Source organism: Neovison vison, chromosome 1 (assembly GCF_020171115.1).
Source record: "Neovison vison isolate M4711 chromosome 1, ASM_NN_V1, whole genome shotgun sequence".
Lineage (NCBI taxonomy): Eukaryota > Metazoa > Chordata > Mammalia > Carnivora > Mustelidae > Neogale > Neogale vison.
In genome coordinates, this window is record NC_058091.1 from 199,857,440 (window position 1) to 199,929,528 (window position 72,089).

The window sequence follows — 72,089 nt, forward strand, 5'->3', positions numbered from 1 at the left end:
CATACACCCCGTTGCATGGGGTTTGTGAGTTCTTCTAGAGGTAAGAAATTTCCATCCTCCCTGGACTTTGCTAGCTGTCTGGTCTAACGTGTTGCCTTTCAGACCTAGCACATGTATTCGTTGCAGTATTCCTGCATCCAGACAAACACCTCTGTTGCCCCCTGTTCTGGGCCTGGGCAGTTAACCTAATGATGTTCCAGGAACTTTTCTTGCTGAGCCCAGAGCACCCCTGGGATTGCTTTCCTTTTTTGACTATTTGATTCGTTCTGGTCTTTTTCTTGGTAATTCCTGAGACCTTCTTGTCTGTGAATAACATTCTCCTTTAATGTAATGTGTATTAGTACATTTTAGATGTATATTTTCTATCATTCCAAGGACTTTAGGTGAGAGGGGAAAAAATATGTGTACTGGGTATGATGCCTTGGTCAAATATTAACTCTTTTCTTTGCAACATTCTGCTGTCATGATCTGGTATTACCAGTATTCTCAGGTCTGCCAATGCATTCTTTTTTTTTTAATCTTTTAGAGTCCTAGAAAGTGAAATCAGGCTGTGGGAAGGATGGCCACATCATGCATGAGACCATAACCCTGGGGCTCTTTCCTTTAGAAGACTTCTATTGAATAGATTATTACCTGAGGCAATAAATATAACAGGCAGTTAGTTACCTGAGATCAAAAGCAGGGAACTGCCTGTAGAATCAGGGCATAAAAGAGATGTTCTCTGTAGCACATCAACGGTCAGAAACATGGGACAATTTTAGAAAATTTTTGATTCCTGTTTCTAATAATATTCAAAAAAAATGATTAGACTAACAAATAATTAAGAACACAAAAGAGAAGTGAGACTCAGAAGTATTATGTAGGTATGGAACCTACAGCTATTGGATTGGCATTTCAAGGGAAGCAGAAAGAAAATCAAATTAACAAGTTAAGAATAAAACAATAGATAGGATAAAATGTGAAAACTTTAGGAAAAATATAGATAATTGAAAATGAAAAAATTTACCAATATGGACAGAGTTGTATGATTCAGTCTACATATATTAAAAAAGAACAGAGTAAGTGAAAAGAAGTAATAAGCAAAGATGTAACAAAAGAAGATTCATTAGCACAAAAGTAAGACTTGATTTTTTAAAATACGGAAAGAGCTCACAAGTTCCTGGGCAATATTAATTTTATTAAGCATATAGTGGTGAAATTATTATATTCTAAAAATTGAGCATAATTCTCAGATATTTAGCAAAAACACTATGTTACTTGTAAAGAGCAAAATTTAGGCTGGTTATAAACTACAAAAAAATGTTTTAGACCACATCTGAAACAACATAAAAGAGAATGTTAAATATAAAGTTATGGACAAAGATATACCAGACTTACCAAAAAAAAAAATAAATAAATAAAAAAGAAAGATTAAGCGAGGTAACTTTTTTCTTTTTTAAAAGATTTTATCTATTTATTTGAGAGAGAGAGAGAGAGCGAGCCTGAGGTCGGGGAGGGTCAGAGGGAGAAACAGACTCTCCACTGAGCAGGGAACCCATGCAAGACTTGATCCTTGGACTCCAGGATTGTGACCTGAGCTGAAGACAGACACTTAACTGACTGAGGCACCCAGGCACCCTGTGAAGTAATTTTAATGTAAAATAGAATTCAAAGACAAAAAGCATGTAATGTGATGCTTTTATATTGATAAAAGCTAATATCCACAATAAAGTTACATTATTTGTGAAACATTATGTAACTAAAAAGACACTATCAGGGGTGGCTCAGTGGGCTAAAGCCTCTGCCTTTATCTCAGGTCATGATCCCAGGGTCCTGGGATCAAGCCCTGCATTAGGGTCTCTGCTCAGCAGGGAGCCTGCTTCCCTTCCTTTCTCTCTTTGCCTGCTTCTCTGACTACTTGTGATCTCTCTCTGTCAAATAAATAAATAAAATCTTAAAAAAAAAAAAAAGACACTATCAAACTATACACAGTATAAACTGTTAGAAATTCATAGGGATAGTGACAGAAACACAATTATAGGGACGCCTGGGTGGCTCAGTTGGTTAAGCAGCTGCCTTCAGCTCAGGTCATGATCCCAGGTTCCTGGGATCATGTCCCACATCGGGCTCCTTGCTCGGCAGGGAGCCTGCTTCTCCCTCTGCCTCTGCCTGCCTCTTTGTCTGCCTGTGCTCGCTCACTCTCTCTCCCTCTGTCTCTGACAAATAAATAAATAAAATCTTAAAAAAAAAAAAAGAAAAAAAAAGAAACATAATTATAATAGGATCTTTATCACATACTATTATTAGTCTTTAACAGATCCAAAAGTTAAAAAACAAATAAGGACTGATGTCCTTGAAAAAATACAATGAACATAATTGTACTTATGTCTATATTTTTATTTATATATGATATTTGGTATGTATACACATAATAAAAAGGTTTATAAAATATGTATGTATCTATGCAACACTCTATAGAAACAATATTTTCTTTGCAGATGCCTCAAACATTTGCAAAAAGTAATTGTACCCACACCCCCTCAAAATTCTTAATTAAAAGCAAGGAATAGAAATTTTGTAAGCTGTAGTTTTTAATGGCATTACAATAAAGTGAAAACTTAATTATAAAAGTCTAAACAAAAAATCCAAGCCACCTGGATTTAAAAGCAAAATGAAACATTTTGCTAAGGAGCTTTTAGATTTAAGTAACACAGTAGACTTAAGATAGTGTGGTTAGGGAGACAAGGAGATATTTCTAAACTGAAATCTGTGATGTTTCCGAAGTCATGACTTAAAGGCATATTTATAGCCAGGAGTTCCTGGTTTATTGAACAACAAGGAATGAAAATGAATTAATTTAATATTTAACCCAGATAGTTTGAAGATAAACAATACAGCAAATATAAGAAACTCAGGAGGAAAAATATGCCTTAATAAGTAATTTATTTTTGGGAAACAATAACAACAAAAAGGCCGAATAATACCTAATAGAAAGACTTCTGGTATTTCCAAACAAGAGCAAAAGGAAGGAAAAGCTAAATGTAGAAGTTTCTAATTTTAAAAGTGGATATATCAGTAGAAAGTTTAAACATTTTAAGAGAATTTTATATATTAGTCTGTGCTAAGAAATTTAAAAACCCTCAACAAAACAGGTGAGTTCCTGACAGGGCATGATTAAACCTGGTCTCCAAAAGAGGTAGAAAATTTAAGTAGACCTACAACAGTTGAAAAAAATTCAAAAACAGAATTTTATCTTTTGTGTGTTTAAAGCTGGAATGATGAAAATTTCCCATAGTATACAAGCTGACTGAAAGCCTGTAAAGAGTTTTCTCCAGTCACGTTAGGAAGCTAGTGAGCCTTGATAACAAAGTATGGCAAAGTTAAGTTTTAGGATGGTATCCAGCTCACAGCAGCAGATATTAGTTCTCTACCTGCAAGCTGGTCGTTTTTATCTTTACCATCAATAGTTCATGATCCATAAGAAAAATAAACCATCAGTGAGGCTTACACTGTAAATCTGAAGCATATGTGTATCTCTGGCCCATCAACAGTTTGTACAAATTATAATAAACTTCTGAAATCTATGGCAAGGATTAAGATATTTATTTGGCAGTGTATGGAAGGATGGATAGGAAGTGAGAGGGGTGGGCAAGGAAAGCTGGAGGGGGTGAGGAAGCTATTGTAGTAACTGAATTGCAGTAGGTCCCTGTGAGGGTGAAGGTAGTAGGAATGGAAATGATGAAATGTGTTCAAGGCATTGCATATGTATCCCTTCGTTTTTGTCATCATTGTTATTCCAAGTAACGGGCTAAAAGAACTCCATCCGCGGTTGGGTAAGAGGAAGAGAATTCATGTATGATTCTAAGATTTTGATCTGCAGGTAGAAGGAAATTTTGGTATTGATATTGAGATGGTTTAAAGAGTCTGGATTAGAGAAAAATGAACTTGGTTTTGGACATGCCAGATTTGTGAAAATTGTGCTTTGTGGGCACATGGAGACGTGAGTTTATAACTCAGATGAACGTCCCCAGACTTGTATTGTTCAAATTGGAATTCCTAATGTGGACACGCTAGAGCTGCTTTAGAAATGTTCTCCAAGGGGCGCCTGAGTGGCTCAGTGGGTTAAAGCCTCTGCTTTCAGCTCAGGTCATGATCCCAGGCTCCTGGGATCGAGCCCCGCACTGGGCTCTCTGCTCTGCGGAGAGCCTGCTTCCTCCTCTCTCTCCCTGCCTGCCTCTCTCGCCTACTTGTAATCTCTGTTTGTCAAATAAATAAAATAAAATCTTAAAAAAAAAAAAAAAGGAATGTTCTCCAAGTAGGAAAAAAAGACAGCTTATAGAAAGCATCTACAGATAAAACAAGAAACAGAAGCACTGAGGGAAATGGCAGTGGCAATCTTCACCATAGGGAGAGGAATATGCTGTCCAGTGTGGGGACGGGAATCCCAGGGCCAAGAGCTGCTCAGAAGCCCAGGCTGATGGGAGCATTGAGGAGAGAGCAGTAAAGTTCCTGAGAAGGAAAGAGCCTGTGTTCTCAGATGGGGGGCATTTTAGGGACACTGCTGTAGGAAAATCGTCTTGTAGGAGATTGCAGAAATTGCAACAAGGAGTACAAGATCACCCACTTGAGAAAGGCAAAAAGAAGAAAGAAGAGGTCGTTAGTAATTGGAATGAACCCTGAGGTCAAGGGCATATTTGTTTAAAATGGCTTTTCAAATTCCCTTTGATTGGAAAGCAGATGGGAAAGAACCAGTAAAGAGTGAGAAAAGTTAGAGATTTGGGGAGCAATAAAACAAGTATTGTAACTGGATCCCCCAGGGTACAGGAAAGGATAACATCCAGTTTGACTTTAAAGAGGAATGAAGACTTAGCTTCTGTTATATTTGGAAGGAAGATGAGAATAAGGGATAGAGCTTGTTGATGATGTGATGATGGGAATGTTAGGAAGTATATACCGTCAGGTGTGATCGACTTAGCAAAGATGGAGGCTTTAGATGAGCTTGTCCTTGGGCATATTTTGTCTGCCATCTGCCCATGGGGAATTAGGCTGGATTTGCCCATGGAATCTAATTTGAGCACTGTAGAATCACATCTGGTTTTATTTAATGCTACATTGCAATTTTAAAAAAAGAGAGGAAGACGTCTCCATTGGAACTTCACTGTTACCGGGCCCTTATGCAACAATGTCATTTATGAGACTGTCTAAATGGGAAGATGTATAGTAAGGAAAGCTCTACATACTCGTTTGAGGTTTGGCCCAATGTTAATGAGGCTGATTCTCTTTACCATCTTTTAAAATTGTATATTTAGAATTTTCTTCATGAAATTGTATTATGAAATAAAATCATTTATTTTGAGAATTGGAATGTAAGCAGAGGTAATAGTAATTAATTTACACATTATATATCCTTTCTTTAAAAAATGTGCTTTTTTGATTTATCCAGGCTATAAATTAAAATTAAAGTTTTTAATGCTATAACCCACTGATTCTACTACCCCTTTCTTTCCCATGTTATATTCTGTGGGCTGTTATAATCACTCCCTTTCATATGTAAACCCTTTGGTCTTTTCTTCTACCAGCAGAGGCACCTTGAAAAACCCCAACCCTATTTAATTCTTGTTCTTCCCCTATTCTGTGTTCTTACAGTAGTAATTAAGGTAGCTGAAGAAAATCACATGTATATTAAGTGTAAACTGGGGTTCTAATGATTTGGAGTAAAAACAGAATTAATTTTCTGTTGGATTTACTTACCAGCTTTATAAATAAAAACCATTTTGGTTTCTTAAATCACTTGGAATTCTCAAATGAAGTTCTTCAAGAGCCCTAAAAACTTCATAAAGGAATTTAATGAATAATCATCTACTGCTCTTTTTGGCTTATCTTTTGCTCTTAACAATTGCTTTAACTCATTCATCTGGCATTTTGAGAAGTGTTCAGATTCTGGTTATGTTCTGAAAGCTGAGCAGGTAGAATTGGCTGATAGACCATCTATGAGATGTAAGGAGAGGAGGTAGACAAGGATAACTACAAGATTTTTGTCTTGTAAAACCGTTTTTCAGAGACCCAGAGGAATATGGGAGGACCTGGCATTTGGAGAGATGAAGGTGAGAAGGAATCAGAAATTCTGTTTTTGACACATTAATTTTAAGATGCCTTTTAGACATTTCTAGAGATGTCATGTAGGCAGCCAGATATGTGAGTCTGGAATTCAGGGGAGAGGTCTATACTGGAAATATTACATCCGGGGGTCTTCAAGAATACATAGGAAATAATAGCTACCGGAACTGGATGAGGTTACTTCAGGTTGAGTGCATATAGGGAAAAGACATCACAAAATTGAGGCCTGAGGCTCTTCAAAGTTTAGAGATTGGAGAGATGAAGAAAAATCAACAATGAGAATGAGAAGGAACAGACAGTAGAGAGAAGGAAAACAAACAAACAAACAAAAAAAAAAAGGAGAAAGATCGTCTGTATCCAATGCTGTTGATGTTTAAGATGGGGACTGGTAAATGACCACGGCATTCATCAGTGTGGTCATCATTAGCAATCTTGAGAAGAGAAGGTTTGGTGAAGACTTGCCGATAAAAGGCATCTGGGAGGAGGTTCAAGGGAGAATGAGGTGGGGGGAAGAAGCTGAGGAGAAATTCTGTCAAGGGGAGCAGAGAAACGAGTTGTCAGCCAGCAAGCTATGGTCTATTGGGCTAGGTGTAGTCAAGAGAGGGTATTTTATTTGTTTGCTTATTTATTTATTTAGATATTTTATTTTATTTTTAAAATTATTTTTATTAACATATAATGTATTATTTGCCCCAGGGGTACAGGTCTGTGAATCATCAGGCTTACACACTTCACAGCACTCAGCATAGCAAATACCCTCCCCAGTATCTATCAACCAGCCACCGTATCCCTTCCCCCTCTAAGGCAACCCCTCAGTTTGTTTCCTGAGACTAAGAGTCTCTTATGGTTTGTCTCCCTCCCCATCCCATCTTGGTTCATTTTTTCCCTCCCTACCCTGAGAGGGTATTTTAAAGATGGTAACATTCTCCTATGTCTGTATGCCGAATACTGATTCAGTAGAGAAGGAAAATCATTGATAGAGGGGAAAAAGAAAAGAGATACTGAAACAATGTCTCTCAGTAAGCAAAAGGACACGGAACTGGGGAGGGAGGAAGGTCAGGTCACTAGTAAGAACAGACAGTTCACCCATGGGAACAGGAAGGAAGGCAGACATAGGAGCAAGCTGCGGGGAGGTGTGAGCTTGTCTCTGTGAGAGCAGATTCTCTTCTGTTCTTTCTGATGTCTCACAGGGGTCTGTAGAAAATAGTGAGGAAGTTGACGTCTGTAAGTGAATAATGATGACACTGGAGCATGGTATTCAGAGTCAGAAGGGGGACGGACAGCAGGAAAGTGAGAGACCCAAAAGAGAGGTAGGATGAGTGAATGACAGCATTAAATAAATGGAGATTTTGGCATATAGCATGGATAAGACCCAAAGCAAATTATTTATTGAGTGGGTGACCATTGTGTAAACTTAAAATGATTTTACCTGTGTTTACTTCTCTTATCTTATAGGTAAATTCTTAGTGAAAAACTTCTACCTATAGAGTGGTTAATGAAGGTTGCTTTAATTTTCACAAATCCTCCTGATCGTGTGTTTGTTTCAGCAGTCAGGCTCGGTGTAAACATTGGGCAGGCTCCCTGTCAGGTCCTGTTGGTTCCTGTTGTCTTGTCCCAGCCTCCATGGCGGTGGGCAGGTCTAGATGGACCCCGGTCAGCTTCATTGGGTGCAATGTGGCAGCACCTTCTCTCTGCCCCTGTGGGCTTCTCACCCCCTGCACAAACTGTTGGCTGCCAAGGCATGGGGCATTGAATTTGTGCTGAAGGTCTACATTGTGCAACTGGGAAATCTGTAGGGAGTTAATAGGGTGACACTTTGATGCATGGAACAGAGGAACTGGTAGAAAAATTCTTCTCTCCCTTTACCTCCTCCAGCAGCTTGTTCTGAGATCTTCTAGGGAGCCACGGTCCTCAGTGCACTTAGCAGTGCCCAACTTCAGCCACGTCTTGGCATCCTTGTTTAGGCTTTTTCTCTTTCCCAGCCATACCCTCTTGGCCATCCCTTCTGCTCCTGATAATGTACTAGTTGATGGTCCAATAGCTTCAGGCTCTGCTCTCAAATACCAGGACTGAGATAAATGTAATACTTTCTTTTTTAATACTCTACCAACTCTGGTAGGGGACTAGAACTTTACACAGATAATTTATCCTGAGAGTAATCATTAAGAGAACTTGAAAAGTTTTGGCTTGAGATTAGAGCCAATAATTTTTCTTCCCTAACACAGACTCTCATTGACAGATGATTTTAGTCACTGGCTCTTGTTTATGATTTTAAATTCTAGTGTTGTGTTTTGTGATAACGTAGACACAATATACATGATTATTTGGACCTCAGAAGTTAAAAGAAGTAAAACAAGATATAATTGCCTTTATTGTCCATCATATACTATGTGATAAGAATTCTAATTCTTCCTTTTCTTAATTTTGCTTATTAAAAATTAGGCCTTGGGAGCCTGGGTGGTTTAGTGGGTTAAGCATCTGCCTTCGGCTCATGTCATGATCCTGAAGTCCTGGGACTGAGTCCCGCATCAGGCTCCCTGCTCAGTGGGGAGCCTGCTTCTCCCTCTCCCTCTTTGTGTGTGCATGCTCTCTCTCTCTCTCTCAAATAAATAAATAAATACAATCTTTTAAAAAATATTAGGCTTTAATGGTTCTTTCTTGGATTTTAAAAATAGCTTCGTAGCTCATTTCCTTGCTTCTGAATCCCCTCCCTTGCAGGTCTACATGTTGTTCTCCGTGATTTTCCTAAAACAAAGATTTATCAGCTCATATTTCTTGCTTAAGCGCTTCAATAGCTTTTAATTACCCAAAATTAAGCCCAAACTCTTAGGATGACCTATAACTTCCTCCTCTCTCCTTCCTGGTCCCGTGTGCATCTCATGCTCCATACATATTCAATTATTCATTGTTCTTCCCACTGGCCATACTGTTTCAGTCCTCAGGCAACTCAAGTGTATTGTCTTCTGCAAAATTCAGTTCATTTAAAAATTAATACATGCTGCACACAGCAAATCTGGATTTCCTTCTTCTCTTGAAGAGTGGGAAGATCTGGGATACTGGGCTCATGTTTTTCCACAAGGCAACAACTGGCTAGAGCAGAACCCTGAGTATGAAGCATGCATTGTCCTGTCTATTGCTATGCTAGCCCCGCCTTCTCCTTTCATTTGTTTATTTTGACCACTTGGCCATTGTTAGCATTTGGTTTGCAAATCTTGGCTCTTGGTCATACAGCACTTTAAATAATATTCCTTCTGTATTTGCTTCTGTAAATAAATTCCTTCTGTATTTTAAGAACCAACTTGTGCTGTGAAGCTATGGCCATCATTCCACTCTAAGTCAAAATTCTACACGATGTTTTGATAGTTTGAGTTATTTGTAAGTTATTTTCAGATACCATCTGATTAAATGTAAGTACGTCCCCTTTATCATGTTACCTCTTAACATTTTTAACTGACAACTGAAGTCTGTGATCAACTGTGATTTCTTTGTCGGTTCTTTTAAGAACCAACTTTAATAAGGTAAACCCAGTTGCTCAAAAGAATTCAGGTAACTCAAAATATCTGTACCATATTGTCTGCTAAAATTGAGGATTTATTTTTTGACATCTTCTACCGTGTCAGTGCGTTTCTCTTGTGTCTTGTTGCGTTATGCCAGTTCATGGTGGGAAAAAGCATAATGGGATGTGATGTGATGTAAGTGATACATGGACATGATAATTTAAAGACTACCCTCCTGTTGGAAGCAGACACCTGTAATTATTTCAGATCCTTAGAATTTAAAATGAAACCAATGAACAAAACTAGAAATGCCCATGAACTGATGGCTGCATGATGTGGTTCACCAACTCAGAAGCAGATTCTGGTATATGAGTATGTCTTCATCACTGAAGACCTGAAAGCTTACTAGATAGGAGTCATGTGCTGCTTCTGAAATTTGATCAGATTCTTTAAAAGACAGTCTTAGTAGCAAACATTTAAGAAAATAATTTTCATTTTTTAAATTTTAATAACTTGATCATTTAAATTATTTAAATCCCAAAGGAGAGCTGCTCTCTTTGTCATACTTCTCTGAATAAATTATGTTAAAGACTTATCTTGTTTGAAATGATCATGATCAATATATTTTCCTCTTTTAAAAATAACAGTTTCAGAGAAAGGTATTGCATGTTTATCAGTGAGAACTTGGTAAGGCTAAAAGAATATGAAAAATTATTGATAAACATCCCACCCAAAGATAATTACTGCTTATATTTTAGAGTATTTTCTCCTACGCCTTTCTTTGAGATTCATAACTACCCATCTTCGTTTATTCAGAGCTACATTTGTGCCTAGATCGATACCTATCATTTATCTGTGTATTAGCATATTGACAATCATTTTACTGTATCTCAAAATTATGTGGATCTGGGGTTTGGTCTAGGCTCAGTGGGCATTTCTTCTTCTCATATAATATTGCTTGTCACTTAGTGATCTGCCGTTGGCAGACAGGCTGGTCTGGAAGTTCTAACATGGCTTTCCTTGTCTGTGTCGTACCGCGATAGGATGGCTGTGTAACAATTGGCCCGGCTGAAGCTGTTGGCCGGGTGAACTACCTGTCTCTTTGGGCCTCTCTCAAAGACTGCTTGAGCTTCCTTACAGCGTGGGGGCTGAATTCTAAGAGCCAATGTTCCAGATGTGCATATATTCAACAAATGTGGTTGAAATTCAATCGGATACCCAGTTTTGACTCTTGGATTTAAAGTTTATAAGCATGTTACAAGCATTTTTCCCATTTCACAAAAATTTCTTAGCAATTCATTTTGATAGCTACATAATATTACACATTTTACTATGTAATTTACTTTGCTACTATCCTATTTTCACACAAATAAGAGTATTTTATTATGTTAGGAATATGCAATAAAAATTCTGTGCATACATTTTTGCCTGAAATTTCTATTCATTCCTTAATATATAGTTCAAGAAGTGAAACTGGCTAAGGGTGATGAAAAATTTTAAGACTGGTGATATAGATTATCAAATTGCTTTCCAAGGATATAGTACTTATTCATACTATCACAGTTATTGTTGAATACCTATCAGTATACCTTCATTAGTATTTTCGTTTTCAAATCCTTGTACTTTTGAGTGCTTTAAGTATCTTATTGTTGTTAATTGCATTTATGTGATTGCTAGTAAGCTTGAAATATTTTCATGTTTATTATTGACTTATTTTTTCTCATATATTCTCATATATTGACTTATATTTTTCTCATATATTCCTATATATTTCTCATATATATTTTTCTCATATATTTTTTCTCATATATTTTTCTCATATATATATTTGTCTGTTCATCTACACTATTTTAAAAATCAGTTTATCTGAACCCTTTATAGGTTATATAATTATTTTTAAAGCTATAAGCTGTGATAAAATATATCTAGGTGATTTTGGATTCAAAACAAGATTCACATAGTTTCAGGTTTCTATGTCATAAATTTGAATGAAATTTAAAATATTCTTGAAACAATTTTGCTTGTTATTAGCAGAGTTTTGCTCACTATTCCTACTTAATCTGAGTTATGTAGAAAGATAATAAAAATTAAGATGATTGTGTGATTTAAAAAGATCCCTTTCTCAAGAAAATAGATACAAAATAGACTATGAAATCAGCATAAAATTTGATTACTTTGACTTTTAAAATAGCAAACAGTTTTTTAAAATGTTTCTAAAATTCTGAAAGTTATATTAACTATGTACTGCCCTTTTATGGTAGAGTGAAAAATTATTTGATTTATATGTTTATAAAATGGTAACTATTTGAATATTATTTCACATTAATGTTTTATATATATATATATATACAGTTTCTCAGTACAGAAGAATGACAATACATTCTACCTAAAAATATTTTTATTGCTTAATTTAAAAAGCTGTTTGAATTACTTAAGGGATATGATTTCACTCTTTTCATGTTCATTTCAGGACACTGTAATAAGGTTATTAAAGTAGCAAAAGTAAAATGGCTGATATATAGATAGGTATAATCACCTAATAAGTGTGTATTTTGAACGTGAAGGGCTGTGGAACTCATTGTGGAAGTTCGTTCCACATTTTCAGTTGCAGTATCACAAACTGCCTTGGAAAAAAACAAAACATAACAAAAAGAATGCAGGAAATCTTAACAAAGAAATGCATTTTCCTTTTTTTTGCTGTAGAATGAAAGCATTTCATCATGATGTCCTGCCAAGATTTGTCCTCAATAAATTCAAAGTCCTTCTTTTTTACTTTCCAAAATTCTGTTAAGTGCATTGCTATTGATTTTGAAACATATATTTTCCCACATAATTCTTACTCAGAGCCAGTTTGTTTGATGCCTGCTAATTTGCCTATTAGTCATTTTCCTATATCCTTCCTTTCTTGTCATCGCCTTATTATGCAAGTGTTCCTCTAAACTAGCTTGACCGCTTAGTCTTTCATTGATTCAGATTACAAGGCTAGTTAATAGACACATGAAGATTCTATGTGTGTGTGTGTGCATGTATGTATTCTTCTCTTTTTCTTTTCTTTTCTTTTCCTTTCTTTTCTTTTCCTTCCCTTCCCTTCCCTTCTCCCCTTCTCTTTTCTCCTTCCTGCCTTTCCACCTTCTCTTCCTTCTATCCTTCCTTCCTTTGCTGGACTTGGCAATCATGAAAGAAATGCTTACAGTAAAGTTACATTACCAGCTACATAATGTGATGCCATGTTAAACTGTAATCACCCCTGCACTGAACCTAACAAAGGCAACATGCTAATTTTTGTGTGAAGACACAGTGCGATGGCACACAGTCACATGATGCTGTTTCATCCCCTTTCTTCTCGAGACTTTCATAACAGTCCTCTTTATTGCACATGGGTTTCTAATAATGGTGTCCATGTGGCTTTGGAACAACAGCAGAATGTTAATTTATTCCCCAGTGTTACCTAGAGGCCCTGATGTGGGCCCAGGATTGGTGATGCCCTAATTTAAATACTGGGTAGGATCAGGCTGATCAGGTGGCTCAGCGTGAGCACAATAGGCTGTGAAGGGAAGCCCCGCTCCCTGATCAGGGCAGATCAGGAGGATTCCAAATGTAATTGGCCTCCAGGGAGCGCGTAAGTCAGTCTGTACACCCCCTTCAGACCTCCTTAATGCCTTGCCAGCTGGAAGGAAAAGTGCCTGCTAGCGTTGCCCACAAAGGAAGCAGGGATTGAGGGGAGTAGAACTGGAGAAATTAAAAAGGAGGAAAGAGACAGCGACACAAATGAAGAGGTGGGTAATAATATTGTACATCTAAAAGCCGGCTGAGTGTGTCATAAACAAATGGGCTTGCAATGGTCAGTAGACAATTATATCCTGTTACCTCATTTCTAATGCTGACTAATTATATAGAGCAAGAGGAAATTAGCACAGGAACCTCATTCTTTGCCAAGTCCACATCAAAATGCTGTAAAAGAAAACATGAAATCAATCTTCCGTGGTTTTTAAAGAACTCCTCGTTCTTGAAGTTGAAACTTCTGCATGGAGTCCTCCAAAATATTCTAAGACTTACTGCGTGTTCAAATTTCAACAATTAGACTTGTAAAAAGAAACCCATGGCTTTTACCATTTTTTTTTTTTTTTTGGTGTGTGTGTATGTATGATCTGGATGACAAATTTGATCTTTTAAAAAATTCTTGTCTTATTGCCTAAATCCCCAACTTTCGTCCTACTTGCTTTATGTGAAAGATTTGCTGAAATGGGAAATTGTCTTCTTGGACAACGTCCTCTCCCAAAATTCTCTTGGGGTATATTTGGCTTGTTTCAGCATTTAACTGAGTTCTTGAACTTCCTATTCACAGACATGCTCAATAATAGAGCTGCATTAATAACTTCTCTGACTCTAAAAATTTTGAAAATGGGATCACTTTCTTCTATTGTTTTATAGCTTATAGATGTATCACCATTATACAGACAGAAAAAAAAACCTTAGTTCCCAAAATTACTTAAAAGACATTTACACAAGCACCAAACAAAACACTTGAATTAAAGCACCAGACCCTTGTTAAGATACTCCAAAATGTATGGAGACATGATATCGTGGATGGAGTCAATAAGCCAAGCCTGTAATGACCTTTGGCAGTGAGAGGCCTCCCTGACTCTAAGTTTCCTGGTCCCTGATGGTGGTCATCAGCACTTAACCAAAGATGATTAACTTTGGGATTCTGCTGTGCCATGTATCGGAGGTCACTGTGGGTCAGGCTCTAGGACTCCATCCTAGTTTCAACCAGAGTGGTATCATTGTCTATTCAATATGGGGTTTTGAAGCAAGATTTCTCCTGGGGGAAAGAAAATATTTCATAATTCTGCTAGTTTAAAAATATTTTAAAAGGCCTGGACTAGATGATATTTTGGGACTCAGTCAGCTCTCACATTCTGTGCTTCTCTGTCAAATATTATTGTGGAAAACCCACCACGAACTACAGTATTGTGTCTGAAATGGAAGTTACTGGTGAGAAAATAAGGGGTCTTATTATACTTGAACATATAACTCAGGTTTTCCCCTGTGACCAAAAAAAAAAAAAAAAAGCATCTTTTTAGGAAACAAATCTAAATGACCCCCCTTAATGGTAGTCACAGAGAGATCTTTCACTTACTTTTTTAATGGGCTAGTTTGTTGTTGGCAAGGTAGGGGGAAGATGATCTTTTAAATATCACCTTCCTTCTGGTGTGAGACTCTTACTGTCCTCTCATTTCATTCCTGTGCCATTCTCGTGAGGGCCATGTTGGCACAGATTCATTTGCTATCATAGTAGTAAAAAATAGAGGAAAAAAGCAAGAAAGCCAGCACCAAATTAAGACAACTAAAAAAGCATAATGAGGTTAATATTTTTGAAAGTATTGCTGATGTCTTTAGCAAGTTGCTTAGTAACCCTCATCCATCGAACCAATAGCATTTATAGTTTCCATCTGAATCCCTGGGAATAGAGGCCATTGCTCAGTTTAGGGTAGCGACCTCAATTCTTAAGTAGAAGGTTGTTCTAAATTCTGTAAGCTTCATTCCACATGCAGAGACATGGATAACATGTAGGTAAAATTCCCATTAGAGGGAAGTATTAATAAGCCTTCTAATGGTGAGGGGGAGCGGTAGAGAAAAGAGACAACGGGAAAAATGGAAGAATCAAGGTATTAGTGTCCAGGCTTATCTCTGGTACCAGTAGAAGGGGTTATAAAACTGAGGGTCTTGGCTTGAGAAGGATGACTCAGCAGAGGGACACTGTGAATATTTGGGATTTATAGTTCTGGGAGGAGACCATTATAGAAAATCCTTCACAACAGAAAGTGGCTCCATTGGAGGAGACATGGGTGAATGGCTTGTTGAGGCAGACACAAACCTGAGACATGATCTCAGATGGGTGGGACCCAGATGAGGCTGTCAGTGAGGTGATGACCATAGTGACGTGGGGCAGGCCTGCAGCAGGGCAGACTGCTCCAGCTGATACTCAAAAGAAATTCACTTCAGAGCCCAGGTAATCTAGAGCCTAAGAGAGCCAGGGAGGTGGCCTCTCCTTAGCAGAGAAGGTTGAGCTCACCAGAGAGCTGCGTCTGTGTGCTCTCACTGCCAAGAAAAGGGACTACAAATTTCCCAGCTCAGATCAGCAGGGAGAGTCCAGGAAGACAAAGATGGGTGCCCGGAGATGAGCAGGGTTGGAGCTTTTTCTACCCACTCAGGCTCTATAAGCACCCCATGCACTCAGATGCCAGACCGAGCAGGAATAGGAAGAAACAGTTGCCTGGATAGTCCCAATTTTAGCACTGCGAGTCTGAAACCTGGGGAATACCTCAGTACTGGACAATCTGGGACAGCTGGTCACCTCCCTTCAAGTTCAGAAAGGCAAGATTCATAGAAAAAAAATGTTTTAGCTTATGGCACAGTGACGGGAAATAGAGTTGCCCAAACTTTTTGGTGTCCTGAGGGTAATACCTACCCAGTAATTAAATGCATCAGTCATCATGGAGATTTGCCCATTAAAAACGTAGCTTTTTTTTTTTTTTTTGAATGTTCTACATGAGTTAAGTGAGACATGTTTTGTCCCAATATTATAAAAGATCTTTTAAAAAAATCTGGGTTATTGTCCTTTCTGGTAATTTCTCTCATTTTAAATTAGATTTTACTCTTTCTTTTAATCTAGGTTGAAAGAGCTCATGATTTAGGGTTAAGAGTTTTGAGTTACAAATCCAGTTCTTTGGAAGGGAGAAGGTAATACTATGTCTTTCTCTAATAGCATTTATACATTTCCCATCACACGTCCTATCCATAGTTCATCTTGGCCATGTAGCATGGTGGTTTAGCAAGTGGGGACAGTCTTCAGACTCTCTGGGTTCAAATCCCACTTCTCCATTTTCACTTGCTGTACCTTGCAGACCTTTACTGGTGGTGACATGGTGCTCTCACCTATGGAATGTGATGATCCCAATAAAGGAATAATATACACTTTGCAGTTTTTTTTTTTTTTTTTTTTGGTGAAGATTCAATGATATAATGAGTTTGGAGCTTTTTTCAGTGTGTCCGGGCATGCAGAAAGCCCTCAATAAATGTTAATGTGTATTTTTAAAAAATGTCTGATTCCACTACTAGATTGTAAGCAATTTGATCATAGTTTTACCCACCTTTATATCTCTAATATCTGTAACAGTGTAAGCATTAAATAATTGTTAGCTATTATTAGGTTTTTTGAAAAAATTATACAAAACTTTCATACTCCTCCTTGTGTCTGGATTTCTCTTTCTTAATATTTCTCCATAGACTTAGAAGACAAATGGAAAAAGAAAAACTGAAAACTAATTGGGGGTAAAATATTTGGGCTTTGTTATGAAGATAAAGGGCATATATGCAATCCCAAATATACTGTCTCCTGGGGTATCCGAGACAGGAAGAAGAGGGTCACACACCAATCCAGGAATCTGAAAATCTGGCTCCTGGTATTTTTCTTGGCCAGAAAACTTTTCTATAGTGTTCTTTTTAAAATTGTCAAAATTAGAGGGTTGGACTACATAAGGGCCAAGTTCATGTCCAGCTCTAAACTTCAGCAATTCTGGTAGAGAACAAAACAAGACAGTATACAATTAAGTGCAAAGTTGTGAGCTGAACAACAGGGTAATGCTTTTTAAAAACTCACCGTCTTCTCTTAAAAAAAAAAAAAATCTTTCAAGTGTTAACATTCTCCCGTTTCCTTTTGAAAACCTGCTTTCCTTGAGCAGGACTATTCTGGTTTGGATGAAAAAAGAGAACACGCCTGTGTAGCCTCTGTAGAAGATTCCCAAGCAGCCGAGAACACCTGACAGCAGAGACACAGCCAACATTATTTGCGCACCATGCGCCAATGAGGGAATAAGTACAGCTCCTACCTAGAAGGTTCGTGAGCTGAAGGAAGCTGGCAACTTACTCTGTAATTACAGCCATCCCTGCAGCAGGGCAGAAACGACAGGCAGCATTGTCTGTGTATCTCTGGGTAGCTGAACATTGTGCCACCTCTCAGTTGGCCTCTTTCCTCTTGTCTTTCTGTCGACTTTTTCCCCATGTAAGACAAATTGCTGTAGTCCTCTTGTGGAGAAAGGAGGAGGTGAGTTGCATAGCTCCGAGTCCGACGGCCTAGGACACTCTCCAACTCTCATTTGCTAAATGTAGGCAGGAGATCATTTCATTTCTTCTGAGCTCCTCTCTTACGAGGAGTCTCATGAAAATCCTTCATAGGCTCTACGTTATAGCTTAGGCTGTACTGTCCTTCCCCTGATGACACTGACTTTTCCAAGTATTGCTGCTAAGATCAGTCCAGTCTAAGAAGGAAGACAGAGACTCTAGTCCTGAAATTTCACTGGATTTGGAGAGACAAGGTCACGAACTATTTGTCCTGGCACTACCTTCTCTGACATAAATTACAATCTTTTTGGAGTAAGGATCCATGCATAAAGGTAAAAGATTTGGTGCCAGTAGAAATTCCCCTTGCTCTTTGAATTTTTGGGGATTTCTTTGGTGAGTGATAGGTAGGCACAGCTCACTCTTTTACCAAAGGCCCACTAGAACTTTTCTGCAGAGCAATGGGCCATGCAGACTCTATGTGGGCTCTAGGGTATGTTGGTAGCATCTTGTCATTCTATCAAGTACCTTTCTTACTAGAAGGAGGAAGAGGTGGAAACAAAGCCTGCATCAGACAGGAGACTGTGCATGACTTTATTTGTCTGAGCACTGATGACAAATAGAACTTGATTTAGACCAGATGGCAGATCTCCCATACTTCTTTTCAGTGGCGTCCTTATGACTCTCAATCTTACTCTTTCTTTCCGAGGAGCAACTGGGTAGAAAGTGACACACTCTGGAGCTGCTGGCTTCTTAGAATGGCAGACCAGTCAGAGGTCAGGGGGCCTGGCCTCAGGATGTGGTCTCTCAGAAGACTGGTCCCCACCCCTCCAAACTCCTTGACACAAGGACATGTGTCGCCATGTCCTTGACACCGCCATCCTCTTCCTCAAGACCACGTAGCCCAGAGTCCTTTCTCACTGGCATTCTCTCTCATGCTACTTCGGTTTCTGTGTGTTAATTACCATGTTGCCTACTTCCCAGTAGGTGGGCAGGTGTGCATACGGGTTTAAACCTCTCATGGTTTCTGGAGAGAAGCCAGGCATAATTTTGTAGACTGGTAAATGGGAAAAGAAGTCTGTAGTTATGGAGTGAAATCTAGAAACAAACTCTTCCTTATTCTTTAGACCACTTAGCATTTTGCGTTTGTTAATTTGTTCCATAGCTTCTAGTCTCTGCAATGGCTTGTGCTTTTAGAGATTCTAAGTAATACACGGAGTATCTAGCCTCTAACTCAGTGCCTAGCTTAATAAATACCTATTGAATGGAAACAAAGAAATGAAAGGAACAAATTCTTTTTAACTTTTGTGTTGGAGTGTGTGTATGTGAGAGAGAGAGAGAGAGAGAGAAGAAGGGAGAAAGAAAGGGGGAGTGTGGGGAGAAATATATCTGGGAAAACTTTACATCTGAAGTTTTCAAACTCTTTGGTTGATAGTGTTCTTAGTGTCTTAACGTTTTGTCTCACAGCATTCCTAGGCCAAAAGAAATACATAAAGAGTTCCATTAAGTGGCCGGGTACAAATAATTTAATAAGCATTGATGTCTTAAGAACTTAGTGGTCAATATAAGTTGAAAAAATATTTCATTCTATTCTTGTGCAGTATTGCATACGAATAGCATGTATGTGCCTATTGGGCACTGCACAACTCCTCAAACTTTGGAATCAGGCTAGACATTGTCAGCCTCAGTTCCAGTTCTGCATTCTGTAATGAATTTCCTGTGGTATTTGCTCACAGCAACTGCCAAAAACCCATTTTCACAAAGGCATGATGTCATCAAAAGGAATCTAGCACAATATCATACTGAAACTGGGAATAACCTCAAACGGGTAGTTTGTGGGATATATGACAGATATAGAACATCTCTATGTCTCTCTCTTAAAATAAGAAAGATATCTCATGGGAACTATGCTGGGGCATCTTGGGGCACATTGGCACAAAGATTGGGAACTGTGTGTCTACATCCACATGGATTTCAAACACTGGAAGTATCGTCGTGAAAGATATATTTTGATGATGAATAGGTAATAAGAGTTTTAATCACATTGTGAACTACTTACTCAACATGGCTAATTTTCTTTCCCTAATAGTCATCATTAAATATGTCTTGGGTTAACTTTGTGAAGGTGAGTTTGATTATGCTCAAAGGCTCTGACACTAGAGCAGTGAGACCACTTTCTCACATTACTCACACGAATTGGTCTCCTTACTTTACATCCCACAGGTTTAACCTTCACACTTTGTGGCCCATGGAGCATGTTGTCTGCTTGCGACTTAAGAAGGGTGTGGGGGTCACACGGCTGGTCTTGCTCACAGTCGAGCAGGAGAGGGCTTACGGCATCTGCAACACATCACAGCACTGTGTCAACCTACAAATTATGTGTTGGAACTGGAGGAATTTACTTAAAAGGCTTCCAGTGAAATACTATGACAAATAGGTACAATCTAACATCAGCCTTCACACTAAATGCTTTATTCTTGGCATTTATAAATGTTCATTACCGTTGTGCATTCTTGAGTAAATTCAGGTCTTAGAAGATAATTTGTAATCCTTATCGCTCCTTCTTTAGAATCCAGGGAACCACGGCTCTTTCTTAGCTGAAATGTGAGACCTCAGAGGGTTAAGTGAGTTGCACCCACACACACAAAGTCAACATCAAGTATTTCTTTAAATGTGGACTCCTTGACAAACACATCTCTCCATTTGCAAGGCCCATGAATTTAAAGCGTCTGGTAATAACAGGCCTGTTCTCCTTCTCAGAGCTGGAAGCTCCTTGTGAAATGGTATCCTGCCAAAGTGCCACTGCAAGAAAGCTCTGCGTCCTAACGTTGGTGTCAAAGTGCCAGCGAACCAAGACTGGCCGCCAGCTAATTTGGGAGAGCTGTCTGCCTCAGTGCCCCCCCTCCCCACTCCTACTGATCAGCTCTCCCACATGAGAGCTATTCAGCTTGTCAACCATTCATGGGTAGGGGGAGAGGGCGTGAAAAGAAATTAGGATGTGCCTTCTTCTCTCATTCAGTCCCCAGATTCCTCTGGGTCACTGATCCAGCCTCTGAGAACACTGGGAACTCTGTTCCTCCCGCTAGATTAATGGCTCCATAAGCAGACCCTTGAGGTAAGAGATCTACCCTTTGCTAAAGGTGGTATTAACTCACGATATACAATGTTTTTTTTTTTTTTTAAATTTTTTTTTTTTTAAGATTTTATTTTATTTATTTGAGAGAGAGAGACAGTGAGAGAGAGAATGAGCGAGGAGAAGGTCAGAGAGCGAAGCAGACTCCCCATGGAGCTGGGAGCCTGATTTGGGACTCGATCCCGGGACTCCAGGATCACGCCCTGAGCCGGAGGCAGTCATTTAACCAACTGCGCCACCCAGGCGTCCCTACAATGTTTTGACAATACCTAACACTTTCACAGACACCCTTAAATAAGTTGAATACTTAGATATATGAGCATCTGTACTAATGTCTTGCCTGATGATTTAATTATCTTACCTTTTATTAAAAATGATCAATAAAATTGAAGGGAAGTAAGCCGCTCCATCACTAGGAACGATTGGGTGGGTGAGAACCTTTCTGCAGTGTCTGAAGTTTGGGGCAAGAGAGCTACAAAAAAGCAATCTGTGAGCAACACATGCTTACTTTTCGGTAGACTAAGCCTTGACTTAGTCTCCGTGACCAAACTTAAAGTCCCAAGTATACAAATTTTATTTCCTTTTCTCAGTCCATCACAACTCTATATAATGGGGACAAAAATAATTCTGGCTTTGTTGGCATCAGGCCCCAGTAAGCTAATGCACTTTAAGATTTTAGCATCCAGAAAGCATGAAATAAATGATTTCTCCCCCTCCTCCTCTCCTGATTTAAACAGTGCTGTGAAATAGGTGTACCCTATTACGGATTTGCAAATTGGCCCCAAATGTTTGATCTTCACTGAATATAGCATGAGAAGAAAAATACTTAAATAAAGAAATCCTACCTATCGGGAAGAAATTATGGCAAAAGGAATATGGCCCGCAGAGTCTCTTGTAGGTAAGAAGTGCTCGTGTAAGAATGCCTTACCTTGAGACAATGATTCTGTGCAGCTTGTCAACTGTTCACGACACTTCACAAGCAGTTTGGGGCTCTCTGTAGCCTAATTTACTGTGTGGACCCTGTGTGTGCTCCTCACCCCCTCAAAAGGCATTTCAAATAAAATGTGTAGATCCCACTCTTTCAGCACATGGGTGTTCTCACTGTGAATGGAGAGACCTGGTACCTCCGGCTGATGCCTTAATTCTCCTTAGCCGTCATGAGGGGTAGATGTACGCGCACCCCAGCCTGGTAAGTAGTTCAGTGAGTTATAAATGTGAGCACTTTCCTCAAGCAGTAATAGTGAAGGGAGCCAAGCTTTACAGCCAACGCAGTGGTGGTGGTGGGGAATCTGCAGGCTCCTATCCTAGGGAGGGTCCCATCAAGGAGAAGAGAAAGTTGGAGATACATGCACTTAATTCAAGAGTTTCAGAGATGGAGGGAGCAAGGTAGAAACTGTGTGTGTGTCTCAGGGAGAGGCAGGGGGAGAGAGAGGGAAAGAAGAGGGAGAGAGTTTTCGTGGATTTTAATAGTGCTCAGTTTTCTTTTTTTCTTTCTTTCTTTCTTTTTTTTTTTTTAAACACACAGAGGGTGTTCTGCTCTGGACTACTTTCTGAAAGCTCTCTCCTGTGCAATATGCATGTCGTAGATACATTTCCCCCTCCTTTTAATGCAGTTCCTTGTAGAGAGTTGCAAAAGGGTTTTTGAATCTCCTAGAGGCCAGCTTTTTTTCTGTTATATTTTTTAACCTTATTTTGTTGGTTCACACTGTCAGGCTTCTAGACCATCTTCTTCAAAAGACACCTCATTTTCATTTTCAATCAATTTCTCTCCACGATTTTTCACATAGCTTCCTTCACACTACTAATTTCACTTCAGAGCTGGCATTCTATCCCACATCCCTGGGCTTGCTGTGCTAACATGTTTAAACATGATTAGTCTTTATTAATGTAAGAGAGACAAAGCTCCAAGAATCACACACCTCTTAATTTGCTTAAAGGGGGTCTTCAGCCCTGGAAACTGAAAATGAATGGGCTCCTTGAGAGGCAGACATACTGGGCATTCTGCTAAGTGCAAAGTTTTGCTTTGCAGACAGGATCTTCTTTAAGGTTCATTCTAGTTCAAATCTTTGATATATCATATGCCATGAAATGTCCAAATAATCAAAAAAATATTTCCTGACAGATAATGATTGATTTACTTTCAGCAGTATCTGTTACATGTTTAGTTCAGAAAATGAACTATAAAATAGATTAAATATAAAAAATAAAATTTATATAAATTTTTATATATTTTTATTTTATATTTTATATTTATATAAAATTTATATTTTATATTTATATAAATATAAATATTGTGGTTGCATTTTACCCCCACCGTAATCTTGAGAATAATATTCTCTCAATGTAATGTTCATTTGTTCTATGATTTAGCAAAGACGAGTCAAGGACTCAGGTAGGTGCTTAAGAAAAGGCAGAGTTGTCGGAGACTATCCACAAAGGCATTCTGTAGTTAAGGTGAATACTTCATCTCTTTAGTACTGTCATGAAAATTCTAAGATTCAGAATATTTAGTATTATGTATACATACAGATATCTGATACTTGATAGATGTTGCTTATTTTAGAAACATTTGATCTGGGTTGCACATATACATTAAGACATTAGAATGTGGCTGAATTACTAAGGGCCAAATAAAGCAGTGGGGGAGATTACTGGATCTGAAATCTAAGCCAAGGATAATTTCTACCACCGCACATTACATTGAGTTCCTGTGCAGGTCACAAAGGCCAATCAAGAAATTCCATGAGTCATGTAGTATTCATTTTCTAATAAAAGGATATATACTAGTAGGTAAGAAGAAAATGTTCCCGGAAATAAACTGTAACAGGAATCTAACCCAGCATTACTATAATAAAAGAAAATATCTTTAATAGTGGCCTTGAGAGAAGATGAAGAAAATGTATTCATATGGTCATTTCTTACACTGACCCTGGGTACAAATCAAGAGAAAAATACTATATAGCCATTATATGAATGTGCTTCTACAGGGAACAAAATGACATCGTCATCAGGCAGCTGTAGCCTGATGTTTTGTTGCGGCTGGAGGAGGCTGGGAGAGCAGCCCATGCTCCTGGCTGGATATGGGTCTGAAAATTGGTATTTCTCGGATGACTCGGTCTCAGGAGCCCAAGCCCAAGCCGCTGCTGGATAGCATTGATGCCAGGGTCACATTCTGCAGACCCGCCATCCTGAACCGTGGGCGGGCCCTCTGCCCTGACCACTGCTGCCTGTGCAGCAGCTAGCGGGTGCCCTTTCTCCTCACCAACAATGTGCCTAGACTCTTGTACCTGCTGCTGAGGCTCACAGTGGGGCATCACAGGTGACTTAAAGCCTAAATAAATGGAGAATTTGGAAGTATTTAAAAATGTTACCAAGCAGGATGGTTATGCCCGTAAGTCATGTGTTTCTGCATAAGACAGGCATCTCTTCTCTCCCAGAACTCACGTAGTAATGCAATTTCCTTTCTCACGGACACTTTTCATATATATATTTGTTATCTTCTCTGCTAGACTGTGATGGCTATGAGGGCAGTGTCTATCTCTGGTTTATTTCTATGCCCATAACCCTTAGCACAGTCCCTCATGCTTACTAAATAGTTGTTGAATGAATAAATGAATGGGAGGTATTAAGCCAAATCCTTTGGGTCTACAGATATGGATGGAAATAGGGGAGGTGCCTGGTAATATTTTCAGTCTCTATTGGTTTTAGCTAGATTAAACAGAGTGCTCTATCTACTGTTGTATGAAGTGATTTTTGCATTTAAATTATAAAGATCTGACTCTTGAAAGTGGAAACCTAGGAAAAACTAGAGGTATAACCAGACCCCAATCTTATATATATTTCCTTATTGAGACTGAGGGCCAGAAGAAACCTCCTATGAACTCAGGTCACTTTAAGAAGCTTGAAGGCTTTTCTTTTCCGATTGATAATAAATAAGATCACCATATAACTTATTGTCTAAATTGGGACATTTTTGAGAGTGAACAAGTCTACTTCTAATGATTATATCTAGTCCACAGATGTTAGCTGAGGCTGTCTTGTGCAAATGAGAATGTATGTTTACTTAGTTATTAATGTATTTTTACTTTATGAACCATTGGTTGCCAATGTGATGATGTTCCTTCTGTCTCCTTCCATGGCTATGAAAGAGGCAAGAAATTTACATTTCCCCAGCTTGCCTTTTTTAAATGTATGCAACAGATTGGGATCTTTCTTACACTCTTTTTTTTTTCTTTCTTTCTTTCTTTCTTTTACAGAGAGAGAGAGAGAGAGAGAGAGCAAGCGTGCGCACAAGCAGGCAGAGCAGCAGGCAGACAGAAAGGGTGAAGCGGGCTCCCTGCTGAGCAGAGAGCCTGATGTGGGGCTCGATCCCAGGACCCTGAGATCATGACCTGAGCTGAAGGCAGAGGCTTAACATACTGAGCCACCCAGGGGCCCCTTTTTTATACTCTTTATCCTACTGCGAAGTGCACTCACCATTCCTAGATTTAAAATAAGAATAAAAGAAAAATAGCATCTTCTTCATTCTTGAATATAGAAGGTAAAAACTGACACGAAGTACCATCAAGCCAAGTAACCAGTGAAATTCTCAGAGGAAAAAAAAATTACTTCTCAGCAGATGAGACTTTAAATTGTAAGTTTCAAAATTTGGTAAGATTCTCATGATGAGGAGGGACTCTGTTTCAGGGGAACACTCATCACCTCCTTTTCCTTCATTGAGAAGGATGGATATTTGATCTCAGCTTAGAGAACAGAGGAGGAGGCAGAATGGCTGGTATGAAATAAAACAGAACACTATATACAAGGGAGTACGATTCCAGCTATCTAACCAATCAGTCATTTGCTTGCAGTCTGAAGTATCTGGATTTATCACAGTAATATTCTTGTTGGTATTTCATAGACCATGCAGGTCTCATTATATCTCTGCTGATGGCCTTGTCATCACCGCTCAAGATCAGACTTCTCTTTGTTGGCCTTATGTGAGTCAGCGACCTTCAGTAATTGAGGATGGAACATGACATTAAGTGCGGAGGGTAAAGCAAGTGTCTAGAGTGAGATCTTCCTCCCCTAAGAAGGGACCAAAACTTTGTCAGAAATGATCAGCAGGTTTTCTTGGAACATTAAATGGAATGGAAATAAAAGGGCCCTCCCTGTCTTCATAAATTACACAGGAGTATCCAATCTGCTCATCTTCACCCTGTAATTTGGAATGGAAAATTCTCCTGTGCATAAATTGCCTTTCCTGAATCTAACACAATTAATCCAGAAGAGAAGTGGGAATGGGTAGTAGGGTTCTTTTTTTTCTTCCCTTCAAATTTTGTTGTTAATTAAAAAAACAATTATCAAGGATTTCTAATTACTTTATAAGTGCTGTATGGCCTGTACCTGCTCCTCAGCAAATTAGTAAGATAATGCTGGAAACATCTTATTAAACAGAATTACTCTTTCTCCGCCTTTAGATTCACACATTTACTTAATAGGCCTCTTCTCATGCAACACCTTTGTGAAACATTTATATCCATTAAGTTATCTCACAGTTATTAGCATTGTGCATTGGTTTCTCCATTTTTTTTTTTTTTTTTAAACCCGGGACCTAATGAATTGATAGGCTACTATAAGGGTGAGTGTCTTTAAGGATACTTCCTTAGAGCAAGCAAGTATTTCGGAAATAATAAAATATTTCTCGTGGATGAAGACAATACTTAAAAGATAAGTACTTAAAAGAAAAGATAGTACTTAAAGGGAAATAGAGCCCAGAGATCCACAGAGAGTCCCTGGAACAAAATGGGAGTATCCATAGCCAGGGCCTGGCAATAGGACTCGAGCAAAAATGTAAGCCATTGCTGAGGGCTGACAGGGCACGCGTGAATGGGAGAATCACCTGTACTCTAGTCAGTAGATCTGTGTGAAATACGCTGTTCAACCAAGTTCTTGTGGAACCAAGTCAAGAATGAGGAAGCAAGTGGCTGACATATAGGAAATCCTGATCTCATAGTGTTTTTTAATTGAAAAATGTGGTGTGTAATTGTGTCCATTTAAGGTGCACAAGCTGTTACTCTGATACATTTATGTATTGTAATATGATTGCTGATGGAATGATAACATTAGCCTTATATAATTATAGTACAATATTATTGTTTATATTCCTTACACTGTGCACTAGATCTTGATGGCCTATTTACTACTTGTAACAAGTTTGTACCCATAAATACTCTTATCCCCCACTCCATCCCCTAGAAACCCCCATTTTCCTGTTGGTTTTTTTACATGTTTAACTTCTTTAAATTTCACATATAAGTGATACATTGCTTATCTATCTGAATCTGACTTACTTTTTTTGCATGATATATGCACAAGGTCCAAACATTGTCACAAATGGGAGACTGTCTTGCTTTCTTATGGCTGATGTTCCAATGTGCCACATCTTTTTAATCTGTTTGTCTGCTGATGGGCATTTGGGCTATTTCCATATCTTGGCTATTCTGAATAATGTTGTGATACATATGGGAATACAAAGATCTCATTGAAATTTTGTTTTCATTTCCTTTGGGTAGGTATCCAGAAGTGGAATTGCTGGATCGTATGGTAAATCTGTTTTTAATTTTTTGAGGAAACTCCATATTGTTTTCCATAGTGTTTGGACTAATTTGCATTCCCAACAACACTGTATATGGGTTCCCTTTCCGCCACATCCTTGCCAGCCCTTGTTGTCTCTAGTTTCCTTGACAACAACCATCCTAGAGCTGTGAGGTGATATCTCACTGGGTTTTAATTTGCAGTTCCCTGGTGATTAGAGATATTGAGCATCTTTTCACGTGTGTGTTGGCTCTTTTGATGTCCTCTTGGGAGAAATGTCTTTTTAGTCCTTTTGCTCATTTTTTAAATTGGATTGTTTGTATTTTTGTTATTGAGTTGACAGAGTTCTTTGTATATTTTGGATATTAGCTCCTTATCTAATATATGGCATGCAAAAATGTTTCTCCTGTTCTGTAGATTGTCTTTTCATTTTAATTGTTTCTTTTGCTGCACAGAAGCTTTTGAGTTTGATGTAGTCCTATTTGTTGATTTTTTTCTTTTGTTGTTTTGGTGTCATGATCAGCAAATTATTGCCAAGAGCAATACTGATGAGCTTTTCCCCTATGTCTTCTTCTGCAAGTTGTATGGTATCAGGCATTATGTTTAGGTCTTTGATCCATTTTGACTTAATTTTTGTGAATGGTGTGAGGTAGGGGTCCAATTTCATGTTCTGTGTATGTTTCTCCACTTTTCCCAAAGAGACTCTCTCTTACTCATTCAACTCCTTTGCTATATCAGGTGACCATATGTCATAGTTTAATTCTGGGCTCTCTGTTCTTTTGGGTTATTCAGCGTGTCTATTTTGGTATTAGTACCATACTATTTTTATTTTATTTATTTATCTTTTTAAAAGATTTTGTTTATTTATTTGACAGAGATCACAAGTAGGCAGAGAGGCAGGCAGAAAGAGAGGAAAGGAAGCAGGCTCCCTGCTGAGCAGAGAGCCTGATGCGGGGCTTGATTCCAGGACCCTGGGATCATGAGCTGAGCCAAAGGCAGAGGCTTTAACCCACTGAACCACCCAGGCACCCCAGTACCATACTGTTTTTATTACTATGGCTCTATAGTATAGTTTTCAGCTGGGATGCATGATACTTCTGGCTTTGTTCTTTGTTCTCAAGATTGCCTTGTCTATTTAAGGTCTTTGTGGTTCCACACAAATTTTAGGATTGTTTCTTCTATTTTTATGAGGAACGCCTTTGGTATTTTGATGGAATTGTATTGTATCTGTAAATGGCTTTGTGTAGTATGGTCATTTTAACAGTATTAATTTTCTAATCTGTAAACAATGTATGTCTTTCCATTCGTTTGTGTTTCCTTTGCTTTCTTTCAGCAAAGCTTTGTACTTTTCATTGTACAGATCTTTCAGTTCCATCAGTCAAATTTATTCCTAAATATTTTTCTGTGTTTGATGCTATTTTGACTGGTTTTTCTTATTTCTTTTTCAATGCATTCTCATTAGTGTAAAGGAATGCAGTTCATTTCTGTATGTTGATTTTGTATCCTGGCACTTTGCTGAAATTATTGATTAATTCCCACAGTTTTTTGACTGAATTTTGGGGGGATTTTTAAATTTTTAAAAATTATTTTATTATTATTATTATTTTAAATATTTTATTTATTTATTTGATAGAGAGAGACAGACAGTGAAAGAGGGAACACAAGCAGGGGGATTGGGAGAGGGAGAAGCAGACCTCCCACCGAGCAGGGAGCCTGATGCAGGGCTAGATCCCAGGATGCTGGGATCATGACCTGAGCTGAAGGCAGACGCTTAACAATTGAGCCAACCAGGTGCCCCAGGGATGCATGTATATATGATCATGTCACCAACAAATAATGACAGTTTTACTTCTTCCTTTCTGGTACAGGTGCCTTTTATTTCTCTGCCTTGCCTAATTGCTCTAGCTAGGATTTCTGGTACCATATTGAATAGAAGCGGTGAGAATGAGCATTCTTATCTTGTTGCTCATCTTAGGGGAAAACTCCTTCAGTTTTTCTCCATTGAATTTAATGTTAGCCATGAGTTTGCTGTATATGGACCGAATTATGTTGAGATACATTATTTGTATACCCATTCTATCAAGGGATTTTATAAAAGGATATATTTTGTCAAATGCTTTTCCTACATCTATTGAGATTATCATGTGATATTTATCTTTCATTTTATTGATATGATGTATTACATTTATTCTTCTGTATTCATCAGGAATATTAGTCTTTAGTTTTCTTGTGGTATCTTTATATGGTTTTGATAAAGTGATGTTGACCTCTTAGAATGAATTTGGAAGCATTCCCTCCTCTTCAATATTTTTGAAAAGTTTGAGGAGCATTGGCATTCTTCTTTAAATGTTTGGTAGAATTTTCCCATGAGGCTGCTTTGTCCTGGAGTTTTCTGTATTGAGAAGTTTTTTGATTTCTGATTCAAATCTCTTGCTATTTGTCTGTTCAGATTTTCTGTTTCTTCCTGATTCAGTCTTGGTTGGTTGTGTATTTCTAGAAATGTATCCATTTAATCTATATTATGTAATTTGCTGGTGTATAATTGTTCATAGTAGTCTCTTATGATTCTATTATTTCTGTAGCATAAGTTGTAATGTCTCCCCTTTCATTTCTAATTTATTTGAGTTGTCTCTCTTTTTCATAGTTAAGCTAGCTAAATATTTGTCATTTTTGTTTACATTTTTGAAGAGACAGCTCTTAATTTTGTAGATCCTTTCTATTGTTTTTCTGGTCTCTATTTCATTTATTTCTCCTCTGATCCTTATTTCCCTCTTTCTGCTAACTTTGAGCTTAAATTGTTCTTTTTTTCCCCCCCTAGTTCCTAGAGGTATAAAGTTAGGTTGTTTATATGAGATCTTTCTAATAATCTTCCTCTCAGAACTACTTTTGCTGCATCTCACAATATTTGGTATGTTTCATTTTCATTTACATTTGTTTTAAGATGATTTTTTATTTTCCCTTTGATATCTTTTTTGGCTCAGTTGTTGCTTAAAAGTGTGTTGCTTAGTTTCCACATATTTGTAGATCTTCTCACTTTTCTTCTGTTGATTTCTGGTTTCATACCATTGTGGTTAGACAATATAGTTGGTATACGCTCAGTCATGCATTTGAGAAGAATGTGTATGCTGATGCTATTGAGTGGAATGTTCTCTCTATATCTATTGAGTCCATTTGTTCTAAAATGTGGTTTAATTCTAATGTTTCCTTGTTGATTTTCTGTCTGGATGATCTATCCATTGCTGATAGTGGGTATTGAAATTCTCTACAGTTACTGTACTGTTGTCTATTACTCCCTTAAGATTTGTTATTTATTGCTTAACATTTCAGTGCCTGGTCTTGGGATCCTATAAGTTATGATTATTTCATCTTCTTCTTTTTTTTTTTAAAGATTTTATTTATTTATTTGAGAGAGAGAGAGACACTGAGAGAGAACATGAGCGAGGAGGAGGTCAGAGAGAGAAGCAGACTCCCCGTGGAGCTGGGAGCCTGATGCGGGACTCGATCCCGGGACTCCGGGATCATGACCTGAGCCAAAGGCAGTCGTCCAACCAACTGAGCCACCCAGGCGTCCCTGATTGTTTTATCTTCTTGATGTATTATTGACCCCTTTATTTTTTCAAGTATAACTTATTTTATTTTTAAATTAAATTAAATTTTATATAAATTCAGTTAATTAACATATGGTATGTTATTAGTTTCAGAGGTCGAGTTCAGTGATTCATCAGTTGTGTATAACACCTAGTGCTCATTACATCATGTGCTCTCTTTGATACCTGTCACCCAGTGACCCAGTCACCCAGAAATCATACTATAATTGTCTTTCTCTAATGGACTTATTTTGCTTAGCATACATATACCCTCTAGTTCCATCCAGGTGATTGCAAATGGTAAGTAATATTCCATTGTATTTGTATACCACGTCTTCTTCATTCATTCATCTGTTAATGGACATCTGGGCTCTTTCCATAGTTTGGTTATTGTGGACATTGCTGCTATAAAGACCCCTTTATTGTTATGTAGTGACCTACTTTGTATCTTGTTACCCATTTTAGATTGAAGTCTGTTTTTTCTGATATAATATGGCTATGCCTACCCACTTTGAATTTCCATTGCTTGGAGTATTTTCCATCCTTTCATTTTAGGTCTATGTGTGTCTATGTCTTTTGAACTGAAATGAGATTCCTGTAGGCAGTATATAATTGGGTCTTGTTTGTGTTTTCCCTCCATCCAGACACCCTTTGCCTTTTTTTTTTTAAAAGTAGGTTTCACACCCAGCATGGAGCCCAGTATAGGGCTTGAACTCATGACCCTGAGATCAAGACCTGAGCTGAGATCAAGTATCAGATGCTTAATGAACTGAGCCACTCAGAGACCCCACACTCTGTGTCTTTTGATTGATGAGTTTAATCCATTTATATTTAGTGCTATTATTGACATGTAAGAATTTATGACTGCCATTTTATCTTTTGCCTTCTGGTAATGTTGTCTATCATTTCTTTTTCCTTTTGTTTCTGTCTACCTTTGTAAGTTGGTGGTTTTCCATGGTGATTTGCTGTATCCCTTATTTTTAATGTTTTGTGTCTCTGCTCTAAGTTTTTGCTTTGTAGTTAACATGAGGTTTACATAAAACATCTTGTAGATCACATAATTATTTTCCTGCCAAGAGCAGTTTATCTTTACTCACCCTTCAAGTTCTATCCTTTTTCTCTTCCCCTTTTATATTTTTGATGTCACAAATGATGTCTTTTAATGCTATGATTTCATTACTGAGTTGTAGTGGCTTTATTTTTAGTCCTCTTTTCCTTTAAGCATTATGTTACAGTTAAGAGTTTAATATACTTTTCTAAATATGGGTTGCAATATTCTAATTCTGACTGACTTTAACTTTAATCAGAGTTTGTGTGCTTTTATCTTTTCATTTTAACTTGGAGAGTTCCTTTCAGCATTTCTTGTAAGGCAAGTCTAATGATGGTGAACTCCCTCAGCTTTTGCTTGTCTAGGAAAGCTTTTATTTCTTCTTCATATATGAAGGATAATTTTGTTGGGTAGAGCATTCTTGGCTGGCAGGGTTTTTTTCTTTTCTTTTTTTTTTTTTTTCAATTTTTAAAAAAAAGATTTTTATTGAAGTATAATAGCTGTAGTTTTAATCTTTTAATATTTTGAATATGTCATTCCACTGTCTCCTGGCCTGTAGGGTCTCTGCTAAGGAATCTGTGGAGAAAGCTGCTTATACCCTAATAGGTATAAGGTACCTATAGGTACCTTTGTGGGTTACTGTCTTTTTGTCCACTAACTGCCCTAACATTCTTTCTTTATCATTAACTTTTGACAGTTTTAATAAGATGTGTCTTGGAGAAAGTTTTTGTGTTGTGATAACAAAATGTTCTATTAGCTTTGTGACCTTCTTTCCCTGGATTTGGGAATTCTCAGCTATTATTTCTCTTCTTTTCTTTCAAGTTTAATTAACATACAGTGTTATATTAGTTTTAGGTATAAAATATAATGACTTACAATTCTGTACATTTCTCAGTGTTCACCAAGGAAAGTGTGCTGTTAAACCCCTTTATCTGTTTCACCCATCCCCCACTCACCTCCTTCTGGAAACCACCAGTTTGTTCTCTACAGTTAAGAGTCTGTTTTTTGTCTCTTTTTTCTTTCTTTCTTTTTTTGTTTTGTTTCTTAAATTCCATGTATTAGCAAAATCATGGTATCTCTCTTTCTCTGACTTATTTCACTTCACATTATTACTCTCTGTGTCCATCCATGTTGTTGTAAATGGTAAGATTTCACTTTTTAATGGTTGAGTAATATACTACTGTGTGTGTTTGTGTCATCTGTGTGTGTATATATATTGATATATATGTATAAATATGTATATATACATATATATACATATCTATACACACACACACACACTATATCTTCTTTATTCATCTTTCAGTGGACACTTGGGTTGTTTCCATCTTGGCTATTGTAAATAATGCTGCAGTAACAATGGGGTGTATACACATTTTTGAATTAGTGTTTTCATTTCCTTGGGGCAAATACCCAGTGGTGGAATTACTGGATCATGCAGTAATTCTGTTTTAAAATTTTTAAGAAAACTCCATACTGTTTTCCACAGTGGCTGCGCCAATTTGCATTCCTACTAACAGTGCACAACTGTTTTTTGTTTTTTTTTTAAAAGATTTTATTTATTTATTTGACAGAGAGAAAGATCACAGGTAGGCAGAGAGGCAGGCAGAGAGAGAGGGGGAAGCAGGCTCCCTGCTGAGCAGAGAGCCCGATGCGGGGCTCGATCCCAGGACCCTGAGATCATGACCTGAGCCGAAAGCAGAGGCTTAACCCACTGAGCCACCCAGGTGCCCCCACAACTGTTTTTTTTTCCCTCTATATACTTGCCAACACTTGCTATTTCTTATGGTATATTATTTTAGCCATTCTGACAGTGTAAAGTGATATCACATTGGTTTTAATTTTTATTTCCCTGATGATTAGTAATGTTGAACATCTCATGTATCTGTTGGCAATCTGTATGCCTTCTCTGCAAAAATGTCTTTTCAGGTCTCTGTCCATTTTTAATCAGATTATTTGTTTTTTTAGTGTTGAGTTGTATAAGTTCTTTATGTATTTTGGATACTAACCCTTTATCAAATATATCATTTGCAAATATCTTCTCCCATTCACTAGGTTGCTTTTTTTCTTTTGTTGATAATTTCCTTTGTTGTACAAAAGCTTTTTATTTTGATGTACCCCCCCATAGATTAATTTTGCTTTTGTTTCCCTTGTCAGACATAACTAGAATATTTCTACAGCTGATGTCAAAGAAATTACTGCCTATTGTTTTATTCCAGGAAATTTATGGTTTTAGTTTTCACATTTAGGTCTTTAATCCTAATCTTTTGTATCTTTAAGTACATTCTCTACTCTCTTTCTCTCTTCTTTTCCTAGGATGCCCTTTGTTCTTATGTTGGTTTTTCTAATTGAGTCAGATAGTGTTCGTAGGGTTTTTTTCTCATTTACTTTTTAAAGATCTTAGTTCTTGATCCTCTTCCACCTGATCATTTCTATATTTTCATACTCAAGCTTGCTAATTCTCTCTTCCATATGATCTGGTGTATTTCCACTGTATTCTAACGCATTCTTCATCTCATTTATTGAGTTCTTTAGCTTCAGAGTTTTTGTTTGGTTCTTTTTTAGAATTTCAATCTCTTTGGTAGAACCCTACTTCTTTTCACGAATTTTACGGTTGAAGATCATTCTAAAGCTTTACTGAGTTTCTTGAATTTCTCCTTAACAACTATTTTGAGTGATCAGATTATAGTAGTTCATGTTTTTGAGTTTAGTTGTTGGAAAATTGTCATTTCTTTTTTTGATACCATATTACTATGATTTTTCATGGTGTTTGATGAGGGGTGCCTCTGTGGCTGTGTTTGAAATGAACACCTTTCTTAACTAGGCAAGATGTTTTTTTTGCATTGATTCTAACAATTTAAGAGATCGGTAGTTAGAAGCTTTCCTTTTGTCTTCCAGAAGGTGGCGCTATAGCACAAATTTTTGGTTTCTCTCTGAGAGCTAATTTGGCCTAAGGTTGAGAGAGGGTGTTAAACCCCGCCTCCCCCCCAAAAGCCATGAGTGGCAGCAGGGGTGGGTGGGACTTAGGATATGCCCTGGGACTTTGGATGTGTCCACTGCCTGGTAAGGGAATCTCCAAGTGGGGAGGTTCCAGAGGTCAATGGGGTATCTTCTGGCCTCCTAGGTCTGACAGCAACAGCCATATTCCTTCATTTCTGTTTGCATACTTGTCTTTCCTTTCCCTCTCCCCAATCACTGCATCTTTCCTAAGAGAGAGCAAGTGGTCTCTCCAATTGCAGCATACATGGTTGGGCAGTCTCCCACTTACCGCCTTCACCCTCTGCCTCCTTTGCCAGAAAGCTTGTGCTGCTTTGCAGCCCTGGTCAGGCTAGCGCTGCCTTCTCTGCCATTAGCGCTTCTACTGCCTCCAGCTCTGCTACCCCTTCCATCCCTCCAGCAACTTCCATGTTCCCAGAATCTCCTGCAGTCTAATCCACCCACTTTCAGGTGCACAGATGGATGGATCTCTTGGGTGTCTTGGTATACAGTTTAGAAGTGCTTTTTTTTTTAAGGTGAGTTGTAAATCTAAGGGGACATAAAGGAAGATGGGCTCCTGTCACCATGAAGCTCACAAAACTCCCATCATCTCACAGTTTTAAATAATTTTTAAGACTCTTTACATGATACAGTCCATTCTAGGACTACATAATACTGAAGATTTAATATAAAGTTAAGATATATTCAAAAGTTTTTATTGATTTCCTAAATTTGAAGTGACTTTCATTTAATCTAAATATATTTTTATTCTTTTATATAGCAGTTCACATAAGGTTCATGGTAATGGTACTCTTTGCAAATTTTTTTTTCCTTTTTTTTTTTTATTTTTTAGTTCAGTACTCTGTAGTCTTGGGAGCTGTGTCAAGATCATAGTATTGTTTACTAAATTGTTACCTGGGGTCTTCAAGCTTGTCCAGCAGCACAATATATGTGGGGGATCTGGGATTAAGCCTAAAATTTCCTCCTTTCTTGTCTACATCTGCAGTAATCAGTCCATTGTGCCCTGGGTATCTAACAGATATTATCAAGTCTGTAATGCTTTGATGTCACATATGCCAAGCTGCTATGGGAACGGGAGTCCCATTTTGGCATGTATTACTCATAAAATATTTGTGGAGTGTTTGGGAAGCTATGGAAATCCTTTTATTTGTAGGAATTTAAAAGTACAACAACAATTTGTCATGAATAAATGGTACTGGTAGAGATTTTAAGAGAGCACTGGGACACAGTTTGAATTTCAGGTTCAACTAAGAAATTTTACAGAGATAGAGGGAAAAAAGACAAATATACTTTAACAACTATAAAATAAGCATTATGACTAAAAGTTAAAGGATTTGGGATGACCAGGTAGAAAGTGAGAGTTGAAAAGTAGTTGATAGACTTCTGGGGAAGATGATGGATTAAGAAAGGTGGAGAATTCAATAGCTAACTAACCATACAAGCAACTGGTAAGGTATTAAAGGTAGCAAGTTGAAAAGAGTAGGGGTACCAGAGTGGTTAAGTGAGTTAAGTGTCCACTTCAGTTCAGGTCATGATCTTGGGGTCCTGGGATTGAGCCTGGCATGGAGTTCCATGTGGAGACTAGCCCAAAGCCCCAAGCTCAGTGGGGTGGGTCTGCTTGACTCTCCCTCTCTCTCTGCACCTACTCCTGCTCACAGGAGGATATCTCTCTCTCTCTCAAATCAATCAATCAATAAATCTTAAAATAAAAAAGGAAAAGAACATGACAATGTGAATACACTTTACTGAACTGTACCCTGAAGGATGGTTAAGATGGTAAATTTTGTTATGTATTTTTTGCCACAATTAAAAAAAAATGTACCATTCTAACCAGTGTAAGGTGGAGTAAGGGGAACGAAACTTTTTACATTGTTGATGGGAATGCAAATTGGTGAAGCCACTTTGGAAAACTGTGGAGGTTCCTCAAAAAAGTAAAAATAGAGCTGCCCTATGAGCCATCAATTGCACTACTGGGTATTTACCCCAAAGATACAGATGTAGTGAAAAGAAGGGCCATATACACCCCAATGTTCACAGCAACAATGTCCACGATAGCCAAACTGTGGAAGGAGCTGAGATGCCCTTCAACAGACAAATGGATAAAGAAGATGCAGTCCATATACACAATGGAATATTACTCAGCCTTCAGAAAGGATGAATACCCAACTTTTGCATCAACATGGATGGAACTGGAGGAAATTATGCTGAGTGAAATAGTCAAACAGAGAAAGTCAATTTTCATATGTTTCACTTATTTGTGGAACATGAGGAATAGCATTGAGGACATTAGAAGAAAGGAAAAACGAAGGGGGAGAAATCAGAGTGGGAGATGAACCACGAGAGACTATGTACTCCAGGAAACAAACGGAGTGTTTTGAGGAGAGGGTGAGCCTGGTGATGGGAGGGCACTACTGCATGGAGCACTGGGTGTTATAAACAAACAAAGAATCATGGAACACTACATCAAAAGCTAATGATGTGCTGTATGTTGACTAACATAACACAATAAAAAAAAAGAAAAAAATTTTAAAGGGAAAGAAAGTGACTTAAAAATGACTTTCATTAAGACAATGGAAATGTTGGGAGGTCCTGACAAGCCTTATTGCAAGCTTCTTTGTGGCTATTTAATTTCAGGAGTCTTTGGATGGGTATAGGTGACCTAGGATGGGTTTCTTTGTGCCTAAGCATAGATGAGAGAGGGGTTTCTGGTATTTTGGTGAGGTACACAGCTGGGAGCAGCAGAGCAGTGGCAGAACAGGGCAGGGAGCTGGGGGGCAGCCAGTAGTACCAAGACTGGGAGGATAAACTGTGGATACTGGTTGGGCAGAGAGGACCAGCAGTGAAAACTCTTCTGGAGCACCCCAGAAATGGTCCCCCTTGACTCTGCAGGGTGCTGGTGAGACAGGACACTCATATCACAGTCATCTAGTACCATCAGAAAATTCTTAAGTCTTCTGGGGGCAGTAATAAAAGAAGTCTTTTCTGCCACTGTGGAATAAGTGCTCCTTTCAACATGGTGCTCCACCCATGGATCTCAGGCAGCATTATAGTGAAGGTTACTGGAAATAAATGCAAAATATAAAGTGAAGAGGGTACGGACATACTGAATTTCCTTCCATGTTCATGAAGTCCAAGCAACTCATCTAGATTATTTGGAATGTACTTTGTCTCCATCCTCCACTAAGAATTCCTTTAAGACTTTCCCTAGAAAGCCTCCACTCTAAAGTTTCATCCCTGGGCACCTGGGTGGCTCATTTGGTTAAGTGACTACCTTTGGCTCAGGTCATGATCCTGGAGTCCCAGGACTGAGTCCCACATTGGGCTCTCTGCTTAGCAGGGAGTCTGCTAGTCCCTTTGACCCTCCCCCTTCTCATGATCTCTCTCCCTCTCTAAATCTCTCTCAAATAAATAAATAAATAAATAAGATAAAGTTCCATCCCTTTAGCTTACATACATCTCCTTCTTTTGCATACTGATGCGCATTAGGCCATCCTTCCCCATGGGGTGGGGCTTCCATCTTTTATTTTTGGGGACCTAATTTTTTATTCTACATTTGATTTATAAAGTTTATTTATAAAATTTTAGTGCTCTAAGTACTTTGGACTAAATAGAAGCTCAATAAGTATTTATTTAATGGATGAATGAGAAGGAATTTTTGCACTCTCAATATATTTTATCTATCAAATAGTGGTTCTGTGATTGTAAGTGTGATGTTCACTGTTGAAATTTTTGAGATTTTAGAAGATTGTCTTCTTCATGCAAGCCTAGTTTGTTATTGTAGCTCTTTTTAGAATTACATTATAAAAAGCATTTTAAAGTACTTCCCTCTTGGCTAAGAAATGTATTATATTAAAATAAAAATGTGCTGTAAAAATTAGTGATTTGCCTATAATGCAAGGATACTTTATAGACTCCTTGTTCTTTTGAGAACCTATGAGTATATGCTACTTTAACATAGTGTGGAGTGAGTTCAAAGTCATTTTTGTCCCAGTAAAAGACTTTTTTTCTAAATGTACTTATTTCTGAGTTACAGTTACATTTTCTTATTTTTATGGGGAAGGGATAATAATACCTCTTCCATTGATGTCTTGTTTATTTTGGTTCTCAAACAATGGCTTAAATTCCTTTGTAAAATTTTAAATCCCCATACAAGTATTAGAATACGTGGATTCTTCTTGTATTCATTTATTAGTTCAAGGCATTTTTAAGCTCTATGTTTATGAATGCCAGGGCAAGGGCTATAGAGGTTTCAGAGATACATAAGAACTGCATTTACCCTCCTCTTAAAACAAATGCCCTTTAACTTTATAACATCCAGAATTGTTCATTCAACTAGATAGTCTTAGAGTTTAACCAGCAACTCAAATAAGAAAGGGCAAATTTCAGAAATCCAAGGTAAGTCTGAGTTCGTGACATGTCTCTAGAATAAGGAAGACTTCAGGAAGTTTTGGAATACTTTCAGTAATAGTATTGTAGCTATAAAGCTGCAGGTTAAGCCAAAAAGGAGGAAAAGGTGGTGGTATTCAAAGAAAACTATTTTCCAATATTCAAAGGCCCATACTCTGTAAGAAACATTAAGTTCATTCTGTGTGGTTGGCTTCAAGGAGTAGAATAAGACCAATGAGGGAAAATTACAAGGGTGTGAATTTCAGATTATTATAAGAAGAAACTTCTAATATGTTAAGTTATACAAAACTAAAATAAGATGCTGGAGGGGTAAGGTGTTTCTTGTCACTGGAAGAATTTAAGCACAAAATGCACTACCTCTAGCTTGAGCAGGAGACCTTTAAGGTATATTCCAATGTTGATATTCTGACTCAGTGGTTCTACTGTCAGAGTTGGTTTCATTAATCCATGAGAATCCCTTCTCCCTGCCCTTTTTGGACCCCTTCTCCTAGTTCCCTCCTTCTTATTCTTAAAGAATAAGGCTCCTTTAATATTAATTCTGCTATTAAGCATGGAGAAATTCTCCCTTAAGATGAGGTTTCTATTTAAGGATAAACCCAGGGTCACAGATTTATGTTTTTACTTATCTTTCTTTTCATTTTAAATGGAACCATAAGTGTTTAATATGGTGCTCATATCATTTCATTTCATTTTCCACATGTAAGTATGTAGGGATTGAGTGAGTCTGTTTTGCCTTGATACAGCAATTGGTTTTCGTCCTCTGTTTTCAATCAGACAGTTTTAAATTTTGGTTAGGCGCATAAACACACTGTGATGGACGACATTAATAAATAAGTATTACATCGGCTCCGCTTGAGCATTCCCTCTTCATCTTTATCTTTTTTGTTTAAATCCTGTGGGGTCTCGGAATGCTCTTTATGGAGATCAAGAAGATTAAGCAAAATTAGCTCTCAGCTACATAATGGGCTTTCCTCTCCTGGCATGTGTCTCCCCTCTCTGCATATGGTGACTTCCTCTGATAGCAACAGGAGATTCACAGATGGGGGGGGGAAATATGTTCTAGGAGGGCACACCATGAGATTGCAGAGTTCTTGCTCATTTCTAGCAGTGTATATGCTTGAATTGGAATAACAAATGAAAATGATAAATAAATCAGCTGGATACTCAAAGACACCTCCAAATTCATCTATCTCCTAGGGCAGACTAACCTTTTCAATCTTGGAATGAAGGGTGGCTTTTCTAGTCTTGAGAACATCTAAGCCATAGCTTCATAAATGGATGATACCTTAAAAGAGGTTATTTTCAGAGAGAACTATACTTCACCCATGTCAAACAGTGAAACTCATGCTGTTTATAAAGTTCTCCAGAGAGAGGCCGGCTTACTCATGGGCAGAGTTGGCAGCTGCCTACATGGAATAATTTGAGGATCAATGAGAGGCCCCTATGCTTTAAAATCCATCTCCCTCATCAGTCTGCAGTGGTGCCTGAAATTTCCGCCATTACTGTCATTTCTTAAAAGCCTTTAAGAGGACATATGCCCTATTATCTTGAGGGAGGTAACATTAATTAACTATATAGCATATTAGAATGGATGAGTTTTCTTGTTAATAACCCATTACAACCATTGACACCCAGTAAAGATCAGGGATATGAAGAAATAAAAGCAAGGGCAGGTAAGTTTTAATGGTGAGGTAGGAGATGGTGATTCATAGTGTGAGTGTAGGGGGTATAGTTCAGGTCCTGTAGATGGGGGAAGGGGAGGGGGGATTCTAATATGGGGATAACCAATGGGAAGAAAGGAGGACCTGGGTATTTTGTTCCAGGTAGTAGGGTGTGCATGGCTGCAAAAATGTGAGAAATGGAGAACCAAAGTAAGGATACCAAGGACAGAATTTACTTGCCCTATAATACTGTTAACCTGGGTCCTACCCCTCCCAAAGAAGTTCATGGTCTTAATAATCATTTGTAGAGTGATTTCAAATTAAATTAAATTTTCTCATTTGAGGGTGAAGGATGTGTCTTTAATCCTATCTCAATAAAAATGGAGAACAGGTCATCCTAATTTGTATGGCAATACTTCACTAGGATTCGTATTGACCCTTTAGCTATAGTATCCATTGGCTAAATAACTCTTTTACTTTAGTAGTTTCTTCAGAGGAATTACTTAAATTTTTGTGTCCCACCTGCAACATAAGGTATCTATACCGTTTAATTGGAATCAGAGAAATTTAAGGGCTGGAATGAGTGTTTTGAGGTCTCTCAGTTTTATCTGTTACTTTAGAGATGAGAAATCAAGACGCATGAAGTGTCTTTATTTATTCCTTCATATATTGAGTATTGACTATGTGCTAGGCACAGGGATATAGTGCCAAGTACATATAGTGTTTTCCTCATGGAGCTTCTACTTTAGTAGAAGAAATTATTAACTAAATAACTTAATTAAAAATAACAAAACTACATATAAAATAAAAGCTCTGGTGAGTGTTATTAAATATTACATTTTATTGAGAGTTATTATGGGGGATCTTGACCCTGGTGGGGATAGAGTTAGAAAAACTTGTTTGCAGAAATAATGTTTGACTTAATATCTGAAGGTGAGTGGATGTTCACTAAGAGAATAGAAGAAGGGAGAAAGAGAGGTCTAGGGAATGGGTAGAGAATGTGCAAAGGTCTTGTAGAAGGTCATGGCCTTCTACTAAGGTCAAAGCCTTTACTGTTTGGAGCTCAGAGAGTTACGGGAGAAAGTTTCTAGAAGAGGCTATAGAAATAAACTGAGATGGCTCAAGCAGGGCTTTGTTTAGGGTTTTGGACCTTATTCTAGGGTCAGTGCATGGAAGGGACTGGAGCGGGGTATATGTGGATAAGGAGGCTAAAGCAGTGATCCAGAAGTAAACTGTTGGTGACTTGCTCAATGCTAGAGAGCCTTGGTAGAATTAACATCTCTTCTAGGTTCTTCAATTAACATTTTTTTTAAACTAATAGTATGTATTTGTTGTTTTTTAAACTCCCCATCATCCATATATCCCACTTCCATTTTAGTAAGGATATATTATTCCTTCCTACAGCCAGTTCCTATAATTTTATTGGCGCTAACTTGAGCATCAGCTCCAGGAATAGCATGTGACTCAAACTTAACCAATGAGACCCTCAGATTCTCTTGGAACCATAGCATTTTGTTCAGGAGTGGGGATGTGAGCCACTGATAGCAAATGAGATGACATGGAACTATCACTAGGACTTCGAAGACAGAGAAAAATAGTAAAGTGGGGCCTGATGGGGGCGCCTGGGTGGCTCAGTGGGTTAAAGCCTCTGCCTTTGGCTCAGGTCATGATTCCAGGGTCATGGGATCGAGTCCCACATTGGGCTCTCTGCTCAGCAGGGAGCCTGCTTCCTCCTCTCTCTCTGCCTCTCTGCCTACTTGTGATCTCTGTCTGTCAGATAGATAAATAAAATTTAAAAAAAAAAGTGGGGCCTGATGAAGTCATTTAAACAATAGGTAGAGAAGAAACTGAAGCTAACACTGCAGAAGCCTGATGTGAGAGATGGAAAAAAGAAATGCACCCAGGTGACATTGCTTGAGTCCCAAGGCCAGTCATGGCAGAAGTCAGCTGTGTCTTGAATTTTGAAGTTACGGAGTCAGTGAAGTCTCATTCTGTTAGAACTGGTCTTTTTTGGTTTTTCTACTATGTGCAACCAAGAGTCCTAACTAATAGAGGACTAAATTCTTTTCTCCTTTCTTAACTGACTTACAGGATACCACCTAAAAAAAAAAAAAAAAAAAAGAGGAAAGCTATGATTTTTAATATAACCTTTACAAATCATATGTATTTTTATATCTTTATATAGAGAGAATACTTTGCTATAAAATCAGCTACTCTGGATTCATTTGGATCTAGGACTAGGAACTTTAGTCTTAAGTCTCTTTAAGGCTTTTAAAAAAGGTTAAATTTTCACACATTTTATTCTATATAGAGGGGTTTTTCCACAAAATAATTACATACTGGAAGTGTTTTTATCATATGTAATATTTAGATAAGTAGTATGTATTAAATTTAACATCATTAAGGGAAAACATCCAATTAACAAATATTTCTCAAATAATATACTGACATATGATATACAAATAATTTCAGTGTCCCTCTAAAAACACCTGTTCATTCATACTCATTAGTAAATCACTATAATATCTCTATTATGACATTTTACCTATTATTTTTGATGTTTCCGCATATGTAATACATAAATAGTCCCTGCTTTTGTTCTCTCACTGATTTTAGTTAATCTAGATAAATGATACATAGTTTCCTCAAGTCTTTTCAGAGTACTTAAAGATTTTTTATGTTACTTGTATGAATGGATAAGTAGCTTAACTATTTGCAAATGATAATATTTGTTTTAAAATAATATTATAAAATTTATTTTAAAATGTAAAATAAGGTTTTTATAGGGACTTTAGAACTGAGGAAGACTCTTCAATTAACTGTTTCTTAAAAAATTATTTTAAGAATTCTTCTTTACCTTCTAAATCATGTCATTTCATCCAGAACAAAAGCATCTATTCATAAACTTCAGAATTTGATGAGTTTCAAGAAATGTTGCCACTGACAATATTTGCTCTGATGTGTTTTGTATCCAAACAGGGATATAATAGGTAGTAGTCACAATTCACTGTTAGCTCTTCTTTAAGCTCTGACTCACTGGTTTCAGAAGAGAGCAGAACAAACATATTTATCAATCTGAAAGGTTGAAGATTATTACTAGTCTAACAAACATTGATACTTCTTTTTTTGTGTTTATTTTTCTGCTGGAAATCTGAGATCTATAGCATCTGTGGGGGAAATGGGTGCTTATGTCTGATAACCTACCAAACTGAACATCGTTGATAACCAGTACAGAGGTAACATAACATTATTTGTCCAGGTAAGTCCTGGAAGATTCTAAGCCCTCAAGAAGTCCGCCAAATAGGGGACAACCCCACAGATACAGAATACTACCTCTTAGTTCCTAATCTTGCTGTTGGGCTAGAAGAGATGAGCCTCTAGGGCTCATTGTAAAACAAGCCCAAGGACCGGTTTTCCATACATTCATTCATAATGATCAATATTTTCTGATTATGTATTATATGCAAGGCATAATGATAGTTTACCATGTGAGGAAATGAAAGTGAATTAATCAGGAATTTTGCCATCGATGTACACATGATCTAACAGGTATACAAGTTATAAGAATAAATAATTGTACTACTTATTTAAAAATATACAGGGAAGATTTTATGCTCAGAGAACCTTTAGTTAGTATGACTGGAGAAGCTACATGGAAGATGTGATATTTTGGCTGTGACTTCATGATCATGTGGGATCTATATGGCCATTCCAATGGAAGGAAATGGCATGAATAAAGTTATGTAGGACAAAAAGTGAGAGTTTAAGATATGAACAACGTGAAGAGCAGGTAGTTTATAAACAAAAGAATATAAAGACTAGAAAAACATTTGAGTGAGGGCAGATCATAGAGGTACTTGAGATCTATTTAAAAGGTTTTGTTGTTTATCTTTGAGGTAACAGGGAGCCATGAATTCCTTCAGAGCATGAAGATAAGACTTAAGGAAGATTGAGGTGGTTTAGGGAATGGGACCTGAAATAATCTAGGTGAGAGGTAATAAATTCTATTTTAGGGAAAGTAGAAAGAAGGGAGAGGTAGTGGGATACTGAAAATTAACTGAATGAATATGGGAAAAGGGCAAGAAAGAAGTGAAAGACAACTGAGGACACAAGCAAATGTGGCTACTAAAAAAGCAGATGTTGTAACAAAAAAGAGTCAAAAGAATGTGATTTTCTTAAGAACTGCAGTCAACTCTTTATGGAAATAGTAGCTCTGGATAAAGCTACTACTCTTGATAATTTTTTAATTTTATGTATATCCTGCTTAGGAGTATTGTACTTAGCACCATCCTACTATAGCATCATTATAATGATGATACTCTCATATTTATAAAGTTTTAATTGAAATAAATAGATTTTTTTTTTACTCTGCTAGTGTCAGCTGCCTGTACCAAGTGAAGAAATGACCTTCCTTCTTTCAAAAACTACTTATTACACAGATATAAGACTTATGTATTTCACTTCTATATGTGTTCTGTCAATCCATGGAACACTTCAGCTGTAGGATTTCTTTTAGTATAGATAAAGGCCAATAATGTATGAAATAGACATTATTACCAACATAACATTACAAAAGATGAGGCAAAGAGTGCATTCAACATTATAGAAGCTGTGTATGTGTGTATACTCTGTGTGTGTGTGTGTGTATAATTACATATATTATTTTCTTTAAAAATAGTAGTTATTTCCTCTAGTGTTAATAATGTTTCTGAACCCTCACCAGGCATGTGGCCAGCCACCCAACGGAGAGTTTTAAGCTATGGAATCAAAATCATCTGGTAAGGCCAGTGAGCGTCAAATAGGAGAGGTGGTTTTATATAATTTTTATAAGGTCCTCAAGAGTTGAGGGGCTCTAAATCTCTCTTAAATGTCTCCAGTAGACACAAATAAATGGAAAGGTATTATGTGCATATGGATTGGAAGAATCAATATTGTTAGAATATCCCTATTGCTCAAAGCATTATACAGATCCAGTGTAAGCCCTATCTGAATTCATATATATGATCTATGTAACATAGATCATATAGATCATGTTATATCTATATAATATGGATCACATATATAATATGATATATATAGATATAGTTATATATCTATATGATATATGATATATAGATATAGATATATTATCTATATTATCTATAGATATAGATACATATTATAGATATATAGATATTATGTATATAATATATTATATATATTAAATGTTATATATATTATATATTTATCTATATATTATATATGAATTCAGATAGGGCTTGCACTGGATCTCTATAATGCTTTGAGTAATAGAGACAGTCTAACAATATTGCTTCTTCCAATCATATATATATATTGATTCTTCCAATATGCCAACAGTATTGATTTTTCTAATCATATATATGTGTGTGTGTGTGTGTGTGTATGATGAAGCTCATAGAGAATGGATTGATGGTTGCCAGAGGTGGGTGTGAGAGATGGGAGAGATGGATGAATGTTTTTGTTTTTGTTTAAGTTTAAATAAATAGAGTTAAAGAAAGTCTCCTATGTTTTATCACTCCCCTAATTAAGAAGTTCCTGCTTTTGTCCTGTTGAAATTTTTCCTGCTCCATTTTCTATTAGTTCTCCAAGGAGCAACTGTTATTTCCTTCCCTGAGTTTGGTGAGGCCTCAGGTGTTGGTCCTCCCCAAATATTTTGTGGTTGTGAACTGACTTGGGAAGCACATTCTCTTCCTCATTGTTCAGTATTGTTTGAGGAAGCACCAGCCAGGGAATGTTCTGGAACTTGTAGCATGAATCAGGTGTGGCGTAATCATAGGAGAAGGCAATGTAAAGAGTGTGAGGAGTGAATTGGGCAATCCCTCAAAATCATCAAGTGTCCTATGCGGCCTCTCTTGCTCACAGATCTTCATACCCAAATCAGGACATTGTAGTATCTGGGAAAGAATTGATGCAGTATGAAGTCCTGTGGGCCTGTAGCCAGAAATATTTCCTCTTAGAAGACACAAACCTCAGTAATAGAATTGAACAAGGGTGAGACAAAGAATAGTGTAGAACACCGCATTTTAGGAGACAGTCTCAGCAGCTAAGCCTGTACTTGTGTGACTATGAAAGCAAGTGCCTTCTACTGTGTGCGACAGTTGCCCTTGCCTTATTCTAGTCACTGACCCTGGATGAAAACAAGTCTTTTGAGGAAAACGTCATGCTTCCCAAGATGTGAATTGCATTTCTCTTATTCTTTTGCCCTGTAGGCCACAAAGATAATAGCAGATGCTTGGGATGGGAAGAGAGGATTCTTCGGGTCCAGGTCCAGGGGCAAGGGTTGTGTGTTAATTAGGACCCTATAGTTGTAAGCAACAGAACTGACTTTTTCCAACTAAACGAAAACAAACATTTCTGGAGAAAATATTGGGGTAGCTCATAGGGTAGAAAAGAAATTTGTAGAAGCAGGTTGAGGAAGGACAACGTTTGGTTAAGGATATGGAAACATTTGAGCATTTGTGCACTGTTGATGAGAATGTAAAATGGCGCTGCCATGATAGAAGGTGGTATGGAGTTTCCTCAAAAAAATAAAAATAGGACTACCATATGTTTTGGTAACTCCACTTCTGAGATTATTCAGAAGAATTGAAATCAGGATCTTAAAGGAATATTAGCACTGCTCTATTCATTGCAGCACTATTCACAATAGCTAAGTTGTAGAAGCAAGCTAAATGTCCATTGAAAGATGAATGGATAAAGGAAATGTGGTATACACATGCAATGGAATATTAGTCAGTTTTAAAAAAGAAGAAAATTCTGCAATATGCCACAACATGAATGAACCTTGAGGACATTATGCTAAGTGAAATAAGCCAGTACAGAAAGAGAAATACTGCAAAATTCCATTTTTTTGAGGTATCTAAAATAGTCACATTTATAGAATCAAAGGGTGGAATGGTATTGCTAGGGGCTGAAGGAGGGCAAAATGAGGAGTTACTATTTAATAGACCTAAATTTTCAATTAGGTGGGGGGAATAAGTGTTAGAGATCTTCTGTACAATAATAAGCATATATATAATCATCAGTATTGTATTGTGCATTTAAAAATGTGTTAAGAGGGTAGCTCTTACGTTAAGTTTTCCTATTATAATAACATGAAATTAAAAAAAAAATTATGGGGTGCCTGGGTGGCTCAGTCACTTAAGTGTCTGACTCTTGATTTTAGCTCAGATCATGATCTTAGGGTCATGAGATAGAGATCCGTGCTGGGCATGGAGCCTGCTTAAGATTCTCTCTTTCCCTTTCTCTCTGCCTGTCCCTTACTCCTTTCTCTCCCTTAAAAAAAAAAAAATGTCTTCTTCAAATTAAAAACATAAGAAAGAAGAAAAAGTCTTTGTGATTGGAATTCTATCTGTTTCACCGCCTCAAAAGGTATGATTAAATGAGACATCATCTACAAATCTTGAGGACCATGTCAGCACAAAGACTTATTTTTAAGTGTTAACTATCATAGCAATGTTTAAATACCAACTTGAATCATTTTGGAAAGCAATTTGAGCCAAGCTTCTCAATCATTTTTTTACTCATTTCACAAATATGAGCACTTACTATGCAATTAATTGCTGGGTACTATGTTAGGCAGTGAGCATCGAAGAATTAAGATACTGTTTCTGTCTTCTTGGAACTTACTGTCAAATGGGAGTAGAATTTGGGGGACAAGCATGTAAATAATGACACAGCCAATGTCACTACATTACAGATACTTGCAGGGTGGTTGAGACTGAGAGGGAGATTTTGGGGAGAAGAGGGTAGAGGGCAGCAGAAGGATAAGTCATTCTGCCTTGATTCTAGGACTAGGACTTCATGGAAATGTATTGTCATAATGAGTTCATGAATGCGGGACATCCACAAAGCAATAAAAATCTCTTTGAACCAAGCTTATCAATCCTCCATGTGAAAATGCTTCATGAATCACAATCACAGGAATCAAAACTTTATTCAAATTATTACTTGCGTTCCCGCATTGAGCAAGGCAGTATTTTCTTTTAAGCGATTTTTAGAAGATCAAATATGTGCCTAATGCCTTTTCATTTTTTCCCACACTTTCAAATTTATTCTTATTTAGTTCTCAAGAGAATTTTTAAAGCAAGTAATATTTTTTTATTCAGACTGAGGCTCCCTTACCTAATCTAGGCTGAAAGGAAGCCTACTGATCACTTGGGCTGAATTAATCCACCCACTTTTCCTTCCTTCCTCCCATCCTTCCTTCCTTCCTTCCTTCCATAGATAAAAATAAATTGAGCCCCAGTTAGGATAAGGGATTTTTCCTGTGTCATGTACCTTTGACATATGAATAAGACAAAGGCCTAAGAGTGTAAATAATTTAAGGCAGGTAATGCACCTAGGTGTTGAGCAAGCTGAACTGAGCTTTGTGGGATATCTGAAGCCCAGACTCAGGCTCCTTTCTTGCAAAGCAAGCAACAAAAGTGGTTAGGGATAAAACTCTTCTCTCCCTACAAAATGTGTATATTATAAATGGCAACCATTTCTCTTTTTTCTTTTTCTATTATTGTGTTGGAGAGGCAGTCTGTCCTATCCTAGCAGTGGAGAGTTCTGGCTCAGAAGGGGCCAGACCTGGGCCTGCATCCTGTTTTTATCACTTACTAGGAGTTTGGTATTGGACAGTTTGACCAACCTCAGTGAGCCTCAGTCTGTGAGATAATAAGAGTTCAAATGAAGATAGTAGTATCCTGTATGCACCTGTAATATTAATTAGCAGAAAAAAATTGAATGGGACCAGAATATTGATTTTGTTCCAGTATTAGGGTTCTCTAGAGAAATAGAACCAGTAGGTTTGACAGATTGACTAATTGGTTGGTATTGAGGAATTGGCTCATGCAGGCTGGGAAGTCCAAAATCTGAAGTTTGGGCAGCAGGTGGAGACTTAGGGAAGAGTTGGGTAGCAGATCAAGTCCAAAGGTCATTCACCGGTGGACTTCCCCCCTTCTTCAGGGTATGTCAGTCTTTTGTTCTGTTAAGGCCTTCAGCAACTGGATGAGGCCCACCCACATTAGAGAGGGTAATCCCGTTTGCCCACAGACCACCAGTTTAAATATTAATCTCATCCAAAAACACCCTCACAGAAACATCCAGAATTATGTTAGACTGCATGTCTGAGCATTGTGGCCCAGACAAGTACACAAATAAAATTAACCATCAGAGTTCCAAAGCACCTTAACCCTGTTTTAAAGTTTTTGTTGTCTGGTCTAGTGAAGCTACCCACCATTTCAGTCATAGAACTCAAGCCAGCTGGTTTTTTTTTTTTTTTTTTTTTTTGACAAGTTTGGATGCAAATCGCTCTCTCTTCTTGATAATAATGAAGCAGTCATAATTTATGATGGGCTCTGTCAGTTTTTCTTCACAAGCTGGTTACGGCTATGGACATTGACTTGCTCTCTCCATGCTACTTTCTTCCAAAGTCCAGTCTGCTTGTACTCTTCCCAGACTCATTATAGAGGCACCTATTCATGCACTGATAGTCACAGCCAAGTCCCTCGCATTTCTCAGAAGGATTGACATTCCTGTCAGTAGCAATAACTGGCCATTAGTGGTTGTTAATGCCATTCAGGTCCTGGCCAGGAAATCTACCCTTGTTTTTGGAATGAGTCCTGTGGGAAGCAATCAGCTGGTGTGGAGCTCTTTCAGATGGGGCTTTGGTGGCTAGGACAGGTCTGAGAAAAGCTATGCATATTTTTAGGCCAGCCCTCTTCTGTCAGAAGCCGTGGAGAAGGCGGGGGAGCATCATCCATCTCCTGTTTGTCAGGTGATAGCACAGGGGATGCTCCAGCCAGAATGGCCTGGCTGATGCAAGTGGCCTTATTTGCCTTGTGCTATGGTACATGTTATTAATGCTGCCATTTCATGTTCTTTTCCAAGGAGATTATCTCTGGTGTTTTTATCGTCCTGGGAAATGTGGTACCAGAAATGATCACCTTCCTGGCAATTTTCTTTGAAAATGGTAAACTTTTGCAGAGTTTACTCTCTCTTCTATTAGGGTTGATAATGAGAAATTGTGAGGATTATTAAACACTCCTAGCTTTCAGTAGGAGCTTATTTAGCACAGATGTTTCTATAATTGCAGTACACTGGGAAAATTCACAGTGTTCAATGGCCCAAAACTCATTATTACTTATTACTTCTACCTGTGTATGGTGGTGCTCGTAAGCTGGGCTGAAATGTTTAATTTAGCAGGGGCTATAGCTGTGTGTCTCAGCTGTTTTAGCAAGACTATTGAGAAGAAATTATAGGATGTTCTGCCCAAACCCTTACTACTTATTAATTTTTGAACCGTTACCTGGGACTGTGATATGTACTTTATTATGGGTTGAGGTGACATCACTGTTAAGACTCTTTCTGACAATTCTCCAGCTTATGGCCCTGAGGAAAAAAAAAATGGAATATTAAGAGACTTTTAGAACAAACAATGTAGCTAACCATTGTGTTTTATGGGGGTAAAAAAACCTGGAATGGGTACAACCGTATTCAGCTTTCTACCACTTTATAAAGCACAGCTCTCTTGTTTCAGCAGTCTTGCTTGTCCTTGTAATGAAAGCATGGCAATGTTTAAGAACAAGGGTTCAGAAGATGCAAAGACAACACTTTGAAAAGGTCACTCAAGAGAATGCAAAAGCTCCTCATATTCCCTCGTTCTCTCTATTCTTAAGACCAAAGCCATAAAAATTCTATCCCATCCTTTATTTCTGTAAGGCGAGGAGAGGTTCTTTAGGCTTGGCTGCGAGTCTGCTAGGGGAAAGTTAGATAAGCACACCTATGGGAGTTCAGTTGTGCTCTCTCCTTGGGTGACCAAGTTCTGGTTTACCAGGGACTTTCCCAGTTTTAGCGCTAAGCACTCAGAGTCCTATGTCCCAGGAACCTGTCTTAGTTTTGGGTAAATTGAGACTGCTAGTCACTCTGTGTCATGGCTACGTAGAGTTCCTATGGTCTTGCTAAAGTTGGAGCTACTGTCCCAGGAGTTGAGGTTTCATGGTATGTCAGAGACTGCTGATTTTTTCTTTGTACCTGGAAAATCCCGGGATTCACACAATTAATGTAAAATAAAGAAGAATATAAACATGAATTCGATTGCTATTTTCACTCCTTCAAGCCAACCACAGAAGCTAGCAGAGACTAAAGAATGCATCCTGTTAAATTGGAACTAGATCTCAAATATATAAAGTTTGAGCTTTAAAGCAAGGCAAAAAATGTTTGCTTTTTATATACATTTGCTATAACTGAATTAGTCCAGATCACATTTATTTGGTAGTGGCAAAAAAAACAGTTATAAAGTGGCCTAGTGAATTTGGCTAACTTAGATTTATATTTCTACCTTATCTGAATATTCTTATTCTTTAAATTTAAAAATAAGTTTATTTTTCATCTTTTATTCTTTGCCTCAATTAGGTAGATTGCCTGTTTGGATCACCTCCCCTTTCCTCCACTGCCCTGCACACCATCAGAAGGTAAGAGTGATGACCCCATTTCTGTTTTTTTCTCCCTTTTGCCTAAAGAAAGCAAGTAATTTCTGAAATCACTATGAAGTTTCAGTAGGTATGTAAGACTCTATTTAGATCAGTAGATTTGGTATAACAAAAGTTAACATGAATCATATTTTCCTTAGAAAGTATATGGAAATACTTCCAAAAACTAGCACCTTATGCCTTGTGTTGAGTTATTCTGGGGGATAGCAAAAGGGTGTCCATTTTGTTGATGTTCCTATTCCACACTTACGTGAGTTGTGCAGGGCTGTAAAGTACATGGACAAGACTGGACTTGTCTTTAGCAGCAGTGGGAGGAGCATTGAACCATTGACCTTTGGTAGCTGCCTTAGAAAGGAATATTTCAAACCTTAGGAATGGGATTAAGCCACCTTTTTTTTGCACATTGAAAGACTAATATAACTATGGCACTGCTTTTAGGAAACCAACAGACTTGGAGCAGTAGTTCAAAATACTCCACAACCCTTGAATGTCTCATACATTAGTAACCAAAGAGATGTTCTATTAATTAAAGTGCTGGATGAACTTCTGCATGTTTATTTATTTTTAATTATGACAAGGCATTTCAAGGTTAAGGTATTTATGAAAATTGTCTCATTAGTATTCTAACTTTCTAGGTCTCAGGGCTTTCTAGTGAGATCTAAAATGTTTAATCCACTTGATCATGAAAACAAACTATTAGGAATCAAGAAATAGCCTCTGTATTATTTGTAGTTTCCAGCTTCAGATGGTACTTAGGAGCACAGAGGTCTGAGAAGTGTAAAAACTAATTAAAAGTTTTTACCAAAGTTATTTGAATATCAACTTAACATCAATCTAACTCTATGCCGAGGGGTCAGATTTTTAAAATAGGAGGGCAGAAGGGAACTTGACCTTCTACTTAAAAAGTTTTTGAATGTGTTCACCTCTCATTCATTTGGACTTGATTTTTTGAAGCTCTAAATCAAGTTCTTTTTTTGAGAACGGAAAATAAGTGACAGAGATAAATCCAAAGCTAGTGACACTTGCACACAATATGTCAGCTTCAAATGGAGTTATCAGCATTTCAACCACGCTGCATTGTGCTGAAATTCTTCTCACCCATTCCTTCCCAGGGATACTCCTGTTGAAGAGCCACAATAATAAGTACTCTGCCAATTAAGGTGTTCTACCTGGGGCCAGCCAGAGCTTAGTTTGGGGACAAGGTCACTTGCTGGGATGGAGTTGTAGTTCCCCAATTACTAGTAGTTCCACTACCTCTTCTAACTTGTCAAATAATGAGGAGACTTTGAAGGCTAAATCCAGCAGTAGCTCCTTGCGGGGTTAATGCAGAATGAATGACAATGATACCTCAGGAGTGAGAGTCTGACAATGTCTGTCAAGCTCTGTTCGCAAGGATGACGAAGTTCATTGCTTCTCAGTACTACTTGGGAAAGAGATTGGTCTTGATCTTAATGGTGAGAAAGGACCACATTGCTCACTTTGGCAGAAGTTCATTAACTCTTTTCATGTCACCTGTATAATCTGGGCATGGACGTCGTATCTTAATGACAGAAGGTGAACGTGTTGTAACAGGGCAGCTCACCTGCAAAACAATGTCTCTTGTCTATTCCGTGCGTCTGGAGTCTTTAGTCAGTGTGTGTGTGCGTGTATGTGTGTGTGTGTGTGTGTTTGCAAATTTTTCTAAATTCTGAGCTTAGTGATGAATAACAGTGGTTATACAACAATTATTTTTAGTACCCATTAACAACACAACTGAGAGAATAAGAGAATTATGCTCCTAAATGAAAAACAGAGAGATTTTATACCAATGATAACAATGTTCACTGCTGTCTCCCATTGGTGAATCATTTAACTTAAGACTGAAAACAACAATAACTCAACAAAAAGCCTGAGAAAATTATTCTAATGATTAGCCATTCACCTTTTGTAGGAAATTGACTAGATGGCCTGCAAACTAATGTTTCCTGAGCCTAAATCGTACTTTTAAAGCTAGTGCTCAAAGCCGAATATGTAATATAGCAAAGGATTTTTGTGATTAGATTCTTTTGCATGTGTTTTTCTTTCACTCATGTTTATTTATTGAAATAGTGAAGGATACTGCTGTCCTTTGATTATGCTTGGATTCCACTGCGTAAAAGATTGAGAGAGCAAATGGCCTTTTTGGCTCCTAGGGATGTTCTGACTCACTCCTCAAATTCTGCTGAAGTTTGCTTTGGATAAACGGACAAAGCCTCACTTAGTGATGACAAATATATACACAAGTGTTTAAAGAGATGCAAGTAATTACTTTTGACTTACCTCATAACTAATCAATTGGTTCAGATCCGAATATCAGACTTTTTTCCTGCTGAGAAAACAGTTCTGCATCCTTAAGATAATTTCACAAAAATGAAAAAGAAAAATATTTGAACAAAAAATAAACTAATATATTCTATCTTCTGGAACAGATTCCCCCTCCCGAATTCTAGTTATTAGGATCCAAAATATTGTTCCTTTTAGTTTTTGATACAGGTGGGAAATTCACTAAGAGTAAGGAAGTCATGTTTTCGTTATTCTTATGTTTACATCATAGCAAGTAGGTCTGTAATGACCTCTCAAGTTATTTGTTTCCTATGGGAAATTAGATGGCACAAAATAGCTGCCACAATTTAATTAGTATTTTGATAAATGAACAAAATTTCAGTTGAATAACTTATTTACACATTTTAAAGTGATTCTTTTACTATTATTTGAGATTCTGTTAGCTCTTTGGAATATGTTCTAGATGATTCTGGCATACCTGCCATCTTGCTTTCTACCTACTATTTTGCTGATTGTCAGTGGCCAGAACTATGCCAGAGAGGATCAAAGGGGAGGCTCTGGTATTTGCTGTGTAAAAGTGCATCTGAGGCATTTTTCTGTATGCTCGTCTTTCTCTTTCATTTCCCCAGGATGATATTATCCTTTATGTCCAGACCTCATTTTCATGTAGAATATTCATCTTACTAAAATGTATTGGAAATCATATAGGTAAAGTACTTTCTCTTGAGTGTCCTTAGGCTAGCTTGTAAGGACGAGATCATATTTACCATCAATTAATGATTTATTTTTTCTTACTGAGTTGTTGGGACTTTGTCAAGGATCTATTTTACTTTTTTAGCCCTTCTATAGAGAGACCCTTTCCTTTCAGGGTCTCTCTATAGGGAGACTTTGGTATTTGCGGTCCCTGTCCTCTCTGTTCAGACTCTCCCTCCTACGCTGCTCTGGTGCCTGCACCCGCCCTCCTCCCTGCCATTCTGCTCCCTTCACAGAACGTTTCCTGCTCTTCCCCTCAGGGCTCCAAATGTCAGCTAGCTCATCTGACAAATTAATCTATGCTAACCTGCTCTTGGGGGCCCCTTCCAGGTAACATGGGCATGCATTTTAAAGATTTTTTTTTATTTTTTTTATTATTTATTTATTTATTTATTTGTCAGAGAAAGAGGGAGAGAGAGCGAGCACAGGCAGACAGAGAGGCAGGCAGAGGCAGAGGGAGAAGCAGGCTCCCCGCCGAGCAAGGAGTCCCACGCGGGACTTGATCCCAGGACGCCGGGACCATGACCTGAGCCGAAGGCAGCTGCCCAACCAACTGAGCCACCCAGGCGTCCCAATAACTGAATTGTTACCTGTTCTGAGCAGCCCAACCACCTTTTGTTGTATAATCAATTGGTGAATAGGGGACCCCTGCTCGGGCAGTGGGCCTTTTGAGGCCTCACCCATGATACTCCCTCATGGCCTGTCAACTCGACAAGACTGGGGGCTTCAGACATTTAGACACACATTTCAGGGCAGCCGCTCTACCGATTCCCAGCCTGTAGGACCCTGTGGCCATCTGAGGTCTGTAGAGCCAGCTCTCTCCAAGTTGGTAGGGGGTGGGTGACTCTTTTGTCTCCCTTTTTGTTTTGGCAGAAAGCACCCTTTTGAAAAACAATTTCCAGACCTACTGGAGCGAAACGTATAGAGACAAGTCTTAAGTAATCAGAAAACATTTCTGGCCATTGCTGCTCGAGAAGACGGCCTAAGATTTGGACTGATTTTCTGAATATATGTACTGCTATAGGCTGGGGGTCTCATGATACAAATAAATGCTTCCTTTTAGTATTTCCACCATAGTGCCGACCTCATTACAAACATCATCTCATTTAATTCTCAGAACAGCTCTAAGAAGTAGCACAATTATTATTCACATTTACAGATGTGGAGTGGAGCCTCAGCGATGTTATATAACCTGCTCAGATGTGCACAGTAACGAAAATAGAACCAGACTGTGTCTGCATCGCTCTAAGGCTGGTATCTATGCCCTTTTCATGAGACCACAGCTGTGCTTTCTTCATTTCAGGACACCTTTGTGTTCTGTCCTGGCGTCATCACCCACGTTCTGTGATTAGGGCAGGTTTCCATATAAGCTGGGACCTTGACTGCTCCCTCCTTATGGATGAAACAATCCCTTTTTAGGATATTAGGGTATCAGCCATCTCTTCTGATTGGTTAGATTATTTCATCAGATTATGCAGGTAAAAACCAAGGAGCGAGAGAAATAATCCATGGTTCCACGTTCTATAAAGAATTAGAATGGAAGGTTTTCAGTGAGTTTTTTCTACTCTTGGGTCAGTGCAATCTCCTTGCTCAAAGCTGGTTTCTTGTACGTCATCCCTAGGGTATGACAACCTTGACAAATAGAGATTCAGATTTAATTGGTGGCTGTAATTAGTGACATGTGAAGGATTTGGGGGGCATTCAGAGAGATTTTGCCCAGTCATTTCATGGATTTGGTCATCGGGTATTGACCCTTCCATTTTTGTGTTTCAGAGTTGAGTTAACGCACTGTCTGAAATTTTTGTAACCTTTAGCTACCTTCCTTCTCGTATAGTCATAAATTGAAATTTAGTGGTTGAAAAAGTTTCCATGAAAAGGGGAAAAAGGAAGAAATCGTTTGTTTTACAGAAACCTAAAAAAGAACCAGAAATTAAACCCCAGGAGTGCTTATTCAGTTTATCATTTACCATTACAGTTTTCTGTGTAATGGATATACTGGGAGGTCAAAATTCATTGTCTCAGAGGCTGCAGCTTCTGGTTTACCCGCTAGCTTCTCCGAAGACTAATACTGTTGGAAAAATATGTCTGTTTGGATTTAGATATAGTCAGGAATGTGACATAAACACAGAGGGAAGAAATGTTTTCTTCTGGCTCTCTTCAGAGGTCTGCTAATTGGGTCTGCTATAACTATTACTGGGTTCTGTTTAAGATCAGGCTTTCTTCTTGATATGTAAGATGTTCCTTTTTATAAACAAAACATTGGATTTTCATTCAAAAGAAAATGTGTTCTAATCAGTATGTTTCTTCTTACTATTTCTATTTGAAGATTCCCACCAGGTCTCTGATATGAAATACAAAGGGGTTTGCCTCTAGCATGAATAATTTCATAAACTGAAGGAGTTCATGTTTTAACATTTGTAAATTCAATGAGCCCAACACATTTTTATTTTAAGAATCATAACATCCTGATGCACATAAAGGGTCCAGAAATGTCATAGTCAAACAAGAAGGAAAAGAAAACATTTGACACATGCGTCTAAAAGGTGGATAAACTTTTGAGTAGCGATTCTTTATATTTTCGATATATAGGAATTTATGGTTCCTAAGTGGCGAGATTATACTATCTCTTGGATCTTAGGAATTACTGGACACGAGACATGTATTGATTCTTCTGTGCCTAAATGCAGAACACTCAGTAGAATGTGTGATAGCTTTTTAATCACTGGACATACTCCAGTAAAATGTTCTTACACACAGAGCTTACCTACTTCAACAGCTAACAAAGATATCAGACTATTTGAATATTCATCTTGAAAATCAACAGTCTTTTTCTTCTTCAAAGTACAACACCAATATTTGTACAACAGTTCTTTGGCCAGGCAAAATAATGATGTGCTATTTAAGAAATGAAGGGGGCTCAATTTCAAGGGAACTTCACTATGCATATAAAAGATTAAAATATTTATATTAACTTAACTATGCTTAAGTGCCTTTTAAACTGCCTTTATAGAATTTATGGCTTGCTGTTGTTTTGTGTGGTTGGAAAAAATACCCTGCCCTTTTTACTAGGCAGTGATTACTGGCTGAACTGTGTGCATTACTGTGGGCTCTATATAAAATTACAACTGATCTAGTTTTCTATCTTAGAGTCTTAGAGAATAAATAGAATTTTTTTCCCTCCCTCCCTCCCTCTCTCCCCTTTTCCCTCTCCCAGTATTAACAATAGCAAATGACTCTATTGCTGAAGACTTGGGATAGGTTCTTAAAAAAAAAAAAAAATACAGTGAGACATCTGACCATAAGTGAGAAGATTCTGTATTTGCTTTGGTTTGGGTTCAAGCTTAGAATTAAAAGGTCAGATTTAATCCAAAGCCACTTTAATGAATCTCTCATGAAAGTTCAGCATCTTTATTTTCTTAATGACTTGGTCATTTCATTGAAGAAATCCAAACTGGAGAATTACAGAAAAGAACCAAAAAGTGGGAGGATGTAAAGACAATTATGTAATATATATATAATATTTTAATATTCAAGTCTATTTTAATAATATATTCTTTACAGTGCTAAAAGATGAGTCCTCTAATATATTAATGGTGACCTAGCTTACCAGATTAGTATGGTCTTTTGGAAGGGTAATTTAGTGGTGCCTATTCAAAGTGTTACAATAAATATAATTTAACAGAACAAATTTTTAATGAATTTATTCTGAATACAATATAATATCTTAAATACAATACAATAAAATAAAATATCTTAAATAAAAATAAAATATCTTAAATAAAATACAATAAAAATATCTTCAGTAATGTTCATGTTAGTGTTATTTTTAATAACACACATTTGGAAACTATATTTTAAACAAAAAGTGATAAATCAGATTATCAAGTCACTTACATTATATCCATACAACAAATTATCATATATCTTACACTTAAGTGTAAAACTTTCTTTACTAGTGTAGAAAGATGTTTATGATAAAGTGGAAAATGTAGCCACTAAAGCAAAGAGTTAATAACAGATCTTTCTGGCTACGTGGGACTAGGAGGATATTTTTTTAAAATGTAATGTATCTGTGATGAGCACACATCCATGTTATACTGAAACAAGTCAACTTGTTTGTAATAAAAATATATTTTAATATCTAAATTTGAATATAAGCCTGAAATTTAGGAAAAGAACAATCTGAAGTTGAAGTCAGACTTCTTGTTTTGTGGGGGCTCCTGGGTGGCTCAGATGGTTAAGCATCTGCCTTTGGCAGGTCACGATCCCAGGGTCCTGGGATGGAGCCCCACGTTGGCCTCCCTGCTCAGTGCAGAGCCTGCTTATCCCTCTCCCTCTGCTAGTCCCTCAGTTTGCGTTCTCTGGCTCTCTCTTCCTCTCTGCCAAATTAATAAAATAAATAAAGTTAAAAAAATAAACAATTGTTTTTGATATTTAGAAAAAGTAAAATTTCTGGTAAAATAGCGTAGGAGATCAAGCACAATTGTGGTATTCTTAAGATGTGGAATCTTTTCTTTTAGTCCTAGGTACCTAAAACAGAGACTGGTTCTGTATGGGGAATACTTGATGTTTTGTTTGCTTGTTTGCGATGTTTTTCTAAGGTGTGGTAGACTAATTAGCAATAAATGTTTAGCTGGTGCCGTACTGGTTAATGTTTAAGAAGCAGCTCTGGGGATGAGGGGGCGGTGGGGGAAGGCTTTATTTGTAGCATTTACAAATGGTGTAAATATTCCCATCATAGCTGATTTCAAGCTCCCAACGTCACGTCCTTGAAGGGGGAGAGATGCACGTCCCTGAGTTTGCAAGTACTGGTACCAGCCAGCTCCAACATACCTCTGGGACAGCCAGGTCTTACATGGGAGGGTTTGTGTGAGGGTGGGAAGAGACAAAATAGGTATAAAAGCACTTTGGATTTAAGATTAAGCTTGAAAAGTTCAGAAAATGGAAACCTCTGCAATGCAAAGGGGAAAGAGGATGTATATAGAACAATGGTACATGGAAATAGAGCACATGGGACAAGACTCTTCAGAATTCTTGAGAATGGCAGGGATTGGGCTTTCTTGTTCAGAAGAATTAACTGCAAACCTCTTAAGCATCGGTGTTCCCAAGCCTCTCCCCAGGAGATGTGATTGGGGCCCTGGAATTTGCATTTTAGAGAGACCTTCAGGGAACTGTTCTTATCAGTCCAGAAAGATCTGAATTAGGGTGCCCTGTTGTGATCCCATATGATGTTTTGGAGTACTTAACACTTGAGGATACCTAATGATTAGAGTGAATATGTCATTTGTCTTCTGAACTAGGATATTTTAGAGCATAAGAGGGAGTATTCATCATGACTTCAGGTTGACAGGTATAACCCAGGACTATCATGGGAAAACAAAGTACAAGCTAAGCCTCCCCATAAGCACTCCCAGGAGAAGTCTGCAGCTGTGTTGGAATGCTAGCTGTAATACCATAGGGTAGGTGAGTATGTAGATACCCAATGTCTGCTTCAGAGTACTCTAAAAGAAACAAAAAAAATCACTGGCTCTTGCCTCAAACATGATGGGGATCATTGGGTTTCCTGGAATGTGGGAACTCTCTCTTTTTTTTTTTTTTTTAATTTGACAGAGAGATCACAAGTGGCAGAGAGGCAAGCAGAGAGAGAGAGAGGAGGAAGCAGGCTCCCTGCTGAGCAGAGAGCCTGATGTGGGACTCAATCCCAGGACCCTGAGATCATGACCTGAGCCGAAGGCAGCGGCTTAACCCACTGAGCCACCCAGGCGCCCCTGTGGGAACTCTTTTTTAGCACCAGTCTGTTCAGTGGAAGGGAGTTTTCCTACAGGGGAGGCAACATCAAATTAGTGGACTCCTGGATAAGAATTAAGATCCACTTATACTTCTCCTTGTGTTCAAGTTTGCCCCATTTCCAGGAGAATCTCCTAACGTAGAGTGTTTTTGACCAAATTTGCTTATAAGGAGAACTGCTCACGTGGGACCTTCTGAGACGCTCGGAAATGATTTTTTTCCTTCCCCATCTGGTTATGATGCCTCCTCTCAGGATTCGCTTACCCTATAGGGTTAGTCTATAATAACCTTTTAATTCTCCCATTTAAGAACCAGGAAGAATTGGGACCAATATCACGTAAATTTTGGTGTTCACAGAGAGGGGTCAGTGTAGTAGGAGACACTGCAATTTAAAGGTAGCATGGACAGCTGTGATGGCGGCAAGAGGGACACCCTTGTAGATTTGCCTCGTGCTAGTAGTATCCAGCTATCTTGTAAAAGCACCTCTTTTGGATGAAAATGCTGATTTATATCATATTTCTTGACCAAAAATGAGCAAATGCCAGGGGTCCCCAAACGGTCAGTGCAGTGGTTCTCTGCTGCTCTGGGTTATGTGTTCTTAAGTAGTGGTATTGGGGCCAGAATTAGTCCCTGGCTCAGATATATATATTGTGGCTCAAATATATATATACCAAAGTCTTATTTATATAGAAAAACAATCAAGCGTGTGCTATCCTTAATGTATGTGCTCTGATGATTAATATGATACAGTTTAAAATAGCAAACAAAAGTTGTACTGAATTTACACATGTGCATATATATATATATATATATACATTTGTTTACACACACACAGTTTTATACCTTTCTCAGGATAGTAAGGTAAAATCAACCATTCAGGGGTATAGGAAACTTTTGTAGGTTAAAATATATATATTCAGATGGAAGGTGTTTTGAGACCATGATGTAAAAGATCATAGGGACAATCTAAATGATCTTGTCCAGCCTCTGTCTAAACACTTGGTCTAACAAACTTTGGTTTCAGGATTCTTGGACAGGGATATAAGTGTGAAACATGAATAAGACATGAGAATGACAGATAATGGAAGAAGTAATAGAGACAATAATTTTATTAGCTCAATGAAATGGAAATGATAGACTGGTCCAAAAGGAGGATCTTGGAGATAATGTCCTGAACCTTAGGAATTCAACAGAGGATTGGTCAGGGGTGGACATCAAAAGATTAACCTTTGGGGACAATTTACATTTCACAATCCTTTGGGGTATAGAATTATACATTTTCCTTGGAGTGCATTTTCCTATAAATATCAATGACATTGTAGTGAGTCTTTATAATGAATCTATTTATTCATTGTCTCTTCTTTTATAGGACTGATTATTCCTACTGACCGTATTGTATAAAGAGCCCTTAGCGTCCCCAGACAATCCCTGCAGTGATAGGGAAACCCAACGGCATGTCCTTTCTCCTATTGGCAGGTGATTTATTCCAAATTCTTTGTCTTCCTAGAATGCACACCCAACACCTGGGTATATTTATCAGCCATCCCCACTTCTTTACATTTTTGAGTGTGTCCTTATTTTTGCACATTTTTATTCTAAGAAAGTTAGACTTTTGCCCTTGCAAAAAAGGGACACTATTTTCTCATCTCTTCTCTTATGGGTTTATGTAAGTTGACATTTGCTGTGCCTCTTCTCTCACTCTGAGCTATTTGAAAGTGCTTGCCCAGGGTCTCCTTGGGGACCTGGTTTCCAGACTGAGGGCTGGTGTTGCTTTCAGGGTGAAACCTCCCAACCTCTTCAAAGAACAGACAGGTTTGACCCCAGAGCCCTTATTTATAACAGCTAGTCACAAGGTGGCCGTCTTACATGACCTATGGCTGTGCCTGGCACTATTCTTAGACTCCATAGACCATGCTCAAGGGCAAATGACACATTTCCTGATTAGGAATGAATTCCTGCAGCAACATTATTAAATATTAAGAACCACAAATAGATCCATAGAATGCTTAGGTGACCCAAAAAGACTCTTTCAGCAGTACTTTTGCATTCTTAAAATCCATAGCGGTTTAAATTACTGAGGAATTGACATATTTCTTTAAAATGTGGATCTTGTTTGTTTTTAACTATTTGAGACACTAGGAAAGGATAAATATGGAATCCTAAAAATGACAAGTGTATTTTAGAGGTGCACAGCTGGAAGATCCTTTTTTTTCTTTTTTTTTAACCTTCCAAGTTTCAGTTCAGTGTCTATGTGTGTTAATGAAGACAGCATTGAATCATGCAGTAACACTGGGAACAGAACAATGAATACAAATGCTATGTCTTCTTATCAGGAAGTTTAAATGTCTGAATGATAGTTAGGCCTTTATTTTAAATACGTATTGACAGCATGATAGTTTAAAGCTCATTAATTTTATTTATTTTGAATTTTCATGCCTCTGTAATAAAACAATAAAGGGCAGAAAAATTAAAAAAAAAAACCAACCACATTCCCTTCTGTTTATGTAGTGTCAGACAATAGTTTTTTTTTTTTAATTTATTTTTCAAATAGTTTGAAAAGTTGGTTTTGGAAATATTGGTATATTGTATGTATATGTGGTATTTACATAAGAATAATTTACTATACTTTCAAACAAAGAAGTCTTGTGGATTTTACCAATTCGTGAATATGCACTTGCAAGATTAATGTCCAATATCTGAAGAACTCGATTAATAGTTCCCCCCTCTGTTTTCAAAGCATACTGTAAAATCTCAACCTGAATAGTTACCAACGATCACATAATTTGGAATTTTTACATTTTTGAAACAAGAATTCACAAACTTGTATTTTCTGAGTTCAACAAGAGGATTGATGTACCAGCATGTGTTCAGTGGACCTACCAGTTCCATTAACTTGTTACTATGTCTGTAACAACTACTAGAAGTTAGGAGTCTTCTCTTTGGGGTGGGGTCTCCAGCTCCTTGAGCAATAACTTGATAGCTTTTTTGGTTATCTATTTATCTGAAATAATCTGTCTATGGAGACAGATGAGTTCTCCTTCTCTCCTCCTTTTCTTCTTCTACCTCTGGGTGAGTAACGGCTATAGAAGCGAATGATTTAATCATCTGAGTATTTGAATTCTAATTGCTAGCTTTGGCTCCACTACTATATACTACTTTTACTGAGTAATCATGTCCTCAGAGATTATGCATAGATTTATCTTGTTGTGGACCACAGTATTACATTATCTGCCCAGAAAAAAATTATGTGAAAAAAGAATTATGCCTTCTGAGAATCCATGGAAACTTCAGGGAGGAGATAAATTATGATTATTTTTTGGGGGGGAGTGGGAGGAGATAAATTATATCAGAAGAAAGACATATTTGGAAGCAAGAGTATAAATATATCTCAAATATTAAAAGAACATTATAAACTAGGCAAGACTTACCATGGAACTATCATTTTTAAGAATATGAAAATTTACTTCCAAATGGAAAATAGAGAAAGGTACGCAATGTGGAAGATTCTGAATGCTCCATTATTTTATTTCAACTACTGCAAATGTGAAATTTGTTTTCTACCATAGATAACAGGACATAATGTGTTCCGGATCAAAAAAATGCTCTTTGGAAGGGCAATATAACTTTATTTGAGGAATACATGAACTAGTATTGCATGATTTAAGAGCAATAAAACTTCATTACGATATAATGATCCAGTCTTTATTTGTTGCTGGCAGTTTTAGTTAGCTTGGTTTGTCGTAAGACATTTCCATGACACCTCAAGAAAAGAATAACATCCAAATGACATGTCAACCTTTCTCTCCCTCCTTTTCCCTGACCCAGTACCCCACCCCCCATTAACTTTTTTTTCCGAAGGGCGATTAAATTCCTGGTGGAATACAGCCTGACCACATTCAGGCTCCTTTATCTGCAGTGTAAACTTTAATACTGTAGCTGCCTATATACCTTTTCTAGATGAATGATGCCAGTACTATTTATGCCACTACAATAAGGGGTCTCTTAACATTTCCATTCTAAACACCTATTTTCAAAGGTTTATAACTCAGCTATAAAAATGTGCTCCAGGCTGAAACTTAGCATACAAGGTCCTCGCCCAGGAGCAGTCTCTTACTCTTTTATATATTAATCTTGAAAAAAATGGTGCCACTGTATTTTAAAGAACTAGAGTGTTCACAGTAATAGAAGTTAAGGACATAGGGTATGAGGAAAGATCACATGCCAACAAGTCCCCCTCATCTGTAATAGGTTTATCTGAAATTCAGTTTTACAACATCTCCTTCCTGCCTGTCATTCTCTCTTTCAATTCTCTCTGCTCGGAAATAAATCTAGTTTTATTGCTTTTATTATTTGTTTCAATAGCCTCATTTGTGGAACTTATTTAGGAGTTGTGCCACTGTGATCTACGGTCCTGTCCGCAGGTATGAGCTGGCCACTCTGGGGCAAAACCAGATTTGGGAGACTAGGGTTGTCATGATTATATGTGTTTGTGGCTGTTGCTGTTTGTGCCGTTCTTATTTAAACATGAAGAAAAGTGAGAAGATATTCATTCATTTTTGTAGATGGTAAGTAAGAAGGAATTAAAAGTTAACAATACAAGTTTTATGTAGTAATGATTACCTTACTTTTCCAAATTGCTTCTCAAGACATGAACTTGAGCAGTCATACTTTTATTCTAAAATCTTACTGTTTCTTTCTGATCCAAATTGTTAAATAGATGGGCTTTTCCACCATGGATACAGTGCATTAATAACAAGTAAATTGGTGATGAAGTGTTCTCATAAGCATCTGATAATTTGATTATGTTTGCCTGGTTTTCATCTCCCGCAATAACCCATGGGTTTTCAAATCTAGATGATTTTAGGCTTTTTGGTATTTCAGTTACAGATCTAAACCATTGGTTAAATCCTTTACTTATAGAGTTTTTTTTTTCCCCTTTATTGGTGTGTTTTGTGTAGCTCTAAACCTTAATCCCCCTTAATTGTAATATTTTTTTGAATGTTTTTATCATCTATAATAATTACCATAGCATTCATTATTTGAAAAAAGAGAGGACTTCCTTTACATCCAGATTATTTGGAGTGATACTGAAGATTATCAAGGCATATGGCTTTATTTATATTTTAATCATTGACAACTGTTTTGTGAGTAAAGTGTCACAGGTGGAAAACCAAACAAACAATAAAAAACAAACAAAAGATACCACTCTTTCTAATGGTGCTACATGGAAGAACAAACATGTATGTCTATGTCATGGCAGGCATAGATAAGATGGGAAATATGGACTGCTTTTTTATTTTTCCCTGTGAAGTTTGCTGCACATCTCAATCTATGATCTAAAATGATGGATGGGCAGTGGGAAACTCATTAGCTGTCAGGACTGGTTAATAAATCTGCTTTTTCCAGCATTTGCTTGTTATTATATAGAACAGTACACTTTGTAAACCTCTAAGACTTCATGGCCCTTCTGTACCCATTACCCTCTCCAATGGCACCCTTTTCAGCTTGCCTTCTCTGATCATGGGAATTGGCAGGGTGGGAAGATGAAAAGTGACAGGCTTGGTGGGGCCAGGAAGGCATAAGCGAGGCAGAGAGAATGAAGGAGAATGTGTGAGCGCATATGTATCCTTCAGGATTCTCAGTTATTCTTTACCATCTGTCCATAGTGTGAATTCTTTAATAACTATTTCAGAATGTGTAACATTTACTTGGAAATTCACAGATGTATTAAATTACAAATATACTTTAAATCAAATATAATCAAATTTACTTTCATATTCAATGTATTATATATATGTATATATGTAAATAAATACATGTATGTATACACACATACACTCATTCATTCATCAAACATTCATTGAGCATCTAGTCTATATCCAGCACTGCAATAGAAGCCAAGGAGACTTGTACAAAATGAGCTGGCTTTCAGAGGGTGGGGAGAAAGCCTTAGAAACAAATAATTATAATGTGATCAGTGCAAAGTGATAATTAGAATACATTGTGAATATACTCTATGAGTGAACAAAGAGGGAGGAACTCTCTCTGGAAAGGCTGGGAAATGCCTCAAAGAGATTAGTGTCTTTGTGTTGGGTCTTGAATGATGGGTAAAATTTTCTAAGGACGTGTACAGACACCTGGGCATGACAGAACTTTGGAGGCTTTGTAACCAAAGACTAGTTCGATATGGGCTGGAAGGTAAGGCATTTTCATTAGAAGGGATGGAAGATACAGCTAGAAAGGTAAACAGGAACCAGGTCTGTGTTATATGAAGATATTCATTCTTCATCCTGTAGGTGATGGGAAAGCACTGAAGATTTTTAAGCTGACATGTAAAGTGATTGACTTAGGAAGATAACTCCAGTGGCAGTGAGGAGTCTGGGTTGAGAGGGTAAAAGCTGAGTGAGAGAAGACAAATTTCAGGAGTTTTTGCCCTAATCGAGGAGAGATATATATCATGGATGAGAATCTGAGCTAATGCTGTGACAAAGCAATCGGGAATTACAAGGAGCCGGGACAACAGGATCTAAAGTTGGAGTATGGGGACTGAGGAATCTCTCAAGGTCACTCTCCAATATCTAGGTTGAGTACCATGGTGGATGGCAGCATTATTAGGACAGAAATTTAGAAAGTTGGGCAGGTGTGAGTGGGTAGAGTAAGTTCATCTCTGAATCTGGAGTGTCTGTATGCTATCCAGAAGAGCTCTTATAAGCAGTTATAACTATTACATAAGTTTTTAAAGGAGAGCTTGGAACTACAGATAAATTCACTTGTTGATACGTTCATTATGTGTGAGGCACAGGAGGTATAGTAAGATATAATCCTTAGATATAATTCTTAGTTAGAAACAAAGACAATAGACAAATGGCCCTTAATGTGCTAAATCCACAAATGGGTGAGTATACAGTGGTATAAAGAAAAAAAAATAGGATAAATAATTTTCTCTTTCAAGGCTTATGGGAGGGGCCTCAGAATAGACTTTTCTTTCTTTTTAAATTAAATATTTTTAATTTAAATATTTATTTATTTATTTAATGTAATGCTCAGTGATTCATTAGTTGCATCTAACACCCAGTGCTCATCACAACACATACCCTCCTTAATAGCCATCACCCTGTTACCCCATCTTCCCAACCCCCTCCTCTCTGAAACACTCAGTTTGATTCCTGGGCTCCATAGACTCTCATGGTTCATCTCCCTCTTTGATTTCTCCCCCTTCAGCTTTCCCTCCCTTCCCCTGTGGTCTTTTGTGCTATTGCTTATGTTTCTGATATGAGTGAAACCATATGATAATTGTCTTTCTCTGCTTGACTAATTTCACTTAGCATAATCCCCTCCAGTTCCATTCATGTTGATGCAAATGTTGGGTGTTCATCCTTTCTGATGGCTGAGTAATATTCCATTCTATATGGACCACCTCTTCTTTATCTATTGAATCTGTTGAAGAGCATCTCAGGTCCTTCCACGGTTTGGCTATTGTGGACATTACTGCTATGAACATCGAGGTGTATGCCCCCCTTCTTTGCACTACATCTGTATTTTCAGGGTAAATACCCAGTAATGCAATTGCTGGGTTGTAGGGTAGCTGTATTTTTAACTTTTTGAGGAACCTCCCTCCTATTTTCCAAAGTGGCTATACCAGCTTACATTCCCACCAAAAGTGTAAGAGGGTTCCCCTTTCTCCATGACTTGCCAACATTTGTAGTTTCCTGTATTGTTAATTTTTGCCATTCAGAATAGATTTTTCTGAGGAAGCTACAACTCACCTGACACCTGAAAACTAAGTGTAATATTTACTCAGCTGAGAAGTGAAAAGAAAATCACAATTGATAAAAAGTAGGTAAGAGTAGGAAGGTGGAAGAGATAGCTAAGGGTGAGCACATATATTAAAAGATCACCTAGGGAGATCCTGGGGACATCAAGTTTTGAGGTGCAGGAAAAGGAAAAAATACAGTGTTAGGTGAGGTAGAGCTGAGATCAGTGATACCGTGTATGTCTAGAAGGGAGGGAATGCTCAATAACGTCAAATGCTATGTAGCGGAAAAAGCAAGAAAAAATATTTCTAATAAGCATAAAGTCAGTGAATATTAAGTACCTGTTTTCTAAAGACTATGCTATCTATCCTGGGTTACAAATGGGTGAACAAGGCAGACACAGTCCCCACTTTGAAGGGACTTATATATAGTCCAGCGCCCTGTAGATACAAAAGTTGTTAGGGATTTGGTGAGTGGAACCAAACTGATAACATCAGTAATGGCTCCCCATTTCCCCTGCTCCATACTTTCTCAGGCCCTTGTACCTCTAATCTTTCTGTCTCTATGGATTTACCTATTCTGGATCATAAGTGTAAGTGGACTCCTACAGTGTGTGTCTGATTTCTTTCAATCAGCATAACGTTTTGAGACTCACCCACGTGTGGCGTGTGTTAGCACTTTATTTCTTTTGAGGCTTGAGCAGTATTTCATTATATGGATGGCTCATATTTTGTTTATCCATCCATCCGTTGATGGACATCTGGGGTGTTTCCACCTTCTGGCTATTGTGAATAGTGCTGCTATAAACTTCTGTGTACAGGTATTTGTTCAAATCTCTCTCTCTCTTTTTTTTTTTAAAGATTTTATTTATTTATTTGACAGAGAGAGATCACAAGTAGGCAGAGAGGCAGGCAGAGAGAGAGGAAGGGAAGCAGGCTCCCTGCTGAGCAGAGAGCCCGGTGCGGGACTCGATCCCAGGACCCTGAGATCATGACCTGAGCCGAAGGCAGCGGCTTAACACACTGAGCCATCCAGGCACCCCTCAAATATCTCTTTTTAATTATTTTCTTTTAAAGAAGAAAGCTGGTTTTTTTTATAATTGATGGGGAATGAACCCTTGGAGAGGAAGAAGATACCAACAAAGACATGGGCAATTGATGGAGGGCAGTTCTGGAGATAAGGGAAGAGACGAAGGCTACAGTGTTCGCTTGGAAAACAATGTGAGAAAGAGTAGAAAGAAACATTGTAGCTACCAGTTCAACTTGAGACATTGCCAAATGTCAGATATTTTACTGTATGTCAGATATTTTCATTTAAATGAGGATATTAATTCTTCCAAATGTGTTTTGTATTACCAGCATGGAATGAGTCTTGGAAGTATCTGTCTATAAATGAGGCAAAAAAACAAAAACAAAAACCCACTCCAGAATATTTAGAAGTATTTTTAAAATCTTCATTGACAAATTTAAGAGAGCTACATATTGGCCATTGCTTAAGAGAGGCATTTAATTTGGATCAATTTCCTGCAATGCACTTAGCAGACTTTCAAATCCATTTTGTGGGGACACCTCTGAGACCCCATGCTAGATAATAAGGATGGCTGGAAGCTGATTTCATAATTTCTAAGTGCAACTGAGGTAGAATTAAAGTGCAAATGCAATTTTTGAAGTACTTGACATGAGAGAAGCTATAAAATTGCTCTTTGCTCTGACTTGTTTTAATTTCTATATGAATGTTTTATACAATATTCTTTTTACTGTTTTTCAAGTCATGAGCAATTATATTTGATGAAAGGGCAATTATCACACATAGAAACTCGGCATTCCAAAACCTATCAAAATCCCACCATTAGATTCCAACTCCCTCTACCATTCCAATCTGCTGAAAAAAAATCATGGAAACTTTTGATACAGAAAGTTTAACTTGAATGATTGGAGATGGCAAGTTGGGGGGATTTTTCTAAATACAGGAATATTCTCTTCCTGCAAAGAGATGCTATAATTATACTTTTGCTGATTAAATATTAACATTACTATGGTTTTATAGTTCCAATCCCTGTAGCTTCACTTCCAGAAGTTTCATTTATTCTCCAAGCTAACAAATGACAAAGGCTACATGTTCTGCAGGTGCTGGCTGGAGCAATATGGAGGTACTGATTAAATGCATGGGGTCCCAACTGTTCTCTTTTGGGTCCTGGACTCATTGAGTCCCTTTCTGCCTCTGACTTGTTCCCCTCTCATTTAAAATTAAACGTAGAACCATTGGCAGTTTGCAGCCTTGATTTTCATCCCAGGCCTAATGGCTTACAGGTGGCAATCTTTTTACCCCCCTATGACAACCACTACATTTTCCCAAGCTTATCCAAGGGTAACGTTAACTAGAACATTATCGAAAAAGGACAGGGAAAGGGCCATTTAAAAATAAATAAATAAAACCTTTTTCACTTTTCTTTGTTCCATAAAAGCCCTTTTCTCTCTCTCTCTCTCTCTTTTTCTTATGTTTGATATATGGAAGCGATTCCATTTATAACTTGAGCTCTTTTGCTCCAGGCTCCCTGTACTTAAGCTCAGATGTTTTGATGTTGTTTAACTGTTATAAACTGACCAATATTCTGTGACTTATCTGTGAAACATATTGGGCTGCTTTTATGATCAGCACACCCAGAGCTTACACCCAGCAAAGACAATACTGTGTAGGAGTTATTCTCAATGAGTTTTGTGACATATACTGTGGCCTCTGAATAGGTATTAAAGTTATATTGCCAATATGTTCCCGTTTTTTAAGACACTGCAGAGTGGTGGAAGTGGATGGGATTCTGTGAAAATATTAATTGTGTTACACATGTTTTCATTGCGATTGTCACTAGGGAAAAC